The sequence below is a fragment of the Cyprinodon variegatus genome, unplaced genomic scaffold (genome assembly GCF_000732505.1).
Source record: "Cyprinodon variegatus isolate N-32 unplaced genomic scaffold, C_variegatus-1.0 Scaffold1387, whole genome shotgun sequence".
Taxonomy (NCBI): Eukaryota; Metazoa; Chordata; class Actinopteri; order Cyprinodontiformes; family Cyprinodontidae; genus Cyprinodon; species Cyprinodon variegatus.
The window spans coordinates 74,989-144,105 of record NW_015151840.1 but is presented as its reverse complement, the minus strand read 5'-3'; the positions used below and the strand labels follow the sequence as shown (position 1 = coordinate 144,105).

At 37.0% G+C, this 69,117-nt stretch overlaps 6 protein-coding genes across 6 annotated transcripts in view; 2 read left to right on the top strand and 4 right to left on the bottom strand.

Annotated features, from left to right (window-relative positions):
* Positions 1 to 779: 779 nt before the first annotated feature.
* Positions 780 to 4,232, bottom strand: LOC107103169 (phospholipid-metabolizing enzyme A-C1-like). Its single transcript, XM_015402719.1, has 5 exons — positions 4,045 to 4,232; positions 3,289 to 3,338; positions 2,862 to 3,000; positions 1,172 to 1,440; positions 780 to 1,018 (listed from the first exon to the last, which is right to left on the bottom strand). Exons 2-5 carry the CDS (start codon positions 3,313 to 3,315, stop codon positions 917 to 919), a joined length of 537 nt encoding a protein of 178 aa, XP_015258205.1. The 5' UTR covers positions 3,316 to 3,338; positions 4,045 to 4,232; the 3' UTR covers positions 780 to 916.
* A 4,238-nt stretch (positions 4,233 to 8,470) lies between these two features.
* Positions 8,471 to 20,438, top strand: mfn1 (mitofusin 1). Its single transcript, XM_015402728.1, has 18 exons — positions 8,471 to 8,624; positions 8,997 to 9,154; positions 9,242 to 9,377; positions 10,653 to 10,815; positions 12,097 to 12,221; positions 12,329 to 12,437; positions 13,253 to 13,360; positions 13,496 to 13,649; positions 13,897 to 13,964; positions 15,867 to 15,988; positions 16,257 to 16,383; positions 17,152 to 17,256; positions 17,779 to 17,881; positions 18,296 to 18,522; positions 18,610 to 18,789; positions 18,872 to 19,068; positions 19,280 to 19,414; positions 19,658 to 20,438. Exons 2-18 carry the CDS (start codon positions 9,007 to 9,009, stop codon positions 19,725 to 19,727), a joined length of 2,277 nt encoding a protein of 758 aa, XP_015258214.1. The 5' UTR covers positions 8,471 to 8,624; positions 8,997 to 9,006; the 3' UTR covers positions 19,728 to 20,438.
* A 3,526-nt stretch (positions 20,439 to 23,964) lies between these two features.
* Positions 23,965 to 42,959, bottom strand: gnb4 (guanine nucleotide binding protein (G protein), beta polypeptide 4). Its single transcript, XM_015402720.1, has 10 exons — positions 42,753 to 42,959; positions 36,785 to 36,981; positions 36,556 to 36,594; positions 34,588 to 34,694; positions 32,944 to 33,007; positions 31,943 to 32,105; positions 31,673 to 31,739; positions 31,303 to 31,504; positions 30,907 to 31,123; positions 23,965 to 29,124 (listed from the first exon to the last, which is right to left on the bottom strand). The coding sequence occupies exons 2-10, from the start codon at positions 36,839 to 36,841 to the stop codon at positions 29,018 to 29,020; spliced, it is 1,023 nt and encodes a 340-aa protein (XP_015258206.1). The 5' UTR covers positions 36,842 to 36,981; positions 42,753 to 42,959; the 3' UTR covers positions 23,965 to 29,017.
* Positions 42,960 to 53,172: 10,213 nt separating this feature from the next.
* On the bottom strand, positions 53,173 to 56,611 carry aldh7a1 (aldehyde dehydrogenase 7 family member A1). Its single transcript, XM_015402722.1, has 2 exons — positions 56,528 to 56,611; positions 53,173 to 55,141 (listed from the first exon to the last, which is right to left on the bottom strand). The coding sequence occupies exon 2, from the start codon at positions 55,134 to 55,136 to the stop codon at positions 53,508 to 53,510; it is 1,629 nt and encodes a 542-aa protein (XP_015258208.1). The 5' UTR covers positions 55,137 to 55,141; positions 56,528 to 56,611; the 3' UTR covers positions 53,173 to 53,507.
* Positions 56,612 to 56,630: 19 nt separating this feature from the next.
* On the top strand, positions 56,631 to 65,672 carry actl6a (actin like 6A). Its single transcript, XM_015402723.1, has 14 exons — positions 56,631 to 56,791; positions 58,266 to 58,342; positions 59,162 to 59,336; positions 60,576 to 60,676; positions 60,973 to 61,070; positions 61,258 to 61,352; positions 62,378 to 62,484; positions 62,584 to 62,673; positions 62,765 to 62,826; positions 63,917 to 64,031; positions 64,196 to 64,276; positions 64,668 to 64,763; positions 64,865 to 64,951; positions 65,065 to 65,672. The coding sequence occupies exons 1-14, from the start codon at positions 56,767 to 56,769 to the stop codon at positions 65,143 to 65,145; spliced, it is 1,290 nt and encodes a 429-aa protein (XP_015258209.1). The 5' UTR covers positions 56,631 to 56,766; the 3' UTR covers positions 65,146 to 65,672.
* mrpl47 (mitochondrial ribosomal protein L47) overlaps positions 65,315 to 69,117 on the bottom strand; it is a 6,157-nt gene continuing 2,354 nt past the window's right edge. Inside the window, 6 exon segments of the mRNA XM_015402724.1 lie at positions 65,315 to 65,917; positions 65,920 to 65,963; positions 66,054 to 66,149; positions 67,379 to 67,509; positions 67,609 to 67,705; positions 68,440 to 68,500. Of these exon segments, the coding sequence (XP_015258210.1) occupies positions 65,799 to 65,917; positions 65,920 to 65,963; positions 66,054 to 66,149; positions 67,379 to 67,509; positions 67,609 to 67,705; positions 68,440 to 68,500 (548 nt within the window). The 3' untranslated portion in view covers positions 65,315 to 65,798.

Here is a 69,117-nt window from a genome sequence, read left to right as displayed (position 1 = left end):
TGGGACCTTCACATATCTGGTTTTCATAATGCATTTTTTTCATGCCATATTCCCAAATGATCAAATCACAGTGTTTGTGGAAATCATTATGTGTTTGTATGCGCAGATCTTCACAGAAGATGAAAATTCATTTGCATCTGCAATTCAGCAGACAGCGATTGCAAACCTTATTTTGTGTGTGTTCCTTCATTAATGTGCAGATTATATTCTGACGGCCAAATCGTGTAAACTAATTGATTGAGGATATGTGAATGTAAACTACTTATGTAATTACTTTTATTTTTAGCAATTAGAAATTGACTAGTTAGAAATATGCTAATGTTGAAAAGTGTTCTATAAATATGATTGGGTTTATTAGATTAGTTATTTTATTATTTAAGGCTATAAGTGCTTTTTCTTCAATATTTTGCATCGTTTATACCTCATTCCCATTACGTAGAACTCCATCTTGTATTTAATACGACTGTCAGGTGCCTGTAGAACACGCAATCTTCTCATTAATAGGTGGAGCCTAACTGGTTTGAGTTTTTTTTGTTACATGTACAGAGTAGTCTTGCTGGACCTACTGAAAAAAATGCATGAAATCTATGAAGATCAGGCACTTAGTGTTGTGCAACCCCCCAAGAGGGGGGCTGGCCTCTCATTTCAGGAACCCCTGCCCTAAGGGACGGGTTAAGAGCACTTATTTCCACAATGTGGGACTATAAAGGGATATTTAATGTCCTTCCTAAAATGTTTGATTAGAGAAAGTATTTTATGAAGGTAGCTGACAAGCTATTTATGCGTAAACTGTCCATAAATCTTATCTTTACAAGAACTACACAACAATCTGTGTTCAGGTATTTTTTGTTTTTATATTCTTTAATTGGAGTTGCATGAGCATTAGGGAACAGCAGCCTATAGTGTAGATCAAATTTTAAAAAGGCCTATTCCTGGACCGTGTGTTGATCAGTCCCAGGACAGAGAAGGCACTGGCTGCTGCCGTCACCAGACTGATGGCCCCAATGGCCCGTGAAGCCTGCAGAGAAGAGAAACAGGATGTGGAGTCAAGAAAAGAAATAAAAAAAGACCACAGGATAGAAAAAGTTAATCAGTCATTATGTAATATGTTCAAAGTGTTAACAATGCTCTGATGGCACATTAGAAAAAAGCAAAGCAAACAGTCAGAGACCTGCTCCGAAACCCCCTCCCCGTAGCGCAGTAGGGTGACAAAGTGTTCACAGTTGCTCCCAAGCAGGTCATAGGACACCTCCTGGTCGATGAGGACTTGAGCTCGCTGGATGATCTCGTAGACAGGCAGAGGCGTGTGGTTGTCATCGTACTTGTTGTTGACTCGATACGAATCGTTTCCAACCACCTCCTTCAGCAGCTGCATGCGCACCACAGCCTTCCTGCTAAATACAGACTTGACGCTGGACATGGCTGCTGCCTGACTCTCATCTGTGTGAGACAGTTCTTGCTTAGGATCAAGACGAAATAATGGAAAAATCCTATTTGAAGTAAGACTTAGACAGATTTTATTTTGTGATTTTGTACACACAAGTGTAAGCAAAAAGAAATTTCTTTAAGTAAAGCTCTATAGACTATTTCATTTTTTAAAATGCAGTTATACATGCAGAGATAAAATAGTATCTCTTTAAGCTTAAAAAACAAATTAAAACAGTAGAATCAAATTGTGTCCTTTACCAACAGAGGTAGAGAAGGAAACATGGCATTGCTTTATACTGTTAGAGGACGGTTTAGCTTGGGATACAAGTTAAGATTAACAATAAACAGATGCAGTTTGTTTTGTTAAGGTTTACACTGCATTCATTTTCATCTCTATATATTAATACATATCAGGAAAGCCTTTTATCAGATTTCCCCCTCTAACTTTTTACCATCTCTGCACCAAACTTCTTTTTTGCAACATAGCTCAAATTCAGTCAAATAGTATGCAGAACTGTTGCACACAAAGTATCCCATCTTGCTGCATATCACTGTATTGTTTACTGTCTGTTTTCCTGTAGGAAGGGCAGCCTCTGCCCAAGTTTCTGCTTTTTTGTTGCCTGTGACGAGTTTTCTAGTGCACAAATTTATTGTTTTGCATCTACTTTAACAAGTTTATTGATTCTTGTGTTTGCTGTGTCCTACTCATGTGTTTTGTTCTTTTTACCTCCTTCACAAATAGGTGCCATGTTGACAGATTCTCCTACCTGAAGATTGCTGCAGTTCCTCCAGAGTTACCATGAGCCTGTTAGCTTCTTCTTTGATTATAACCCTTACCAGGCCTGTTTGCACACCTTTAAAAGTGTCCAGCTGCTATGCTCCATTCAGTGTTCAATTTGTCATGAAAATTGGTAATAAACTGAACAGTCCGCCATAAGTTTTTAAAATTTCAGAATTAATTATTTTACAACTAACTCTCCTTTAAACTCCACAACTTTAACTCCAACATGTCTGCTTTTTTCTTTAAGTCTGCAAGATGCCATTTTTTCCTCTGTCTAGCAAACTTCTAAGGCCTTTGCAGAACAGCTATGTTTATGCTCCGATAACATTTCACACACTGTATTTGTTTAATCACTTCTAAAATAGATTAGTTATGTTGTTTTTTTTTATTTAGAGGGAAAAAAGGGACAACTAAGCTCATAAGGAAACCACAGATTTAACTTTTTGTTTTCTAAAACTATTGATAACCGCATATCTATTTCATTTCACAAAGAATTCATGATTTATCCACGATCTTTCTTTAGAACTTTTTTTTTTTTTTTTTTTTTTCATTTAAGAACTCCACTGCAGAACTATGTCAAAATTCATGGATGAAGAGCAGAGTTGCATTCAGGTAGAATTAAGAACAGTGGGAATGGAAATTTTCTACAAACCGACAGGAGTTAAGTTGATAATGTAACCATCTCCCAGGTAGAGAGCCCAGTGCTGATAGGCTGGTCTGAAGATTTCAATGAGGTCACCAGGTTGAGGGTCACCAGAGGGTTCTGAAAGCTCAGGGTCATTAGAGGCCATCTAATGCACAGAGAACAAAAAAAAAAAAGAAGATTGTTCTGCTGTTTACCTTCAGCAATTATCCCTATGAGTCACAAAGACTTGCTAAATCTATAAAGAATAATTTGAATATGACCTTTTTCTAAATTCTTTCTTCAAATATATGACTTACATATGACAAATACAAATTATATGACTTACATTAAAAAAACATTTGATATCTGAGAATTAAAGCTGTTTGTCACATTTAAAAACATAACATAGCTGAAAAAACCTGTGTTTATATGAGCAGATATTCAGTTTACTTACAGCAGAGTTTGGTCGTTGTTTATCCATCCCACATCATGCTTCCACAAATTCTAGGGAAAGATGAGAATAGGAAGGTTTTTTTTTGTTTGTTTTTTTTTCTCCATTTTCAAATTTTGGTTGTAAATCTTAACAAGATTTTCAACAAGTAAAACAAGAATCCTCACTTTTTAATCCATTTTAATTTTTTTTTATTATACACAAATAAAGAAATTACCCAAAACCCATTGTAAGAGAGAATGCTAGATAAAAAGGACAGCATGGAAGGCTCATACATACAAAACACAGCAACTCACTCACATACAGAAACACACACACAATACACACGAGCTCTGATGTCACCTGGGCTGCTACAATAGCACCAACACAATGTGGAAACTGACAGAAACATGTTTAAATTTAGCTTGTTTGACACTGCAAGAAGAGCCTTAAATCATTTTGGGTGATTTCTTCAGGTTATTCACATTAATATGAGAGACAATAATGAGCAAAAATTTGGTGATTAAAGAAATGAGCTTGGAACAACGTTACAAATGAAAGCAGAAGGAATTTATATCTTCCAGGGGGAGCTGAATCCCATTATTAATGTATACTAAAGAGAGCACAAAAAAGGACCATGAATCATTTATCAAAGCATAATACCAGCAGCTCTAGAATGTAATTTACTGATGTAAAAACTGAACTAGGTACATATAAACTAGAAGTATGTATATGATAATAATTAACCTTAAAGGGTAAAGGTATAAATGTCATACTTACTCAAACACCAGTAGTTTTTTCTTTCTCACCATCTTAATTCTCCATCTTAAATCCACATCAAACAAGAAAATCCACAAAAATTCTGAAGAGTGTTGCAAAGTTTTTTAGGAATAGAATCGTTTGCTGTGTTTTCTGAAAGTTAAACTCGAAGGCAGAGGTTTCTGCTGTAGCCTGCTCAGTATTCACAGCTCTGACTGACTGCGGTTCCTGCCACCGCTGCTTAGTTTTGTCTCACACACACACGCACACACACACCCACACACACATGCAGACACATGCAGACAAACAGCCTTTGTTTGCATAACTTTTGGGGACATTTTATTGACTTACATTCATTTAATATGGCCTAACCCAGACTCTTACCTTAACCATTAGCAACATTTACCAAAAATTAATCTAAACTGAATTCAAACCCCAGTCCTAAGCATAACCCCAACCAAAAGAGGACAAATTTACCATTTGGGGACTCCTTATTGTCCCTATTTGGATCAGTAAATCCCCACAATGGGGATATTGGACAATAGACTGCCCCCGACTGAAGCTCAAACAAACGCACACAGACACACATAGATAGACACAGGCATACAAAGTGCTGACCACAGTGCTAGTTTAGTCTAAAAAGGAATAAAGCATGTGGGAAGGAAAAATTAAATTTGTAAAAAATAAATTTTCAAACAAATAAATTGATTACTGTTTTTATTGTAAATTATTTTTATTAATTTTTAAAATATTATTAGGTCTTTGTTGATTTTTAATGTATAGTTTGCTTTTATCCTTATTTAAAAGTGTTTCTTTTCTTAAAATATTTTTAATTTAAATTTATTTTAAATTTTGCCAAATAGAAAATCATACTGACTCCAAGAAAGTAGCATCCTTTCATCTAGGCAGGTGAATGAAATGAATAATCAGACCAGTCATCAGTTCCAAAATCATGACACTAATATGCCACAATTAGCATTTTAAAATCATATGTTCCTGTATGGTTTGAATTAAATTTTAGTAAGGAAATACAATCTGTATATTTAAGACATATATACGACATATACTATATCATTTTGCAATATTGATGCACTTTCTCAGTACCAAAGTTTCTGGTTCAAATCCAGGGCGTGGCTCCCTCTGTATTAGGATTCTATGCTCTCATAAGGCCTGTGCGGTCCAAGGATTTTTCAGACGCCCCAGTCACTGTGATCTAAAATTTATTAGGGTACAGAATGTTCTTATAAATTTTCTGCAGAAATTCAATTTGTTCTTGATCATCTCTCAGCTTTTTGAATATTTCATCTTGAAGTTCCGTATGACTTCAAATATTTCCCTTTGGGTGATAAATCCAGTTCGCCTTGTTAAGTTTACATGTTTCTTAAAAAGATACAGATGTCTAAAACACTTTCATGAAAGTTATTTAGAGAGAATGAACTTTGCAGCCTTCTACTGCCCTTTTTTCCTATATTTCATGTAGAATTTAGTTCTTCACATTAGTGGAGACAGTATGAGAGAGGGGGAGAGACATGTGGCAAAGGACCACAGGTCGGATTCAAACCCGGGTCAGCCACGTCATGGGTTGTTACATGGGTTTTGCACTGCACCACCTGCACGCCCAGTTCTTGACATTTCTCATGAAAATCTATATCTCTGCTGTTTCTCCTTTTATCAAGTGTGCAGATGTGCTAATTTAAACCAGTTGAAGTGGATTGAAACTATTTGCATTTACTCATTTACGTTTTTTTTTTTTTCACATAATCTTACTCCACCAAACTGTTTTCTTTTGCTTGAGTGAATTTCATAACAAAGTAATACTGCCTGTGTTTAAGTGCAGTTCCTGGTTTCTCTGCACACCAGGAATTACTTCACTCAGAAACAAACAATTGTGTTTTAATTAGAAAATGAATTGACAGACACACTTGTCTGTGTCTTGTGAGACTGGTGAGTCAAGTGATTAAAGGGTGAACAACAGTATTTACTGCACTATTCCAACATGTAGAAATTACTGTAGGTTTTGGCTTAGATAGGTTTATGTTGAATCTGTGATATGGATATTTTTGTTTCTACTGTCCGTTTGATTCATTTCAATAGATTTACTATTATGTATATTTACTATTATGCACATTTAACATGTTATTCTTATGCAAGAACCTTATGTCTTATTATGTAAGATCTAGAATTATTATTTAATTACAAAACGAGTAGTGAGTTTTCAGTAGCCGTTTCACCAAATAAGTTTTTTTCCCCTTCTGACAATATTTTTGCATGTTTACTTTTTATTTCTACTTAAGTGAAAATATATTCTGGTAGTGCCACTCTTAGTTCAGTAAAAGTTTTTAGCTTACCTAGCCAGCTCTGGTTTTAACACTGTTTCTTAAAAAACACTTTCATGTTTCAAGCTATTCCAGCTCTTATCTTCAACAGCTTCACACCTGCCACTAATACTGTGGGAATAACAAGAAAGAGTAATTGGTTAAAAGATTAGAAAAATGCCACTGTCCTTTGGAGACAGTGGCATTTTGAGGGTGGTAATTTTTTGAGGAAGTGTCAGGGGATCACCAAAGTATAAGTTAATTTTGTGCTCTAAGTGGCAATTTGACCTCAATGTTCTTTACGGTTACAGTACGCTATTATTTTCCCTAATTATTTTTTCTTTTTATATAAATGTATGTAAATAATTGATCAAATTAGTAACTAAACCCACATTGTCATTAATTACATTCTTCATATGCCAATGTTTAACTCAGTCTTTTTCTGCAGCAGTGAAAACTGATGTGACCTTTGTGAACTTTTGATTACTGTAAGTCACATGGTAAAGCCTGCATGACTTTGTTCACAGATTGGCTACAGCATGTAGTGGGTCATCGCCTATTCGGGCCACCGTAGAGAAATATCATCAAGTGGGATTAGACTTCATAAAGGAAATATTAACACTGAGAATTTCAAAATAAAATAAGCTTTATTCACACACAAAAAACATCTTTAGCAAATACAGGTTGAAAAATACTTTAGTATTAATAATATATTAATGCTATTGAAAGTAAATTAACTCAACCTTAAATTGTAAAAGATGTATAACAAATAAGAGAATACATCTATCAAGGTTATGCCAATGCCAAAACTGTATAAAGGAACAAGTTTATTTACACAAAAATATAATTTTATAGAATTTATCTTTCATTATATGTCCATGAAAGAGCTCAGACCTCTGTGAAGAACATATTTCTTGTGAAATATGTTATACTTGGACAGGGTACCTAAAGACAGTGAAAATCACCATTACAGCAGCTTACAAGTTGCTTTGGTTACAACAAATGTAACCAATCAGTGGATGTTTGTTAGCATAATTATCATTGAAGATGTGTGAGTTTATTACACCTTGGTATTGGCTGCCTGTTGTATTTCAGAACTGATGTTTTAATCTCATTAAGACAGTTCCTTTGTCTGGATATACAGTTATAATCTACATTTTGTACGTGGCAAAGATTTGGAAATGGAATGAGAGCTGTGTCCTTCAGCTAAGAACGAAGTGTAATATTTTTAAGGCTGGAGTCATGGATATCTAATCATCTGCTAACGTGTATGATGTAAAATAAGATGATGTGGCAGACTGGAGATGTATAAAATGCCTTTTTAACTGTTAATTGGGGGCCACTTCCTGAGAGGTGAGCAGCTGCCATTCTGTAATCTCTAAACAATTTATCTGATCTGAGTAAGGTTACAATTTCTATCAAAATCTGTTGTCATGTCTCCTGGATATTTAATACAAATAAGTTATGAAGTGTTATTTAAAGAGTTTGTCCTGAGTGATCTCTTTTCAGGGAAAGAAACGGAGAGATAGAACATCAAGGTGCATACACAGAACAATCTTTAACATGTTCTCAAGGATGTAAGGAACTTTGACTTTTCACACAGAATCATGATCTGGAAATTTTACATCTCATTCATGAGTAAAAACCAATGATAAAACACAATTTTATTTATAAAGCACTTAAAGGAATATTGTTGAGCTTTGGGCTGATAAGAATATGCTTTCTGTATTTTCTCAAAAGCTCCAATAAGCTTACCGGTAATTAAGACATGTAAAATATTTTAAAAACTCAAGCAATGAAATATGTTTGGTCGCATGCCAAGTGGTGTAAATGTGTTTGAAAGTGACCGAGGATGAGGCTTTAGTTTATGTTTGTTTAATTTTATTTGTTTTATCTGAGGCCTTCCCTCTCTTTAAAGTATTTCCCCCTTTTGATTAAAAGCAAATAAAGATAAATTCATTTTACAAAACAAAACAAACAAAAAAAGGCTTTCCAGCAGTACGTGTTTTATTACTAAAAAAAGGTTGCCTTGAAAAAAGAAAAAAAAGATTGATTGTGTGTGCTCTCAGTAGTTCAACGTCTGAGGGCTTTTAATTTGTAAAACATTTCCGGAAGTTCTATTTCCGGCATTTAGCTTGGCGCAGCGCTGGATGGATACAAACAGAAGGTTAGACAGGTTGACTGCAGCGACTGATTTCAGTGCAACGGCGAGACTTTTTGTGGTTGTCAGCGCAGAACATCTGGTTTTGTGTAATGTAAAGTGGGTCTGGTCCCGTTAGGACTGTGGTGAGGAAATATTTATACTTATTGCTAATGTTAACGTTGCTCTCACATAGTTAGCTTAACCCATGCTAGCACGATAGCGGCTCGGCTCGAGTTTGGTAATGTGTCTGTTAGCCGCTAGGAAAAGATACAAACACATATATATATATATATATATATATATATATATATATATATATATATCCTCTAATTGTGTATTTTTTCGTATTTAAAGCATTAGCTGGTTATGAAATAGCCGATTAAAAATGTGAACGTTCGCTTTTCCCCAGCGTGTGGGGCCACTGATTGACTTTAAACTAAATAGTAGGGCGAAGAGTTTAATGTGTACTGTCCTCGGAGTGTAAATCAACCTATTGTAACCTGTCATACCTCCAGATTGAACACCATGGCTGCCGCTCCTCCACTCAGGCGGACAGACTCAGCTCGAGGGGAGTTTTCCCCTCTAAAACACTTTGTTGTTGCAAAGAAGAAGATCGGCGATGTGTTTGAGCTGCTTCTCAACTACGTGAAAGAGACATCAGAGTTTGTTGAAGGTGGAAACATTTTTTCTCCTCTCATTCTTCAATCAGATCAGTCTGTAAGTTAATATATCCATCTGTTAAATTGTTGTGTGATTACAGAGATTCATGGGAATAAAGCTCTGGAGACCATCGCCACCAAAGAGCAGAAGGTGGAGATTCAGACATACTCTGACAAGCTTGCAGTCATTAAGGAGGTGCTGGCACGCAGACACATGAAGGTGGCTTTTTTTGGCAGGTATGTGCTTCACTCCTCACCTGAGGCTTGGTTTCCTGCTGTTCTTTACGGGAAGGATCTTTCTTACCTGCAGCTCTAACTTTGGGCGTAATTACTTTAAACTAGCCCGGGCAGTTGGGTTTCACTTTCACATCTAATCTGGTCAATTCCTCACCCTTCTACTCTTTAACAATACATTATATGGAGATATCTAGTTCAATATATATGGTTCTTTTAAAACTATATTGCAAGTGTCTGTATACTCAAAATAATGTAAAGGAAAAACAAGAAAGTCTAAGTCTAAGGGGGTGGGCCTCCAACTGTAGTATATGATTAATTTTCTTATTTTGTTTTCTGTTTTTTCTGGAAAATATTTCACAACTAATACGGCAACCACCAATTTCATGATTTAATAAACAAAGTTTAAAAGCTTTGTGCCAACCAGTTGTTTTTTTTTATAGGCATGCCTAGTATTAGTATTTTATTTTCCTACCTTCACAAATGTAAATATGTGTTATTCGTGAAAACCAACTAGGACATTTACTGGAACTGTGAGCCTTAGTCAGAAAGGGCTTAAAACTGAGCTTTTCATTTGTTGTAAAACAGTGGATGAATATTAGAGAAGCACCTTGTTCCCTCTGTTATTTTGTATGGTGTAATGTTATTGGATTTTTTTCTTTTTCATACCAAGCCACTGGAATCTTTTTAGAATGTTTTTGCCATTAAACAAGCGCATGTTAGTGCATTAGTATGCCTGATATTGGGGTCAACATCTGATGTAAACTGAAAACGGGCGATAATTAAATCTTATAGCAGAACAGGGATCCAAAACAAGGATCTGAATCAACACATAAAGGCTTTTTTAAGTTCAATCCAATAGAAAACATGTCGGTTCTGTTTAGCAAGAGGACTTAAGAGGGAAATCCTTATCCTGATGATTGAGAGATCAAAGATCCTCCTTTCTGTTTTCCTCAACTCTGTAAAATGACCTTGGTGAAATTACTGTTTAATTATATAATTTTAAAGATATTATTAACAGTATCTTTATGCCACCTTAACTTTATAAAGGTTATCCAGATCTCGCAGCCAACATTTGTTCAGCAGAATGATGGGTTCTGGAAACATATACTGTGTCAAAATAGCAGAAATATCAGGCATGTAAAAACTAAAACAAAACTGCTAAATTAGAAGTAGCCCCTGGATATAAAAATAACCAAAATATATGTTTTAGTCATATGTATATCTGTGAGGTGGTTTGCTCTACAGTTAGTCTGTTTGTACTTTATCTCCCTCTAGGACCAGTAATGGTAAAAGTACGGTGATCAACGCCATGCTGAGGGATCGCGTCCTGCCCAGCGGGATCGGTCACACCACCAACTGCTTCCTGAGTGTGGAAGGCACAGATGAAGACAAAGCCTACCTTAAAACGGAGGGTTCTGAAGAGGAGAAGAGCATTAAAGTAAATAAACCTGAGCTTTGTTGCTATCACAATTTTGTTTTGTATAGTAAATATATATAAACTCGTCACATTTTCATGACATCAGACCTATTGTATGTAGACCACAGACCAAGTTTAACACAAATCTAGGTTATAAGCCTTTCATTCTAACTGGGTTGGATCTGCTGCTGTTTTCTGCTTCTTAGACGGATACAAAGCAAGAGGATGTTAGGAATCCTTTTTATTGTGTTCACATAACCACAATCTGGAAAAATATAATAGGGGTAGGAGAAAAGTGGATTGAGTGATGATTTTGCAGTTGTGAAAGAGTTTGTAACAAAGTAGGTGAGGTTGATTTTTGATAAGGGATGATATGAGAGCTTTGCTCTTTTAGGAGCTTTAAGATTTTTCTGAATTTGATTTGTTATGAAAAAAAAAAACATTTAAGACAGTTTTTCTTTAAATCATGTAATAAAATGTAAATGGAACAGGGGAAAAGATGATATATAAAGTTTTCTTGTGTATCATCATGGAAAATGTGGACACTAGATTGCTATTTTCCTACTTTAACACCAGCTTTGTCCTAGTCTCATTACTTGCTTTCCCTTTGTCCTTGGACACCAGACATTGGTGGGAATCTCCACATGTCTGAAACCATGCAAAGCAGGCTGAGGGATGTTTACTGCAGTGTCAGGTGTCTAAAGTGGAAACGCCTACATACGATACCCTGTCCTCTTTCCTTTAACCTGTAAATGCAGACATAGCATGAAATGGATTTACCCCACTAGAAAAAAAAACAAACAAAATCGCTTCCAATGTCAGAATTTGGTCGATAAATACTTTTCTTTTTTTCCTGCCAAATATCATTGTTATAGTGGAGTTAAGGTTTTACCTAATATGCTTAGAATGTGGTTTAATGTTTGCTGTATTTTGAGAGGCTCCAACCTGGCCTATTATAGCCAAAACCAAATTCCTGTTTTATTTGAGCTCAAAGAATAAATATTTTTTCTGCATTGTCTTATAGAAAATTAATCATTTGATTTTTTTTTTTTATTTTATTTGTAAAGCAGTTATGAAGCAGCCTTCTGGTTTGTGGTTACAGCTATTTAATAATTTTCCAGAGATTCTTTAGACTATTGCTTAGCGCAACATCAGTTAAATATATGTCCATTCAAAGAGACTGCTGGCGAAAACTAGCTAAATTTAGTTAACTCCAGCATGTTTACTTTGTAAAATGTTGATTATTGTACCTTGTCAAATAAAGAAGATTTAGTCATCCTATCTCCTCCAATCCTTCTGCAGACTGTAAACCAGCTTGCCCACGCTCTTCATATGGATGAAAGCCTGGATGCTGGCTGCCTGGTTCGAGTCTTCTGGCCAAAGACCAAATGTGCTCTGCTTCGGGACGACCTGGTCCTCGTGGACAGGTAAGCTACCTGGAAAAATAGTTTAAATAGTTGGACGTTTTTTATTGCAAAAATGTAAAAACAAAAATTGGCCTTGTCTTTTTAATATGACACTTTTGACTCTTTAGCCCAGGGACGGATGTCACAACACAACTGGACAGCTGGATTGACAAGTTTTGCCTGGATGCTGACGTCTTTGTGCTGGTGGCGAACTCTGAGTCGACGCTCATGAACACGGTAAACTTCACACACCCGGCTTTCTGGATTTACAGTAGCTGTCTATCTGCTTTCATTCTGCTTGAGGCGTTAGGCTGGTTACGTAACCTTTAAAATCATTCATTATAAAATGTTTGCATAACTCCTTCCTGTGTTAAGCTGATGCCATCTTTAATAAATCTGTCATGTCATTGTGAGATATGCGAGATATGCCTTGGTTTAAAAAAAAAACAAAAACAGCATTGCTGTGCTGTATGCATTGCTTTTAGTGTTTGTTTGTTTTTTTCCCATTATTTTACACCTTGTTTCACAATTTTGGAAAAATGTAGGTTTAAATGATTTTGACCTACTGCATAGTTAAATTGAATAATTATTTACTGATTATTTAAAGTTTCTTTTTCCTTTGAATTTTAAATGGTTTCAGTTTGACCAGAAATGAAACAGTTAGTTGAATTTCCAAAGTAACTACTTTAGTTGTTTCCATTGCTTCTGTGCACCACAGTAGCCAGCATGTGTACTTTCCTGCACACTCTTAGAAAGGCCACACTTTCCTGTGTCTGTTCAGGCATTCATGCTATGTGAAGCTCAACAGAGTCACTCACGGAGCGCCTTCATCACGCTGCTGCTCTTAAAGAGAAAGCAACATTACGTTCTTACATAGGGTTTCCAGTGGAAATGAACCAAACCTTGGAATGAGATTTACGCATTTATTTTCTGATGTTTAACGGTGCTTGACAGGAACTTTTCTATTTATTTAAAGAAAATAAACAGTTTCTTTCTTCCCTGCTATCAGCTGCTTTGTTTACTGCAACGCAATGTTTAATTTCTCAATCCAGGAAAAACACTTTTTCCACAAAGTGAACGAGCGCCTCTCAAAGCCAAACATCTTCATCCTGAACAATCGCTGGGACGCCTCTGCAAACGAACCAGAGTACATGGAGGATGTGAGTTAAACCTCTCACACCAGAAGCCTCTTTAAACTATTAAATGTCATTTTACAATCTAAATTATAACGCATTATTTTGTCTAGCACCCTCATCCCTTACTATAAAGCGTTATACACCTCTTCATTTTTCCAGGTGAGGAAGCAGCACACGGATCGCTGCGTGAACTTCCTGGTGGAGGAGTTAAAAGTTGTGGAACGTGATCAAGCACCTGACCACATCTTCTTTGTTTCTGCAAAAGAGGTGCTCAACTCCCGTATGCAGCGAGCTCAGGGCATGCCTGAGACAGGTGAGCATAGAAAGTACTGCACATGCTGCTCCTATTGGTGCATATCAATTTTTCTTGTATTAGTTTGATTTATTTACTCACTGCAAAGGTTTATAAAGATAATATACAAATCTGTGCTATAAATAGAAAAGTGTCAATAGAGCAGTAAGCCAAATTGGAATTTTTATGATGGTTTAAAAGTTAAAATGTTAAGTCTCTAATAAAGATTAGTTAACAGTGTTTCTGAGGTTATACTTTCATCCAACAGGTGGCGCTCTGGCTGAAGGTTTCAAGGAGAGACTGAAGGAGTTCCAGACGTTTGAGCAAAGGTTTGAGGTATAAATAAAAATGAATATTAAGGATCTGACAGCAGGATTTGGCGCTGTAAAACTCTATATTTATGGTTTATTTGACAGGTTCTTAAATATATTAATTATTTTATAAAATAAACTTCTGTTTTAATATTGAAAAGATTCCAGTTTTAATACAGAGAAAGGGAATATAAGTTAATTTAAAAATGCCCTCTAGCTGTTTGGTAGAAAGGAAGGTTTCTATGCACTGATTACTAGGTGCCATAAAACACTTTTCCTCATTAGATAAATCTTAGAATATTTGGTTAAATCTTAAATCTCTGGTCTGTGACAGATTTCCTCTGTGGATTTTAGCCTTCATGACCTGATAGCTCCTCTTATTCAGCAGAGGCTGCTGCTCTGACAGATGTTGTCTTCTCCTTTATGTTGTTTTTTTTTTAGCCGTTTTACATGGCTCCACCAGTCACTGTGTCCTCACCTTCTTTCCTCCTTTCAAATGAGAACTACATGAGAGAAGCATAAACTGTACACTTCAGAATCATAGCAGGACTTTGAAGAAAACATTGTTAACCTCAGGAATTTATTATCTGTAAAAACTGTCAGTCAGTGGATCCAATGGAAAATATTTTTACTGCACCAGTTTATGTGACTGATTTAAAAATGCTCACATAAATATGCGACAGTGAAATAATCTGTTCCTATTTTTAGTTTTTTATTTATGTTTAATTTAGTCAGATGGAGAATAAATAAGGAACTCTGACCTTTTATATAGAAGGTACATAAACCATCAAATGTGTTGATCGGCCATTTGTTCTCCTCTGCAAACCTCCAGCCAGTTGGTGCTGAGAAAGAACCTTTTGGAGTCAGTTTTTATAATGGTGGAACAGCATGACATGAGCTCCAGTTTAGCACTGAACTGGTCAGTTTTTATTTACTTTTTTATTTCCAGTAGGCCCCCTTTAGGGGCCTTTTAGATCTGTGCCTGTTCTTCAATCTGCGTCTTCATTGCTGAAATCTAGATTCACTTAGGTGAGGTAAACGTTTATTTGGTTTTGTTTGATATTTTTTTTAGTTTTTTAGTTTAATATATTCATTTTACCTTATTAAAACCTTTTTTTAGCTGGAGACCTAAAATGTATATTTAAGGAAATTACTATTTAAACATTTTAATGCTTAAAATTCAATATATTTTAAATTTGTTGTGAACTAAGCTACAGCTTCTCTTAACGACATGGGTTGCAATTTTTCCTTCCAGCAGTAAGTTGTAAGCAGCAGCCACAGTGTTGCCTTCTAATATAGTAACATTTCAGGTTAAAAAGCATTGCAACAGTTTTTTTTTCCAATTGGTGAAAATGAAAATGTTTAATTTTGGATATTTTTTGGTTATTCATAACAAAAATGCATCCTAAATGGGATGGTTCACCATCAGCTTAATTAAATCAGAAGAGAAAGTATATTTAAAAAGAGATAAAAAATCTATGCTTTTCTTTTGCTATGATATAGACTTATTTACCTTCTTTTAGATCATATATTTATACTAGCAGCAGAGCCAAAGTAAACAGTATTCCATAGATATTCCAGTTTGAGATGTTTTCTTTCTTTTTTTTATTTTAATTTTTTTATTAGATGTAATTTCTGTCTCATTTCTCCTCAGTTTCTATTATTTCCTAATGTCTCTGTGGCTTAAGCCAGCACACAAGTGTGACTCTTTGAATGTGGGCTGTGAGCCACAAGGTACACACTCTGCTGCTGTCCTCTTCACTCCTGTGTTCCTTCCATTTCTGTTCCTTCATTTTATTTTTTAAGGTTAAAGCAGCAGGTGTCTATCTTGTCCCGTTTGTCCCTACACCGCGTGCCGAGTCATGCAGGCGGTCAGGCAGCACCCACTGTACCTGTCACAGTAAACTTGTGTGTTATGGCCTCGCAGGAGTGTATCTCGCAGTCAGCAGTGAAAACAAAGTTTGAGCAGCACACTATCAGGGCCAAGCAGATCACAGAAAAAGTCAAGACCATCATGGACGCCATCAACATTGAAGCGGCGGAGAAGCGGTAAGCATCTTTGCGTTCACTGTTCTTTGATTGTTAATGTTACAGTTAATAATAAACTAATGTTGTCTTTTTTTAACTGATATCTTAAAGGTTTAAACAGGTAAACTATGGTAGATGATATGACAATTCTGAGTAGATTTAGCCAGATATGCTGTGATGCATGAAAATTTGAGATGCAGCTTTCAGTTAATTGATAAATTACATTAAATACTGCATTTATTTAGCTATTTCTGCTATTTTACATGTGATTGGTGGGACGGGCTTTCAGAGTGACAGCACTGGAGGACAGAGATTATCAGATAGATCGGCTGGAGTTCGTCAAGAATCAACTCAACCTGCTGATTGAAGAAATAAAAAAGAAGATCAAAGCTATCAGTGATGATGTGGAGTCCAAGGTAATGTCAACTTTATCCAGTCCAAAATCTACAAAATAAGAACTGTTTGTCTAAGGTAATAACCACATTTAAGACTCTCTCTACAGTCTTTGAAGAGACCAGTAAAACAGTCATTAGATCTTTTTGTTGTTTTTTTTTTTTTTTTTTTTTGCCGTTTGGATGGAAATTCTTTTTAAAGTGGTTAGGCGTCATTGTGGCCTCAGTGCTATCTATCAACTGTATGATGGAAACTGTAGGTGTTTTCTTAGTGACCCATTTTTACACACGTTTCAATGAGGCTCAGCTTTCACTACTTGTAGAATCTTAGAAATGGCTTAATAAAGTAATGGCAATTAAACGGGTAACAAAAGTCAACAACAAAAGGTGTGAAAAGAGCTAAAATTAACCAGTGAGTTACAGAAACTTAACAGAAGCAGGGCGTTTCTATCAGCATGAAAATATCGGAAATTTTAGCTCCTGGCCAATAAAATCCAGTATTTATTTTTTGGCTAAAATGGAACCAATAGATGATATTGATATCGGATCGGGACATCCCTAATAAAGTGCACTTTAGTTAGCAAGCTACTCTTTAAAACACAACAAAATAATTGAAGCAATAAATGCTGGTAATAAAGATAAGCTGGTAATTAAAGACCAACCTTCCAGAATTGACTTAGAACATTAATTATTGCCACAAGCCCATTATAGACCTAATAGAGGTTGATTGCTGTAAATACGATGCCAGGCATATTTTTCAGGAAAGACTTTTGAACCTCATATTTGACTCAGGTGTCCATCGCCATGAGAGAGGAGATCAACCGTCTTCATGTGATTGTTGATGAGTTCCATGCTGATTTCCACCCTTCACCTCAAGTCCTCAAAATCTACAAGGCTGTAAGTAAATGGCTGGTCACCAAAACCCTGGTTGCCAACCAATAGGAGGGTTAAGATAAACTTTAAGTTCAGGTGTTGGAAAAACAAATCAGCTTTGAGAGATGTCTTATAATATGAACAATAGTAGCATAAACTGACTGTTTATACTTAGCATATATGCTTGTACCATCAGGCTAATTGGGAATCCAGATGGATTAGTTCATAATGTCACGTTCCATTTCTGCAATGTTACAATAAATTGAATTTGTATAATTTAGTTTCTGTTACTTTTCTGCAAATTTTCTGGCTTTTAATATCTGCTGTGTCTTAAGTTGGTGATGCATAGCTCCTTTTCCTGATTCATTGATGGTATGAAGTCAAATAACGTAGAAGCGAGCGATCAAATTAGCATGGGGACTGGGGTTCAAAACATCTCAGCTGTGCAGCTTTTTGGAGCTGATTTTTGCTACACATGGGATCAGAATCATGTTTGCCTTAAACGTGACCTAACCTTTTTTTTTTTTTTTTTTCTCTCTGTTTAAGGATCTGCTGGCACACGTGGAGAAGGGCATGGGAAAGAACCTGGCTTTCCGCTGCTCCAATGCTATCAACGTCTCTGTCCAGTCTTCTCAGCAGTACATGATAGGTAAATGACCACTGGGATGACAGGAAGTCGCCAGTGTTAAGAAAACTCAGGTCAGATTTATAGAGGAGTATTTTCGTACTGGATCATTCACTGAGACCAAACCTAATCAGGAGCATTTGGTCACTTGACTGCTATATTTATCCTCGCTGAATGCCATCATCCCATGCCTCATTATGCTATAAATGCGTCACTGTTTCAGACATGCATGCATGCAGGCTGTTCTCTGTGATGCTGACGTAGGTTGACTGGTAATGCAGAGTGATAAAAGCTTTAGGGTGCATTTATAGAACCAAGCTGTCACTGTTTTGGGTTTTATTTAAAGATGGTAATTGAAGAGAAGTCAATGTATATTTCAGTTTTATAAAAAATGCTAATGTTTGTCCCGTTGAATTTTCTGTTTGTGCAACATTAAAGACAGCATGGTGCCTTTGCTTCCATCTGCGGCCCAAAGCCAAGTCCACTTGCTGGTGCCCAACAGGACATTCGACCTGAGCTATGACCTTAACTGTGCAGTCATCTGCAGCAACTTCCAGGAAAACATAGAGTTCCAGTTCTCGTTGGGCTTGAAAGCTTTAGTTCATCGATACCTAGGATCTGTTAATGCACAGAAAGCTCTGAAATTGGTTGATCCAGACTTCCAGGTACCTACCAGGGTGGGGTAAATTAACATTTATGCCGTCGTTTTGGAGATCAACCCACTTAAAACTAAAAACCATTTTGTTCTACAGAACTCTAGAATGGTAGCATCTGTGGCTCCTTCACCTTCATCTGGACCCCCATCCATTGCTGCGCCGCCCAGCAACGAAACAGCTCTCATGACCCAGGAAGATCTGATGATCGCCATGGCAACCAACTTGGCATCCCTCACATCCCGCACCTCAATGGGCATCATTGTTGTAGGAGGGGTGGTAGGTTTTTAGCAAAGATGTGTTCATTAAAGTTCGACTCTGCAGTCCAAGAAGTTCTGAGCCTCTTTTTCTTTTCCTCAAGGTGTGGAAAACAGTCGGCTGGAGGCTTATTGCCTTGTCGGCTTCACTCTATGGCCTGCTGTACTTGTATGAGAGACTCACCTGGACCACAAAAGCAAAAGAGCGTGCCTTGAAGCGTCAGTTTGTGGAGTTTGCTACTGAGAAACTGCAGCTTATTGTCAGCTTTACCAGTGCAAACTGCAGCCACCAGGTCCAACAGTAAGTTCTCTGGAGTGTTGCTTGTGCTTGCTTCCAAAATACAATACTAATCACATAAAAAAATATTTATATATATATTTTTTTAATGTTGAATGAATACAAAGATTTAAAAAACAATATCAAAATGTTTTGGGATTTTGTTTTTCTGAGCCTGTTGTGTTATCATGACTTCCTCGTGTAAGCATTCTGACTGCACTGTCCGTGTTTGCAGGGAAATGGCAACAACGTTCGCTCGGCTCTGTCAACAAGTGGATCAGACACAGAAGGAGCTCGAGGAAAACATCTGTCGGCTGACAGCTAACATAGATGAGCTGGAAAAGGTCCAGAGCCGCTCCAAGATCCTGCGGTGAGTCCTGAACCCGTGACCGGGAGAATAGTTTTTACCTTGTCAGACCTACTGTGCCTTTTAGAGGCATTTATGCTTCCTAAACTTTCTTGCATTTTGTTATGTGAACTCAAAAAAAAAAAGTAATTGGATCTAATGTGGATTTCACATTTTTGTCCATTTATTGCAAAAGGCAAATTGAAGTTGGTATGGATAGATCTGAAGCTTTAATCTGTGTTTTAAACATCTTTGTTTTTTGTCCAGGCATAAAGCAACAGAACTAGAGAAACAACTGGAGGAATTTACGAACCAGTACTTGCGGGCCCAGCAGTGAATCACCGCTCTGTAGCCTGGCTCTTGTGGAGTCGTCCTGCTGCAGTGCTGTCTGTAAATGTCAGCGGGGAAAAGTTGATCCTTTCAGTGAACAAATGTACCTAAAATGTGTCTTTATTATGAAGTTCGTTTCTTTTTTTTGCTTGTGAAAGATTTTTTTGTTGGTTAGAAAGTGGTTCCAAATTCTGTAGATTTCACATGGAAAATTAAGTATTTTCTCCTTTTTTGAATCCAACCAGGAACATCAGGTGCTCACAAGAAAAGCAGTTCATTAATAACGAAAAAGATCAGCCTAAATGGACTGTGGTTGTTAAAAACTACTCTCCACCTGGGGCCGACTTCTATTGGTCAAAATGCCAAATGTTGGATTCTGTAGTGTGACACTAACCTGCCGTGACTTTAATGATCAAAATGCCTTTTTTATGATTCTCTAAGTCCTTTTTTGACATGTCTGTTTAGATAGGATCAGTTGTAAATGAAAAAAAAAATAATCCATGTAATGAAAGGAGGAAAGCATGTACTGTATTTTCTAACAACCCAAATTGTACAGTAAAAGTACTTAATCATCTGATATTTTATGATATTCTATTTTATTTATACATGATAAATTAGGCTGGCAGTTGCAGACCACTGCATTTTGTAAACATTTCTTTCTCAAATGCGTTGTTGAAATACTTTGAGATTTGCCAGATTCCATTAAACCTGAACTTATCTAAAACTTGTCAATCTTGTTTTTTTTTTTTTTACATTTCAGTTTTTAATTCATGAAATAAACCAAGTAGATGTGGAAGGACACCATTTAATTTTCGATTTTAGATATTTACAACATTGTTTATGTTTTAAAGCACAGATGCTGCACAAAAGATAGAGTTGGATGTTTCATTTGTAAATTAAAGTTTTCCAAACTTTTAAAGAACATTTTTGAAAAGTAATGCATTTTGTTTATTCCAGATAGCTACAATTAAATTTTTTTATTTAAATGATCTCTGATAAAAATATTTTTTTAAAAGATGGTGATCCGTATCGGCAGATGATCCTGTCTCTTTTTTCCACCAGTTCCCGTGGCTGATTTCAGATGAGCAATATTGAATCCGAACTGCACTTTCTTCTTCCAGGACTCTGTTCCTGCCACTGCAGGAACAGAACCATGAACTTAATCTCCAGAGATTCCTGTTCACACTATCTTTGTGCACTTTTTAACACAGATTTACGTAAATAACAACGGTTCTATGAATCAGAGATGAATGCCAGATAGTGGTGCTGGAAGCACTGAATTTTCTGTTTGCACATATGCAGGTCAAGTAATCACACCAACAGAGACACACCTGTGACACCCAGGGTGACCACTCGTAAGCAAAAACGAGTCATCCAGGGCTCCGCTGCTACAGAATCTTCTAGCAGAAACAAGGATTCTGAGTGAAAGAGACGGATCTCTGGTGGTCGTCCGGAATTCTTAGAACCGTAGTCATATACGTAACTTTTGTTCTATTTGCGTCCCTAGAGGGTGGTGCTGAAAACAAATCCCGCTATCTCATAGCAGCCCAGGGAGCAAAGAAACTCCTGGTAGAGTGGGCCTTTGCACCAACCTGCAGCAGGTGGGATCCTGCACTTTAGATATTGCACCCTGAACATAATTTATTTAAATATGTGCCATTTCCTCACTAGTTTATTATAATTATTATTTATTTGGACTTGGACAACAGTTATTTAATCAATTCTATTGTTGAAAACATCAGGTCTAGTCACTAGTCTAGTTAAGGCACATCTGGGCACTATGTCGATATTAGTGGCGGGAGTAGCGGGAAAAAGACGAGAAGAAGTGCTAGAGTGTGATGGTTAATCTGTTTGTCCATGTCTGCCTGCTCCAGAGAGAACTGAAAAAAGAGAAGAAAAAAAACATGCATTGTAGTGCAAATAAAGTTGTCAAAAGCAAAAATAGCATCCTTTCTGTGCAAATAGGTATGGTAGATAACATCCACAATCCAATGGGACAAATGTTTAGAAAGAGGTCAGCCCCAGTTGAAACTTCCCTAGCCCACAAAAAGCTGGCCTGAGCATTTCACAGTTGTAGTGGCTGCAATATATGCCTCCAGCTACTGTGCAGAGCACAACAACTCCGGCTCCATCTCAGACTGTTGTTGAAACCAGGTCAAACTCAACAGCTGGTTACAAATGCGAATGGGGCAAAACCTTGGACACAAACCCAATGTTGGGCCATAAGTAACACCAGAAAATTTAGATCCCATTAGAGACGTGAAAGACTGACAGAAATGGCATGCAGCTCACCAACCCTCTTAGATGAAACAATGGCTAACAAAAAGGCAATCTTTTAGAAAAGCCACTTGAAGTCTGCTTGCTCCAAGGGCTTGAAATGGTAAGATCACAAAGAATCAAGAAGCAAAAGCAGATCACAATCAGGCACTCGAGGAGCAAGTGGAATATGCAATCTACAAGAACCACACAGATAAAGATAGCCTAGACCATGGCCTCCCACTGGATGGTCATCAGCAGATGCATGATGACATGAGATTGCGGCCACATACACCGTAATGTCGAAGGAGAATGGCCATTATTAAGTAGGGACTGGAGAAACTCCAGAACATGGGGCACTGGGGAGGGAACTGGACCCTCATTGCAGGCAGAGCACCACTGGGAAAATAGATGCCATCTATTGTTGTACTGCTCTCAAGTGAAGGTGCCCAAGCACTAATTAGACAGAGTCTGAACAATCAATCAGCCTCCCAGTGGCCATAGCCAAGGCTGGAGACGTTGAGGTTTGGGGTTCCATATGACATGAGGGCCATGTGCACAGCAGGTAGCTCCAGTGCATTTATATGTTCGGTGCACTCTTGTTGACCCCAAAGACCGCAAACCGCTCTGCATTGTCATGCAGCGATCCAGCCTGTATGACTAACATCTGTGGTGATCACCTCCCTGCAACACAGAATTGGACAACTTAGTCCTGTCTTGCCAATGGGCCAAGGCAAGAAGGCACATCCATATCTCTGCGATGCCTGTGCAGGATGGCATTCAGATGAAAGCTGTTCAGCCAGCTTTGCAAATGGTGGCAAAAGAACCCTTATGCCTGACGTCTGCAGTGGAGACAGAGACACTTTCACGCACCAAGGAAACACCCTCAGAGAAAGAGAGGCCAAATGGTTGCAGATGCTTACCCCGACAGGCAAACCTGAGAAAGCAACTTTTTGATACATCCCAACTGTTTACGGCGTCCCATGAGGCTGCTCCATACTTGTTTTTTTTAGCACATGCATCCTGTTGACAGATATGTTTAAAAACGCAGTTTAGCCATTTGACTTTGCTGTTACGATACGTGTACCGACAAATTTTGCTCTATGAACTCCATGCATGCACCAACGCTTCAGTATTGGTGGGGCCATCACTAATGGACAGCCTTGCCTGATTTTGTTGCATGTTAATTGTTCTACATTGAAATAACAGATTTTGGGATCACAGTTTCAGTCTTGTTGCAGATGATTTTGGTGATTTGCAACTATGATTTGCTTCAACAACTCATTTGAAATCCGGATTAAGGGTTCGCTATTTCCACAACTGAACAATAATACAAATTTAATGATTTTCAAGTTGTTTTTATTGAATGGGTTTCAGATTATTGTGAGGGCTGTGACTGAAAAGTAGTTATTGCATGTATGTTTCTAATTATAGAAATAGAAGTTTGTTTTCACATATGATTTAGTAGCCTACACTACCAGATGTTAAATACACCAGACTGTGGTATGAAGCGCCATCAATGATAAAAGACAAAGCTATAATTAAGTTAATCGTTTCCTAACCATCTGGGTTGCACTTATTATTTGTTCCACATCAAATAGCTAAAATGTGGAAAGTATTTAAATTTTCATAACAATAAAAATCTATGATCGACATCATTGATTAAAAGCTGTTTTATTGGTTACAATAACTCATGGTAACATATCAATATCACCAAGCCACTGTACAAATACAAAAAAAGGGTCTGGTGTGAAAAAGACTATAAAAATTATCTTATAAGTGATTATAATTCCACACAATAGCACTATAGGAGAGTTATCATGGCACCAAGTCCCCGGTATTTAATGGCTTAGAACAAAACAATAAATTAAATTAAAAAAAACAATATCAGGACAGTAGGTTGTAGTCAAAGAGCAGTGTAGTTATGTGATGTTAGTGCAGCAAAGAAAAAAGGGAGCAGGGGAGTCACAATGTTGACCTTTTTTTTCATAATCAAAGTAAACTGCAGCTTGATTACAGACTGAACTCATGCAGCAGTGACATGAACAACAGAACAACCTGTTAGACTAATGAGAAAGTTACATTCTCAGCATTGAGACCGAACATGTGAAAGGTTTGTAATACAAGGCTACCTGATTATCAGTCATAAAGCTGAGGTTGGGGAACAAACAAACCAAAAACATCCGGGGAAGCAACAATGATGAAAAGTTAATTGAAGTCAAGCACCGTTGTTGGTTCTACAGTTTTTCTGTTTGACCTGCATGAGTGACCAGCACAGGCACATGGGAGTGTTTCTATTCCAGGCTCCAGCTGCTAACAACGCTAAAACATACAGCGAAAGTGATTGCTAAACTAATATTTCATATGGACACTTACTCAGCATTTAAGGGCCATGGCGTTTTTGTTTTATTTAGGGATGGGGTTCACATAGACTCTTTACGGAATATGGAAACAGTAAAACCGTGAGATAAAAGGAGCAGCTTAACATTTAGGGAAGATGAGAAGAAACATCCAACGGCAAACACATAATACAAAGCTACTTCCCAACGAGAACAGGAAATAATCTAAGGCTGTTAGAAATTATGCAAGGAACGTTTGCATTGCAATTTCTGATGACTCTGTCAATAAAATTAACCAAAAAGCTACAAAAAATGTCATGAAGAGGTTGGAGGTAGTGCAGCAGGAATTAAGGAAGAACAAGTTACATTTTTTTGGCACAACCTACATAACATTTATCGGCACAAATATTTTTTTTTACAATAATCTTGGCAGGCTTGTAGGCTTTACGTTTAAATTTAGTTTTTTTAGTTATGAATAAAGCTAAATATAATACCAAGTGACTGATGAATCAGACAAGAACCAGGTTTCTGTCCGTTTTCACTAGACACGTACAGATCAACGACAATGAGTGACAGTTTGAGGCAGACGATTAGAAACAGACCCCAGTGGTAGGTGAAAAACACAAACTAAGTACTTATTTTTTATGCATGAGCCAATATAAAAGTACAGTGAAATAACTTTGAATAAGGATTTTACATTTTTTACTCTGAAATAAACTGAAATAAAACATGTTTAAAGTGATTTGGCTATTTAAAATAAGCACTCTCTCAATATAGCGCTTATTGTGCAGAATATTATCCCCCTTTTCCTTCTGATCTTTGGAGAGCATAACAAGCGGGTTATTCCGTTAGACTATCTACTAACTAGCCTGCAATTGTCTGCTTTACAGACAAACTACTAGTGAAATAACAGTGGGTTTTAAAACAGTGCTTCACTGATAAGAGGAAGAGACTGGTCATTATAATCCTTTACATATCTTAATATCTCTAGGTCTAGTAGCACTTTTTCAGCCAGCTGACTGGCAGTGTGCAGCAGATGATGATTTTGTTACTTAATTATCAAAACAGCTGGGGGTGGAACCACTTTTTTGAACTATTGTCCTTAATGGCGGCCCAGGAATTGATCCAGCTGCATTTGACTGATCTATCCTAATCACAGCAGTATCGCAGAGTACTTGTTGAAATACTGAGCAGATGGCTCTGAATAGCTTGAGACAAAAATGATCCACTACTTAGTTGAGTTTGTCATTTCCCACAAAGGAGTTTAAAATATTAATCCTGCACATGTACGCTTGGCTCACTGTGGTCATATTCAGCCTGAGATTTTAAAGGACATAAAAATTCCTACTGCATTACAGTCTTCACTTAAAAACCCCCAAAAACATTTAGATTCAAAAAGGTCGCAGCAGGTTACATTTTATAGTGGTGGGAAAACAATATATGAATGCTTGTAAAAGAAAATTAGACCCAACACAATGGTTTCCTGTCCTAAACTCGGGTGAATGTTTCTTCAAGCATCTTGTTGAATTTGGAAAGTAAGTACCCCCAAATGATTTCCTGTCTCTTTGATTCCATACCATTTAGTTCTCTTGATTCAATATATGAACATATTCAGACTTGTTAGCGAAAATGACCCTGGTGGCTACGAAGACTGATTGTGAAAAAGAAGCAGCCAACCTGTTGGATCGGACAACAGATTGGGTTGAAAGTGGCAGAAGGTTGGCACTTGAGTAACACTAGCCAAAGTATTTTTTTTTTTTTGTCTTTTTAATTTTACAGACTAGTATTCGGTTCACAGCTCAGGGTCTGTGGAGCACATTGGCACAGATGAATGAGGAAGTAACACTTGTACATCATCAAATTCTCCCCATCCCTCTACCTTCCTCTACACAAGCCCTCAACACTCAAACACTCCACATTTCACATCCTGCAGATCTCCAAATCTTGTACGGTTACAAGCTTTCCCTGCGGCTCATAAGCATTCCCTCAGGATGGGTTACTTGAAGAGTAAAATTACACAAAACCGTTAAAATAAAAATATATCGACCATAGAGAGGGATGTTAGGGAATAATCGGCAGCTGATCAAACCTTGTTAGGTAATACAAACTTTACTGTATTAGTTAAAAGCAGATTTATATACTAAAAAAAAGGGTTTAAGAAGCACTGAGGAGCTGCACATGGTTTTCCTTTTAGCATGTGTCTTAGTGTTCACTAGTATCTGTTTGCGCTTCGGTTGGAAAACAAGAACTTTCTCGCTCACAGGGTTCCCAGACTCCATGTTTCTAGATTTCACAGTTTTTGTTTGAGCCATGGTTCAAGTATATATATATACAAACAATCACTAAAAACTGAGATATTTCCGTAGAGGTCAGGCTGTACTTATTGTAACTAGATAAGAGACGAGATAGTAAAACCGTCTGATGACTGAAAAACTAATTGATGGATACCTGGGTACCTAAATGGACAAATAAATGGATAAAAAGATGGTTCTATGTATGGGCTGACAGACTACTGAAAGGGTTGATAAACTGATGGATGGCTGAAATGAATAGGTGGGTGGATGCAGCTAAAGTATGGCTAGAGATCCGGATGGATGAATGGACAGATTGACAAATGAGTGGATACAAATGGCTCATCTAGTAGACAGCTATATTAGCAGATGGATGCACTCATAAATGGATGGATGATTGAAAGATTGATGGGTCTATTGGATGAAGGATAAGTGGATTGACGGGTAGATGAATTGGCAGTTGGATGGGCTAATGTTGGCATGGATCAAGAGCAGGTCAAATGGACAGGTTGGTGGATGGAGGGCTGCACTGACAGAAGCATAATGGATGAAAGGATGGTTGGACAGACTGGCAGAGGGACAGGTTTCATGAATGGATGAACTGATTAGAGGATGGATTAATGTTTGGATGATCAAACTGTAAGATATATGGGTGAACACAAACTTTGATTTCAGTCTTCTACTTAAAACCCAAAATTTCTCATAATGGAGCTGGAAAAGCTGTTCAGAGAAACGATTTGTTTTTTTCAAAATGTATCTAGGCTTGGAACACAATTATACTAAATTCTAGACTGTGCAGGAACAATGTGAGATTATAGAAACAAAAAAGGAAAGTATTTCTATTATTGATGCTAATTTTACACTCTTATTATGAATGGTATCCTAAGGCATAATAGAGAGCATTGCCTGATCTCCCTTAAGCACAACCCCTCTTCTATCCAGCCCACGGCTTTATATTCATTTATATTCAGGCACCTGAAACAGCTGATGGGTAGGTCCAACTCACACACAATCTAAGCTTTTTAAATGCAGGATTGACGACGAGAAACCTCATATCACGTTTACATGTGCACCATGGCTCACGTTGGTACTACGGTTTGTGAGTGCGCCTCTAGCTGTCTATTACGTGTTTGTTCCTAACTAGTTAGATTAAAAGTTTATGATGCTTTTTTTGGTGAGAAACAAAAATGCTTTTAAGTGTCAATCTTAGAAAAAAAAAAAGACATGTTTGTGTCCTTTTTTGTAGCAGGCTTGCTATGGCACTGGTGTGATTTAAATTGGCACACATCTTCTCTGTTTTTGCTCACACCTTGTTGATGTTTAAAAGGAGTTCAATCCTTCATTCAGGAGGAAAAAAAAAAACAAATCAACATGGCAAGCTCTGACATCATTTTTCCTGTTTTTCTCAGGTTCCTGCAGACTGCCGCAGTCTTTTTCAGTCCCAACAGGAAGCTCTTGTAAATCCCATTTTGTCAGGATTGCAGGGAGAAACTAGTTAGGGCTTGAATTCTTGTCATCGTTTCACCTCATATCCAACGGTCATCCCAATGTCGAAGCAAAGATGAATCCTTCTGCAGACCGCAGGGGGGATTGGATTATTACAACCACTCTTAACCAGTCACTCTGCAGTGGATTTCCATGGAATGGTGGTCCAATGTTCAGCAGTCGATTTGAACCCACCAATCCAAATGCCTAAACTTGAACAGTTGCTACTTTGGAGTTTAAGCTTGATCCAGACAAAAAACATTTATATATATATATAAAAACAAAGTAATTATTGGGATGAAGCTCCTCCAGGCATCACAGCCTTAGGATCCGTTCAAAATTAATGAATGTTTAAAGCCCCAAAAAAATAAAAAATAAAATCTTAAAAGAAGTTACATTTTGTCTCGAAACTGATTGATTAGCCTTGCTGATTTTTTTTTTAAAGGTTACTGATATTTCTGGTATTCTATATCTATAGTAAACCAAATAAAATAAAAAGCAAGAAAAATAACTACAAAAATATATACATACACACATTATATATGCATATATGATGCATATATACACACATAATGCTATACATATATACTGCCTTTATATATACATTTACATATTACACATTGATGATCATTTTTTTTGTAACCATGACTGTTGATGCACTTTAATGCCCTTTAGAGGAAGAAAATAAGTTATATTCAATATTTTTTGATGATTTCTTGGTTTAGATTGGACTTTTCATAAAGGTTTTTGTTGTTCTAGAGCCGGATGGGGGAAAAATAAAATTTTTTTGAGAGTCTTCCGCTGGGAGGGATGAAAAGGGCTTTCAAAATGCATTCCCTCGGGTCCAGCCCAGCAGATGAGTCGCGTGGGGGCTGCAGAACCAAGGTGGCAGGCAGTGATTGAGGACATCAGGCCGGACATTTGGTTTAATTCCAGATCCGGAGGAAACTGTCCCAGGAGCCGGTGGCCACAGCCATGCCGTCGTTTGTCACTCCTAAGCAGCTCACTCTGTTGTCGTGGCCTGCAAGGACGCCTGGAGGAGAGCGAACACAAAGCAAAGCCGCAAGATGGTCACATAATCTAAAGGTACATTGGAAGAATGAAAAATCTTTACATTTTAACATGTTGCATTAAAAAACAAGTCAGTTTATTAGGATTTCATCTTATGAACCAACTAAAAAGAAGCGTATAACCATAAAGTGGAGGAACTATCTTAAAAAACAAACAAAAACCTGACATCTGTGACTTATTTATATTCTGCCTCTTTTAGTCAGGTTTTGTCAAATAAAATCCAGTTCAACAAAGTTCCGTAAGTTGCCCTCAACTAAATAACTTGAGTGCTTTATCATTTAAAATGCCCAGATAATGTTTTTGCTGACCCAGATTCTGGTGATGCAGTCAGTTCAATGCATGTTATATAAAACAAGGAAGAAAATGAATAAGTCTTCCATTTTATGTCACAGACTGATTTTTAGTCAAAGAACTTTACCCTGCAATATCCATATTAATCTAAATTTCTTTCTTGTAATGGAGGGTCGGGCTGGGAACAATTTTCGGCCAAAAAAACAAATAGCGATGACAACAGCTTAACACTAGAACTCCCACGACAGTCAATTTTGACGGTTCTGAGATTTTAAAGGGAAAGAACTTTATTTACATTCATCATATGTTTCTTATGTTAACTGACTTTTCCTGTTTCTATATTTCCCTTCATTTTCACGTAATTTTTTTAATAAAATAAAAACGTAAAAAATAAATATGGTTAATTCTAGCTCGATCTCCCACAGCCGTCATTTTGACGGCTCTATTAGTTGCATTGTAATTTCTTCCCGCGGCTGGTTGACGTTTGGTACTGTTGCCGAGCAATCGACATCCTACCTGGAACTCTTTGGCTAATATGGAAAAAATGGCTTTCAGAAGAAATTTAACCGCGAAACAGGCTTTAGAAATGCTTCAAAATATTGATGATAGTTATTCAGGTTGAGAGGGAGAGACCAATCAGGAGGACTGGGTAGGAAGTGGCCCAGATTGTGACAAAGAGTCCAAGGATGATCGTATCAGTGACCCATCAGGCAATAGAGAAACTTTTGTTCAAGTTTTGGATAGGGCTGCCCACACCTCAGCCGGTACACTCGGTGGCCCAAAAGACAAACCAGAGCCCATGGTCTGCTATAATCACATACAGGTTGGCATGCCGACTATATGCCCTCCGCAGGGTACAAGCCCCTCCCCCGCTGAAGAGCCGCTTTGGAGAGGCAAAGAAAACAGCGCAGGGTGTTTCAGCATTGCACAAAAAAAACGTATCATATGATGTTTGTTACAAATGTGAAAAGGTCGTCCGGGGAAAATGCATGGGGGTAAAGTATTTCTGTAAATAAAATTGTAATTTTAAACTTTGAACCTGTGTGGTAAAACAGACTTATTTATTTTACCAATTCATTTTTTATACAAATTTAGACCATAGATAATAATAGCATACAATACAGCCTTTAAAAATATATATATTTAACCTGATATAAGGTCCACATATCCACAAAGAGTTTATATCGCACACTAGAACCATCTCAGTTGATGACATCATCACTACTAATGCATTCCATCGGGAAATATGTCACCCGTCAAATCGACGGCCAGTGGGAGTTCTAGTAGGATCAGAATTCTGGGAGTCCCAGTGTTAAATACGTAAAAGCTGGATATTACAGTCCAAATGAGAGCAGAGAGAAAAAGAAAATAATTAGCTATTGGAAATTGATTTTGCTCATCGTTCTGCTTTATTAAGCAGAGAGAGCAGAAACCTCCTGATCAGACGTCATACCTGCTCGGTCGCCTTTTAGAGTGTCCCACACATTGCAGTTGAAGTCATCGTAGCCGGCTAAAAGCAAGCGGCCACTCTTGGAGAAAGCCACAGAGGTGATGCCGCAGATAATGTTGTCGTGGCTGTACATCATCAGCTCCTGGTCGGCACGCAGGTCAAACAGCCTGCAGGTGGCGTCGTCCGAGCCTGTGCCAAACGCATTTCCATTGGGGAAAAACTGCAAGAGTAAAGCAAAACACCAAACGTTACAGCTTTAACAGCTCAGATGACACAATGGTTGACATCTTAAAAAATAAGTTTCTTATTTTGATTAAATAATGTTTGCAGATCTAATATCAGAAAAGAGAACCATCCTCCTAACCAGACGCTATTTGAGAGCCAGGGTTAAGCACTCACACAGACGGCGTTGATGTCAGACACGTGGCCGGTGAACGACTGCCTGCACATGCCGTCACGGATGTCCCACAGCTTGGAGGTGGCATCACAAGCTCCTGACACAAAAGTCTTGTAATCTGGGCTAAGGGACAGGCTCATAACGTCACCAGTGTGGCCGCTGAAGGAGGTGGCTTGCTGGCCCGTCTCTATGTCCCACAATGCACTGCAAGGAAGAAAAAAAAATGAGAAAGAGAAATATTGTTCTGATAAACCTAACAAAACTTTAAACTTTGCAATTAATCGCAGCTTAAGAATAAAAACTGTGAAAAGAAGTTTCCAATGGTTAAAGTGTGAAAAAAGCTGCGGTGTTAGAAGTGTGGGGGCTTCTCACCAGGTGGTGTCGCCAGAGCTGGTTAGTATCTGGTTGTCATCCAAGAAGCGGCAGCATGACAAATAACCTGAACACAAAACAAGGAATCGGAATCAGAAGTCATTCTTTCTAATTCGATCCTTTGGAGAACCAAAAAAAAAAAAACCCCAAAAAAAAAAACCTAAATGTTTCATTCCCCAAGTAAACAGAAGGGACATTTCTGAAGGTTTTACAAGCATTTGTGAAATTAATTATCTCAAAGAAAAAACAAAAAAATAAAAGTTCCCCTACCCGTGTGTCCAGGTAGCTCTCGAGTGACCCGGACGTTGCCCTCTCGGGTCTTCAGGCTGTATATCGAGCAGATGTTGTCCAGACCTCCACAGGCCACGTAGTTCCCAGAGGGGGCGTAGGCGCACGTCATCACCCATGAAGAGCGCAGCGGGATAGCATGCATCTAAGAGTGAACAAAAGTCAGCAAGGGACATGAAATGAGATTTAATCCACAGCCTATTTTACTAAAGAATTTACAGTTTTTGCACAATCTAGTTTTATTGCAATCCCACAATCTAACTGATAAATCAGTTTTATTTATTCTCTGACTAAAATGTTCCTTGAGGTAAATGATGGCATAGAAATCAGGTTTCTGATCTAGGCCTGGTTGTTTGTAGATATTTGTATAATACTTCCTTACTTTCACATGTACGTGAACTTCGATGACATAATTCTATTCTTAATTTGTAGAGTCTAATTTGTATATGGACCCACATTCCCAGCAAATATATATATTTAGTAAACATATTCCACATTGTTTAGGCTCATAGTCAGATACAGTCTGACCTCCAAAGGTTTTCTACGGGGCTGACGTGTCAAACTTACCATCCGCCATAGAAATTATTAGAACATCCAAATTCACTGGTTTGAAGGTGTGACCAAATACTTTTGGCCATATAGTGCATAAAGAACCAACATGCATTCACATTTTCTTTAGAACCCCCTCCCCCACAAAACAAAGAAAACAAGAATTTTAGACAAAGGAAAAACAAGACAATTTGCTAATATTTCTGATAAAATGTTTATCAGTTAGCAATTAAAATACCTAAATTGTAATTTCTCTGTGTAAATAAAACTCTTTTTTTTTTTTTTTTTTTCTCTGTGTAAATAAAACTCTTTTTTTTTTTTTTTTTAAATGAGGGGATTCTTTTAATTTTCCCCAAGAAAAATGCTGTACAAAACTGTCCATTTAAAACTGGAGCAAGCCATCACAAGCCACAAACATTTCAGCCAATCCTCACCTTGTTTGTCGTGTAGCTGTCCCAGATGATCAGTTTTCCATCCTGCGAGGCGCTGACCAGTAACCTGACAGCAGATGAAGAACATCAGCATGACATTAACTCACAAGTAGATATTTCATCATAATCTAAGCTACATGCACCTAGTTCACTAAAAGCGATGAGAAGCACCCGCCTTACACTATGTGCTGCCTGAACTATTAAGAGGTTAATCAGCTGTAGTGTCACCACTCCCTGACTGTTCCTGGTCCCACCCTATGTTATATCCACCTTAAGCAGAGATGAGAGTGCAAAAACAACAAAGGGGGGAAAATTGGGGTGCGGTGGGGGGGTGTAGGGTTAGTTTTAGATGCAGGAACAGCTGGAACCCCTCCCTCCCTTCTCGACGGGGTCCGGGTACAGGAAGTGGCTTAATGGTGCTGCGGTATAATCAAGAGGAGAGCCATCATGCTCAAATGTCATTGGCTGTATGCAAAACAAACACTGTGCTCACACCTTCAACCACAGACATGTTTTAAGGACTGAGAGCAGCCAGAGATCAGGCCTTTACACATGGAAGTCATTAGCTTCTCATTGTATCCTTAGAGAATATACAAAGGTGGATCAAAATCAATGGGTCTGCACGCTTTTTTTTAAGAGACATTTATAACTGATTATTTTTAATGAACCCTGTGTGCAAAGGCCTTTGACCTCAGAGGATTTTTTTTTTTGAAAAAAAAACAAACAAAAAACATTTACTTGTATTAATTAAATGCGGTTTAAATCCAGATTATATTAGGATAATACACTTGTGGAAAGAAAAGATGCTTTCTATGACTCAACAATAGTGTACAGCATGCATACACAGTGTAAACTATAATCCTAGCTTTGATTTGTTGCGCCTCTCAGTGCATATTGCAGCAAACTGTGAATAAAGCAGTTTGTAAGAACTAGTTTAGTGAACATTTGCAGCCTGCAGCATCTTGCAATGTTAAATTTGCAAGAAAAATTCTTAGAAGCTGCAGCTCTAATGCAAAAAGCGTTTTTCTGCTTCGGCCAAATATCTTTAATGTGTTCTAAGCGAGGAGCTAAAACAGTGCTGTTGCCTTAATTGTAAAGTGACAGTAAAAGGTGATTATGGGAATATTAGTCATATTAGTAGAGACTGGAGTAGTAATGGGAGTACGGATAGTTTTACAGCCCCAGACCTGGGACTGTCGTCACTGCCCCAGTGTATTGCATTGATAGAGAAAGAAAGGATCACAAAACACAAAGATTTTATTACTACTGATTTAAAAAAGCCTTTGGTGCCGACATGTGCTCTGCACGGAGCTTAGCTGCACAGAAAAACTTTAACCAGAACTTTTCAATGCTACTTCTACATTGTCTGAATTCTTTGATGGTGCAGACATATACAGACAGAATGACAGATTCTAAAATAATAACAGTCCTCGGGCTTCGTTTATTAGACTTTGGATAAACTCTACACAGATTACACTGGAACCAAAAACAAATTAAAGAAGCAAAAGGAGGTAAGGGAAGGAATCAATTAAACATAACCTAAACAAAAGTTTTACATCCAGTGTAATTTGAATATAAATTTTGCAACCAAAATGGACATTTACGTAAGTTTCTAGAAATTGAAGCACGTATAAGAAATCTAATCACCTTGAGTCACTCCCCCAGTGCATTGCATAGATCTTAGCCAGGTGTCCCCTGAGAGTACGTCGCGTCCGCATCTGTATCCGGCCCACTGAGTCCAGACCAGCTGTGATCTGCATAAACACAGGAAGCAGAGAACTAGAGAACCAACCTGATACCGGAAGTGGACACAAGCTGAGGCAGCGAAAACAGGACAGTATATTAACAATAAAGCCGGCACAGATCACCAATGCTCAATGACTTATGTACCAGTTTATGTATAATAGTATAAAATGTGAGATTACATGCATCCTGTTAAAACTTCAAATTTGACTTTATATTAGAATGTACGACCCAAACTATAACACAATAATGTTCACAGTTGTTTTATTACAATTTTCAGAGGACCTGAACATAGCTCTAAGATGTTTAGAGAATCCCTTAAGTTTTCTTTGTTCAGTGATGCTATACAATTAGCATCAGTTATTCACTCTGATGGACACCATTTACCATTTTCTTCCAAAGGCAACTGGTGGCCCTGGACTTTATATAACATTGTCAACAAAGGAAAGTAGGTTGAATACAAAACCAAATCAGACTACTTTTAATAGAAAAAAAAAATTGGAAAAGAATTTTCTTTTAACTTCACAATCATGCATTTCTTTGCTTTAGTTTATAATAAATTTTTAATAACTTTCAGATCTGTGGTAGTAACACAAAGCAATCCAGAAAAGCTAAAGGAAAATGCTCCACCAGTTACCATGGGTACCAATCAATAGGAGCATTAATTCAGGCTGTTAAACTTTATAACTCAAAGTTAGACTTCACCTTAATACATAGAAATACATTTTATTTCTGAAAATTGTTTGATAACTTTAAACTTCATTGCATATTCCATTTTAAAATATCAGCCGCAGGATTGTACCATCCATTAGCATTTACACTGCTGTACGCTGGTGTTGGTCATTCTTACACATATTGGTGCGATCATTAAAACATGTCCGATATTAATAACCAATGTTTATTTTAATCTAGCTGTTGTTGATCATTGTGATTATAATGCAGTAAAGGATTTTGGGCTTTTAACAGAAGCAATATCAGCACTGTGGTCAGTTAATAAAAGGGTAGAGAAAAATACATACTGGTTATTGGCCATAAAGGCAATGCTGACATCGTCCAACAACATAATCAGTGCATCCTTAGTTCTACATACAGCACACCATCTTCAGTAAAATATTTATCTGTTCACCATTTTTAACCTGTTGAAGGAGTTCGGTCTAACTCTGCTTTTCCAGAATCATCCCCAAAGCTGAACATCTTCAACAGGTGCTGCATGTGCCTCTATGCAGAGTTTTGTAGTTTAGGAAATGTGTCAAAGGTCAAAAGTGGGAATCTCATTTTTTTTTTTACTTAAAATTTTTCTTTTAATATTTACTGGGGATGCACCTTAAATCCTTAACACATTTTCCCTGGACATCTTTATCAGCTTATCCAGATTTTGCTGCAGAGTAAGGTCTTTTTTTTTTTTTTTTTTTTTTTTTTTAAGCCCGTTTGCACGAAAAAAAACAACAAAAAAGCTTCAAACTTGGCTTTTTTTTTTTGCTTTGTCTTCTCCATAATCAGACTGCTATATTAAGTAGGAAAGCCATGCTGCATATTTATTCGTGTCTGTCCCTCTCATCTCTCTCTTACTTCCGCTTACTGGGCTGGAGTATATGTACATAGAGTAATCCCATCAACTGTAGGGAAAATGTAGCTCTAGTCCCACCGGTTTTGGTTCCGATAGCGTTAAAACATTTGTATAAATATAAATAACAGTATCCTAGATAGTGGTGCTTTGCATTTTATTGGTTATTACTAAGAATTATTACAATTATTTAAGGAAGTTGTAAACATAAGAATGGAAAACATTGACCAAATTACTCATAGCGCCTTAATAACCTGCCACAAAATGAAAAGGAATTTGTTATTGTTCAAATTTAGAGGGAATCGTACCTGCGACAGAGTGGAATCACTGCAGGCTTTCCTGGCATCCTGCAAGGAGAGATCAACTGTGATTACAATCGTTATCAGGATGGAGAAAGTACATTTGCACTTTAATCATGTTTCTGTCTCGCACTGACAATAAAAGATGTATAGAAATGTTCCTTAAAACTATAGCTGTAAAGTATAAGACGTTCAAATGTTAAGAATAATTTTGTAACAAATGGAAACGTTTATTTACCCGGATCTGATTGCGTAGTTGCTCTGCTTCCTGCCGCAACTGTTCCAGCTCGCTCATTGTCCCCGTTAGATGCGTTCAGGACGCACTCCTCTCTAAACACTGGCTAAGTTAAGGAAATACACGTGCGTGCTTGCACACATACACACACACACCCTCACTCACTCACTCACACATACAAACACTTTGCCAGCTGACACCTGCAACACAGAGACAGAAATACTCTTTAAGTTCAACAGGTAGATGGAAAGAATAGCAGCTGAAGACAAAGAGAGGTTTCCTGTTTTGGTTAGGATGGGTTAAGCTCTAAGGCTACAATGCTGCCATCCAGACCCACCAGGGAGGATTTCAGGGACTGGGTGGCAGCTTGGAAGGAGGTCTGTCTCTTCAAACACCCTCACTCTGGTTCAAAAGGCCATCCGAACTGGGCCCCGACCTTTCCTTACTCAATTGGCCTTTTGTGTCGCCGCACTGCGCTGCTGGCATGGCCCACTGCTGAGCGTGCAAGCTCTGAACCACTGTCTGCTAACTGTGTGGGCAGGTCAGCATTGTTTATTAGTCAAAGTGAATAACAGAAGAAGAAACCATTTATGAGTTAGCGTACATTGTGTCAGCATGTCTGTGAGCGTCATATTAAGCATTTATTTGCACATGCATGCTTGTGTATTTCTGCACGAGCAAGTTGCCACTTCCTTTACCTTGGGGAGCACGAATGTGGGTCACAAAGCACTCAGAGATTTCTCTGAGATCTTTGGACAGCCTTTTCTCACAGTAATCCATCATACTGAGATTAAATCTTTTATTTAATCTATAATTCAACCACTGGGACTAACGCAGGCTTTCAAATGTCCACAGGAAACCACTTGAACATATTCGCCCTTATTACATAATAATAATCTACTGATACCATTAATAATTCTTAAGATTTTTACCTTGATAAGCTAATTTAATTATTCCTCCATCGTGTCAAATTACCCTGCTCAGCGCGTTCAGCTGACCATGACTGATGCCGCTCTGACGCAAGGTGGTGGGAGGAGCTTAGCAGCAGCCCGCCTCAGATGTGTCTCTGCTCTAAAACAGCCATCTATCTGTTATACTACACGCCTCCATAGGCTGACGCACCACAGAGGGCTCCTTGTGCTTCAAATGGGACATTAGAGATCAACTCACACAGGTTTTTTTTTATTTTTTTATATAATAATGGCAATTATTTTGACATCAGTCAAAATGATCCCGGATATGCGCTTCTGATTTTGGATGAATCTTGTAGCCAAAATTTTAGTGGTATTTTTTTTCTCCTCTCCCTCTATTTACATGATAAAAATAACACAAAGACAGCAAACGTTACAAAAGTTCCAATTTAGACTTTTATTAACAAATCAAACTAAATGAAAATGGATAGCTATTGGGGGCGCTTTATTATACAGCTCTATACTTAATGTATACTTTTTCTGTAGCTGTGCAATTTGAGGCACAGAACAAGAAAAATCAAGACAAGAATATGGTGCATTGCTTGGGGAAAGGATGACGAAGGCAGAGCGTAGCGTACGAGAGGTGCCCATTGTTTGGAATGTGCCCACCAGCTATGGCTGATGGGTATATGCCACACAATCAGACGTGGGACTGCAACACCAGCAGGAGCTTTAACTTCTCTGTTATCAAAAACTTTAAATAGATCCATCCTGATTATATCAAGACTTTTAAAACATTTATTTTACCTTTATTTTACCAGGAAGAGTCCCACTGAGATTAAAACCTCTTTGTCAAGGGAGTCCTGGCCAAGAGGCAGCAAAAAGTACATTATACTTACACAACAGCACAATTTAACAATTACAATTTAAGGGGGCTTTTCCAAACACTTTAGAGTGTTTAATGTTATGGATTCAGCTACTTTCCCTTTTTGTTATAATTAAAAGTATCTATGTTGCTACACTTTAAGTAAATTTGTGAAGTAGAACATATTAATACAATCCTTCCTGCAAATGATAAAGATCCTGCCCCCAACAAAATCGTAGTTTAGTGACAGAGTCCCTTTTCCTTAATGAATAATGAAGATCATTAATCATACATTGATTATTAATACAGTAGTTCCAGAAAAGTTAAAAAAACAATCCACTGAACTTTATTTCCAAGTTGGAAGACATTTCACTTCACATCCAGGAAGCTTTTTCAATTCCAAAAACTAACTTTTTTGGAATGACTATGCCCTGGATGACTGAAAACCTGACCAGCATATTAATACAGTAGGTTTATCATTATGTATAATTTATAACAATGACACTCTGCCTTTATTTACAAAACCTGCATAACAAAAACAGTTTGTAGGTTAAAATAAACAGACAAAAACAGTTGATAGTCTTTTACTTCATGTTCTGACGTGCAGATTCTGACTGATTACTATAAAACATAAGACATGCTGCAAGTTTTCTTTAAACAAAAGTTTAAAAAAAATCTAACAGAGAATTAGGATATTACATTATACCCAACTATTATTTGATAAAAAGTTTATAGAACGTTTATCAAAGTAGAGCATGTAAGCTGGTAGATTTCTAGAAAAAGATGGACTGTCTCCTCATTTAATATGCATAAAAGGAACTTTAACGCATCTCTCCCTGTTGGAGAGGATTTAAATGGGAGATCTACCAGTTCTGACTTCATATTTCGTTAGTTAAAGGCATGCAAAGTGTGTAAACTGTCAATTTCTACCTCATCAAAGTTAAAAAGTGGGAAGAACAGGAAAGAGGAAAACGCAAAGAAATATCTAACACTATATACTGTCAAAGAGGTAAATTATTTTAGTTTGGTTTTGGAAGTTGACGGATGAGTATCGATTTCACTTAATTTCCCAAATTATTAATGTTAACATTCATTCAGAAGGGCTGTGATGAAGCCAGACATGCAGAAAATTACCACTAAAATCAAACAGAAACAAAAATGAAATCAATTTAAAAAAGAAAAAATAGTTTTTCTTAACTGTTTAAATATATATATATTTTTCAAATTAGCCTTTATTTAAGCATGATAGTCTCACTAAGATTAATGAACCTCTTATGTTTTGAAATATTCTTCACTTTAGCCTTTTACTAATTACATCATAACTATTTCTCTTATTTTTATTTATTTTGCATTAAAACATGGCCGTCAAGCGACAGTAACCACTTTCTCCTCTCAATCATCAAAATAATATCAAACATTGGCCAATATTAAATAGAGATAGACAGAAATGTCGGCCAGACCTTTTTTTCTTGTATTGGTATCGGACACATGCAGGCGTTCTCAGATTCATCGGCACATTCAGCAGCCATGCCTTGAGATCACATGCAGAGCACACATTGCTGGTCTGTTTGATTTGTTAATTAATGTTTAACATGTAAATGTCATAATTGTGTCTTTTTTTCATGTAAATAGAGAAAGAAATAACAACATTGGTGTTTAAGAAAAAAAAAGTAAAGAAAAAACAAAACTGCGTCAATCGATCTATAATGTTTACCAGGAGCTAGAAATCCCCATCCTTTGAATGGACCCTTGGTGCTAAACTATTCAACATGCCTCCCTTTGCTGTATGATATGACTGTATGACCATATAAGCCTTTATTATGAGTTGATAAAACTACTGATTTGTTTTTAGATTTTTTTTTATGATTTAAAACAAAAATCAGTGGAACAAGAAGATTTAGATTTCAATCTTAACCCTATTTGAACGTAACCTTTTAAAAGAGGGCAGCTGTACCGCCAACCTTGCTTAGTTTGATAGAGAGGTGGAAAGGCTATTTTCTTCCTCCGCCAACATCTCCCAGAATGCTGTGCAGCTACACACTGGATTCAGTGAATATATAAACCAGTCTATAGGACATGTTTAATATTTATATCGATCGGTTATTTATTAAAATGCTACAGAAATATGCAAAGCTCTAAAAATCATAATAAAGTATTTAAATAGAAGGATGATGTCTTTGATTTACATAATTCGGTGGTTATGCTTACCGGCATGTCGCTAGTGGTCAAAGGATGACGAATAAACAATTTAAGAAATATGTAATTTGTAAATAGAAATATTTCTATACATAGTTTGGTATTTAAAGGTTTTTCTATTCAATATAAAGAAAATTTGGTCAACTTGGTCCGTAGTTCAGAAGTAAAACAGAAAAGAGCAAAGAGAGTGAGAGAAAAAAATATAACATTTTAATCATGCTTTTCTAACCCCACCCCTCCCCTGTATTTTTTTAATAAACAGTTATATATATATATATATATATATATATATATATATATATATATATATATATATTTATTTATTTTCTCTCTCTGGGGAAAAAAGCCACAAAGAGTCTCTTCAATAAGGGATAGAACGTTAAAAATGTTCATCTAATCTTTCCTTTGTTGCCTAAGAAGTAAACCTACTCTATTTCAATGTCATAACATGTGAACCTCGTTCACCTGACAGAAGCATTTGGAGAATGGAGGAAACAATCAACAAAATTCCAGTAAGGCAAAAAAGGGATGCAACTTCCGTCTGCTTAACCTATTGATGCCTTTTATCACATCAACATTTACTGGAAACTGAAAGAGTTTGCCCAAGCAATACATATTTTTTTTTTTTTTATTAAGAACACTGACCACAATTTATTCATAATTAACCTGCTTCAATTAAACATTTCCCTGCAATTATATTAAGCAAAACACTTTTTAATCCATAGTGCAGCCTTAATGTAGGTGTGCAGATGAATAAGAATGATTAGGATTACAGTTTAAGGTCTTGTGTTTCTCCAGTTTGCCTCCACACCAGTAAGATAGACTGAATTAATGAAGCAGCCATGTTTACAACCATATAACCTAAATAGGTGAAATGCATTTATATCTGAAATAGAGACCAACCCTTCAAAAGAAAGGATCCCATTACTGCAGTTTTCTCAACTAGTCGCTGCACACTACTGGTCAGCTGGCTAAAAAAAGGGTCTTACCCCTCAATTACTAAATTTCCCATTAGATTTTAAAGTACTGCCTCTAATCAATAAACCTGCAGCACAATCTAAAATCTTGTGTTATAAACATGTATGAGTAAATATGAGCAAATTGTTGCACTTAAAGATGAAGAAATGCTTTTTAAAAAGAAAAAAAAAAACCACGTTTATATTTACTCACAATTTCAATTACTAAATCAACCGTTTCCCCCACCGTTTTTGCTTAAATTAATTTCTTATGATAATCTATCAAATAGTTTAAAATCAAATGTGAAATTTGACACATTCAGCTTTAGATCTTACCTAAACTAGTTACCACTTGTTGATGGCATGATGAAACCAGCAGACGAAATGATTCACTATTACTTCACGGTTTCACACTCAGAGAGGCAGACACCCAACCACAGACTGAAAAACTGAAAGTCGAATTATGTTAAGAGACTGTGCGACATTATTGTGTGATAGTTTTATTATGATTATTATTATTCTGGGCTGCTGGAGTGGAGATGCGTCTGTGAAGCAGGCAGGGCCCCCGTCACACCACCAGCTGATACTGATAAGCAGGCGGACTGGCATGAGTATTAATAACTAGAAAACTGACAAATGTCACGCAGAGGTTTTTGTAAGAGAGAAAAGAAACAAGTAAATAGAACAGTGTTAAGAATTGGGGTAAAGGATACGTAAATACTAGTGAAAAGTAGTGAGTCGCTGATAGTTTCCGCCCTACAGGCGGTAAAAGGCCGCGTTCGGCTAGCTGTGGATTTGTAGGCAGTGGAAAGGAGGGGAAAACACACATCAAAAACACCGCTAACTGTTATTTCAAGAGCCGCAACTATTTCACGGTTCTGGACGTGTGTGAACTCCACTTAGGTCGCAAAAGCAAAAACAATAATAGAAAAATAACAATACTACTATAAATCCCGTTTTAACAAAAAACAGGAAATAGCCCTAAAAACACTGACAAGACACAGGCAACCAAAATACCCAAAGACGAGACTGCACGTCCTCACCTGAAAAAGAGGCGTTCTGGTTCGGTCCGGTTCCTCCAGTCTGTGTAGCACTAATATGTTTTCACACGACAACCATTGCCTCAGATGGGGGGAGAGGAACCGCGTTAATTTCCACACGATATAATCCGCTTTTAGGGGTCAGAAGGGAGCAGCCGCTCGGATCGGATTTGACTGAAATTTTCACCAAGCAGGCTAATCACCACACCCATGAAAGTGGGAACATGGCAACAGCCTACTCCAAGGGGTGCACGCTAGTTAACGTTGCCATGTTGAATTAGTTTAATCACACTAAACACTTATTCTACCTTTAAATGTGTTTAAACTTACGTTAATATAAAAAACGGCATCTGAGAGGGATGTTGTAGCTTGCTAAACATGCTTCGGAAATATGTGCAACGTTTTGTGTTCCCTCCCAGTAAAATGGTACATTCTGCCAGCCCCTCTACACTGAGGAAACCGAGTGGGATACAGGAAACAAACAGACATGTAGAAGGTTTTTTTTTTTTTTTAATTCAAGAAATTAATAGAGTAGAACCAGTGCTTCTAATGTTTACTAATTGATTTATGTAAATATAACTTAAAACAAAATCCATCAAAAGGAAACCACATGTAAACATGTCAAGCACTTGTTTTTAAAAATATTTATAGTGTATGACTTTTCACTTTCTGGCACAAAATGGGACATTTCTTAAAGGATTTCTTAAAGCATAGAAGAAATACCTGATATTGCAAAAACTTTTTAATGCGTCTGAGTTAATAACACCAGACTGATTGGCTCCTGCCCCCAAGCAAGCAGAATAACTGTTTTGAATTCAGTCATAAAACTATAATAACATAGTCAAATCTTAATTTATTTATGCAAAACTATAACAAAAGTTCTATTTTCATTTATTTTAGCTCTATTTGAATAAACTACGTCTCAGAAACTCTGACAAACCGAAAGAAATATAAGCAACATCTTGCATTTTGATATTATTCATTCGATTGGTCTAAACACATTTCCTTTCAGTAAACTGTCATCAATAATGAAATTATTTGAAATCCCTAGCATGTTTTAACTGTAAAAGAATCAAAAGTAAGTATTTGAACCAGAGTTTCGCTCTAATGAGGATGTTAATAATAATGCAAAAATTACTGTATTCACTGTAAAAGTGAATAAAAGATATCTTGCATTTTATCATTTGATGGATATCCTGTGATGGACTGGTGACCTGTCCAGGGTGTACCCCGCCTCTCGCCCATAGACAGTTGTAGATAGGCACCAGCACCCCTCGCGACCCCGTTTGGGATAAGCGTGAAGGAAAATGGATGGATCATTTGAAATCATTAACATATTTGGAGGTACAGCGGGTCTAATGTTGTCTGAACTCATACTACTTTAGCTCACCCAAACAACCTCTATATTTCTGACATCTGAGAGATTGGATTTCCCTGCCCAATTTCTTCCCACTGGTGTTATTGAAATTATGCTGATGATTGCCTTCTGCCTTCTGTGATGTCACCAAAGGCACCTGAATGTTGATGCTTGTATATAAAAGTTGTTTCAACTTAATTATGCTCCAATTTAAGACCAATAGAAAACCCAAAGCGACATCAATAGAGAATAAAAGTGACACTTTCAAATAAGAGGATTATATAAAAAAAGATTAAATGATTAATAAAATGGAAACAAATGTCGGAACTGTAACAAATAATGTTTAGATAAAACCTTCCAAGGCCATGATTTTTTTTTTTCCATCTTGATTTAAAGCATCTGAAGTTTTTATTTTTACATCTTTTGAGAGTTAATTCCAGATTTTCGAAGCATACAAACTAAATACTGCTTCTTCATGTTTGGTTCTGGCTCTAGCTATACAAAGTACTTTAAAACCAGAAGACCTGAGAGGTCTGGGGGCTTGATACACTGTAAGACAGTCTGTAATGTATTCTGGTATTAAGCCATTTTGAGATTTATTGCAAGAAGCATCCTCGATCCGCTGCAGTCTTATCGACATTTTTAGACAGACCTATGAAAACAGCGCTGCTACTGAAGATGAACACAATAATTCGTTTCTCTAGCTCCTGCTAAGGCGTTAGTCCTTTAATCGTGGATATGTTCTTTATGTGATAGGACAGCTTTGCAGTTTTACAAAGGCAATCTTTAATGTAGATTACTATAGGTAAAACAAGTTTGTCCTTTTTGAATCCCAGCAACAACAGACTCAAATGAAAATGGTAATGGTCACCATTAAATAAAAAGATAATTATTCAATCAAATGTAAATATTTTCAATTTCAAAGATTTGTTTTATTAAAAGGTTATTTTTTTGTCACCCTAGATTTATCAGTTTAATTTAATTTGGAAAGACATAAAAAAGCATTTAGAAATGTACTTTTGTTTTTATTAATATAGCTAATATTTCTGCCTAAAACCACCTTCACAACTCACCGAATATATAAGCCTGCTAATTTGCAAATGAAAGCTGGGTATATCTAAGGGCTTTTAGCTTCTGTTTACTAGGCGTTTCTCCTTCTCCCTATTGAGACAGTCAGGTACAGTAAAGGTTTAAAGAGGATCCAAATGCAGAAACTGAAGCTGAAGTGGTTTGTAGCAGATTTAATAATAAAAACGTGGAAAATGATGCAAAAATCCCAAAATAACAAAATACAGAATTACAAAAATAACAAAGGACATCAGGGCAAACACACACAAGGAGCCAAGAAACAATGAGGAACCAGCAGAAAGTGACTGAACAGGAGTATATAAGGGGACTGACACAAGAGAGCAACAGAGGGTAAACAGGAAATACATAAGAACACAAATACAACCAGAAAACAACTCAAAATGTAAATGAAACCAAATAAAACTGAAAAAGAAAACTTAAACGGAGCAAAATCATGACAGTTAGACATGAGGCTACAATAATCTGACACTCCCTCATCGTTAACATTCAGGTTGGGACAAATTTGAATGTTCTCATCTGAGCCCTCATTATTTGGAAAGTGTTTTTGGATTTGGAATATAGAACAGTCACAACTGTAATTTAGATAGGAAGAAACATTTTTTTTATTTTTATAATTTGCATATGTTTTGTAATAAATTGTATATAATTGGCAGCAAGAAAACTAAAATATATAACTAATAAGTTAAATATAATGTAACTTTCATTTACTTTTTTTGAAAAAAAAAAAAGCAATGGCTTGTGTCTTTTAGTAAAACTGATTTAAATTTTTACTCACGTTTAGTTTTAAATCTAAAACTGTTTCCATTAAGCACAATTTCTTTCTATATTAAAAGCTTTAGAAGTTTAGACTTACATCAAATCAAAAATCTAAAAACCCATTTCAGGATTAAAAATAGAAAAAAAGAAATGAACAACTGTTTTAATTCACTCAAGCGTTGTTATTGCAGTAGCTACTTAATAACAAAGACTTAAACTTAAACATCATCAATTAGTTAGCTTTACAATAACATCCAAAACATGCAAATGTCTAATTCTGCATTGTGCCAGGAGACAGCTGTGCCACTGCGTGCTTAGCCTGCAGTAGGCTCATTCAAAAGGATCTCTCTCTCCTTCCATTAGAACAGGATGAATTTTTCATGGGGCCAATGAAAGGGAGCAGTGGGATAGGCTTTCCATATCTCTGCACGAGCCATAATCAATGGAGGGAGGATGAAAGTTTCACCAGCTCTTGGTTTCCTTTGGGAGAGGCATGGGGTCAGATTAAGTCTAATTGAATTCACTTTCACAGCAGTGGTTTAGGTGTGACTTACCAATTTAGCCCTAAACAGATTATGAGGATTAGAATTAACATGATAGCAAAAGATTATGTCAGAGTGAGGTTACCAATAATGCCGCTTGGATTATCTTCATTTATTATTTCCATTGCAGATATCAACTGTGAAATCTAGGAAATGAATTACTTAATAAAACGAGAAAACAACACGGTGAGTATTCTGCTCCAGTAAGCGGAATAAGAGTGAATATCATCAGCCAGCTGAGTGTCACAGTCAGCAAAAGCGTCTCCTTGGCCAATCAGGTCCCCTGTTTCATTGCTTGGCAACCAAAAGGGAAGGAGGTAGGGCAAAATGACAATGTAAAAATAGCACATCAATAGCCAAAGAAAGGCAAATACGTCAGCGAAGGCTATAAATAGCACAGTAGAGCCCATAATGTGCATTGTATACAGCGACCTACCTGTGATGTTGCTTTCATGTGTGACATTTTATTTTCATGGATGCAAATTCAGCTTCAAATGCACACAAGGAGTAGACTTGGTAACACACAGGAGCAGTATTGTGAATAAATGAGATAATTTGAATATTATGGCTGTTTTTACGGTTCATAGGAAACAGCTCTCGTTTTTCTCGTGAGAAGTTCTTCCCAACGCAGTCAACAGGTTTCTACAGCAGCCCACTACTTCTGAGATTTTTTTGCATAGATGCAAAAAAGGAAAATACTCTTTTGAATGAATTAACAGTAGTTCTACCTGCAAATAGGATTTGCAAGTCAAAAAGGACTTTAAGGATTAGTGGTGCACATGAATAAGCACATGATATCTGTTTTCTTTGTATATTATTTGCTAAATGCTGTAAAATGTATTAAATTATTCCGAAGGCCATACATTTACATATAAAATTTAAACTGTACAACAAACTAATCACCCAACTAGAGTTCAGACCAAATTTTGGGTCACAAATGTGAGGATTCCTGCACATGGGTGATCAAATCATAGATACGTAGGTGGGGTGTGAAGATTTTTTCTGTATTATTTTATTCACTTATGTCCTTTTTTTTTTTTTTTTTTTAAATATACACACATGGCCACACTGCCTGGAGGCCCATATGTAATACTTACAGCGTATCAAAAGCAATTAAAAGGTGGAGCAAGAGTAGAACCTTAAAAGGCTTTATCTGGGCCGTCTTATCCACCAGACATCTCTTGGGGAGGCTGGTCGTTGCTAGAGTAACCATCAGAAATGGCAACTGACGTCAAGAAGGTAGGAGAAATACCAGGGAGAGCCGGAGCTGCTATGCATTATGGATTATCGAAAAAAGGCCGCTCTTGAAGAGTGCAAAGTGACTTAAAATATGCGTGCCTTGCTGAGTTTGCTACCTTGTCTCCTCTTAATTTTCTCTTTGATGAGGAAAATGGATGATGACAGCTAGAGATATGTTTTTTCCTGAGAATCAGCCCTTTAACTAGGTCTAACTAAAGTTGTACATTTTATGTCAAATGCTGCTGAGTAGCTTTTTCATAGAAGAAATAATTCCTTACTCTCCATTAGGGTTAAATAATGAATAATCTTTTTAGTGCATTTTTAAAAGAACTTCATAACTGACTTTTTTTTACGCTTAAACGTGACCCAAATAATTATCCTTTTTTCTTACACCACTAAAGATGCTAACTTTACTGTTGTGAAGTTCTATAAATTAGAAAAAAAATTAAATGGGCAGCAAATCAACTGCAGTACAAAAAAAACAAAACTACAAAAATATATTTTATAGTCTGCTACTTTGTAATAGTACTTCTTAGGTTTAGAGAGGTTCTAAGGCCGTTAGAAAAAAACACCAGTAGAGATAGGCAACAAGATTTTACAAACTATATTTAGAACATTACATGTTACCTATTGTGCTGTAAGATGTAAAATAGGTCAGAGAAAAGGCTAATAATTATATTTTTTTCATAATTATTTTCCCTTTGTTTGATCTTCAGCCATATTTAAGGCAGCCTTTTGATTATTTACGTCTTATGACCCTTAATATTCCTTAAATACACTGTTTCTATGGTTGTGAAAAATAGTTTGAGCATAATAGTCTGAGCATAAAATACATTTTAATGCATGTAATGTTTTCCAGCTATACAGACAAAACTTTACAACTGACAATTATGTTTCCACAGCTAAAAAGCAACTTTAAATGACTGACAGTATACTTGACTGTTAATTAGCATTAACATATAGAACTGACTGCTTTTCAGCTGCATCAGTCCCAGCATGCATGACACCCTGACCTTTCTTTCTTACATAAAACCAAACACACTTTCACTTTTCCAACATAATCCGTTCTACAACACACAGTAATTTAGCAACATCAATAATGGAAACAATATAAATGTATAAGATCTAATTAGCAGTTTATTTTATATTTATCCCAATCTTGAGGTGTATGGTGCCAAAATCCACTGAAACTGCTCTCTTTGGGTTCTAAAGGCCATGTTTTGATTGTTCTTTTATCAATGAATTATGTAGCTTAGGTCTGTACAGTGTATATATATATATATATATATATATATATATATATATATATATATATATATATATATATACGATCCTGAATAAACAATGGATAAGCCAGGTTTTTTAAAAACACCATAATGTCGCTTTTAATTTGTAACAAATGATTACCTAAAAATCAAATACTAACTTTAGTGTGAAATGTCATACATGATGTACAATTAGTTTTTTATTCCCAAACATAGAGCCAGTTTCCAGTGACCCAAAATGCAAAAAGGTTTAGGTAGATTCAATAAAGGTGCAAGAAAACATGAATTTCTAAATTATTTCAAAGCTTTTTTTTTTCAATCCATTAATTCCAAAGTATGCTCTGGTCTTTTTGGGAGAGTTTAAAGCAAAGACGAATGATGAATAATGAATAACTCACTGTTTGAGTGACTCTGGCATATTTTGTCTATAATATAATACTGTATTTTGATGTGTAAGTCAATCCTGGGCTCTATAACAAATGCTTTCTAGGACAGGACTACCTCTGCGCTTTTTCTGAGGAGCGTTTATTTTAATAAATAATAAAAATACTACAGACTACTTTCACTCTAGGTTTAGTTTTTGAGTAATCTGTAAATTTAAGACAAAGCTACATTTTCACTTCTAAATGGAAACAGCGATAAATGTGTGAAAGAAAATTTGACCCTAAATGTGTGAAAGAAAATTTGACATGCCGCAAAACATTAAAAAAAAAAAATTAAACTCTCAGAATTTCCCATGAATCCCTCATATTAGCACTTTAAGCTGCAGAGGAAATGTACACAGTGAAGAAGTGAGAATATTTCCAACTAGGGGAATCCCAAGTTCTTTTGTAAAATCGTAGACCAACAAGGTTTGAGTTTCCTAAGAAGTGAATCTCAAGACCTATGCATAGAGGGAATAAATTTAGAGGAAGTATGGAACAGCCTAGTAGGCTAATGCCACCCTTTTCAAATCACTGCTGCACCATTATGAGATGATCATTAATTTATTATCATGGGCACATAATTATTTTTGCTTGACATTTTGGCGCACCACAGGTTCTGAACATGGGATAAGAGTAAGGTAATACCCCTTAGCTGCCTGATAACCAAACCCAAGCCCTAATAATGCCTAAAACTACATGGTAACTGGGGTTTAATTTGGCTGATTCTGCACACACTCCCTTCTAATATAATTAAACGTTTCATACAGAAAACATCTTTTATACAAATGTTTTTGTATAAAGCTATGGCACAACAGATGAGGTGGCTTAAATCTCACGCCCTGCAGAGGAACAGAAATGAAAACCTAAAGATTTCAAAAACAGTTGAAGCTTTTCTACCTTTTTGCTGAGAAGATGAGACACAGAGGAAGTGGACTGCATATGTCCTGAATAACATGGACTGGGAGTCGCACACAGTGGCTGTGGTTTCGCTTCTTCTTTTCAGCACTGAGCGTTGTGGATGCTGCCAGGAGAGGCTGTAAATAAGTGGAGAGCAAGAGCAGAGCTGGAGTATGAGTGGAGAGCAGCTGAGTGGGAGGGTGAGGAAACTGAGGGAGGGAGGTGGGACATGAGGAGTGGAACTGGAGTAGTATCTTTATTAAAGAGACAGAGCTGATTTATTCCATTCTACTAAATAATATATTATCTCAATAATGGGCTAGGTACATTTTAGTCCTGTTAATAGATGTGAAATTTTCTCCTAATCAGCATTTTATCTTAAAGATTGAACTTATCTTGGGCAACGTGTTAAAAAAAAAAAATGTTATGGTAAATTAATCAAATATAAATAGAGGCCATAAATCATATGTACATTTACTGTCATGCTTTATCCCTGCTGGCGTCATGAGGGGTGCTGGTGCCTATCTCGAGCTGTCAATGGGTGAGAAGTTGTGTACACCCTGGACAGGTGGCCAGTCTAACGCAGGGCAACACAGAGACAAACAGGAAAAACAACCATTCACTTTCACACTTAAGGAGAATTTAGAGAAGCCAATTAACCTAACAGTCTTGTTTTAGGACTGTGGGAGGAAGCCAGAGTACCCAGAGAGGACCCAGGCATGCTCAGGGAGAACATACAAACTCCATGCAGAGAGACCCCGGGCCGGGAATCGAACCCGGAACCTTCTTGATGCAAGTGAGCAGCCCCAACCATAAAACATATTTTTTACTATTTATTTCCTTTAAAATCAACTATATGTACATTACAGAGGGGAGTAGTAACAAGTTTAATTTACTCAGTTACATTTAGTGAAGAAATCTTTAAGAAATAAATGTAATTTTAGTAATTATACTTCAGGGTAGTTTTTAATTTTGCATTAGTATTCTTGTGAGTCTATAACTCTTACTCAAATACATTTACTTTACCCACCATAAGAAATAGGAGCAATTCAGAGATCAGGGAAAATACCATTAATCTGTCAATTATTTTTTCGAATAATCAATTAATAGTTACCGTATATAATATATGTTCCATTAACAAGGTAATAAAAAATGGCTCCTTAAAGAAGACTTTTTATATTAAACCAGGTAAAACTAAAAATTTTCCACTTGAATTCTGGATAGAGCATATTGACAGACAAAAAAAGCTTTTATTTTTTTTAAATCTTAAATGCAAAATGTTTATTTTTTTCTTTTACAATTTTAAAACAATTACTTCTCTATGTGGGGTGCTCTGCCAGCTAAAGGCATCTTTGAGAGTCTCTATACTCCAGTTAATGATTATTCGATTACTTAATTAGTTAATGATTGTTTCAATAATCGATTAATAATGATTAATCTCATTGTTTCCTCGCTATACTGTATACAGTACATACTTTTAGAATTGTTTCTTTTAAGTTCATGCAGAAAATTAGATTTTAAAGTGTTTTAAATACACACTTGTAATGGCTTTATTTAATTTTAAACTTTTAAAATGCCAAAAATTGCATATCACAGTGTCTCCGATTGCATAATTTTAAACATAAATTCAAACAACTAGTTAGTACTTGAGCAGCCATTTAACCAAGCGTTTTCTTACTCTTGAGTAAATTCCTGGATCACTACTTTCTTCTTTTGAGTAAATAAAAATATTACAGCTGTACCACTCTGGTAAATTATCACCTTTTTATTATTATTAAAATCTCTTCCACTCTTGTCAATTACTGATATTGATGTATTTGGATTTCTCTTACTCTAGTATCTCATCTAGGTACAACATTACTTTTAATTTGTGGTGCTCCCAGTATTACATATGAATAAAAAGTATTACATGTAGTATGGGCAATCATCCCTCCTCAGAGAAAATCTATAAAAAAAAATCTATAAAAAAAAAATCTAAAATTACCAACTATAATCCGCAGGTGAACAAGGCATGTCTATGATGTTGTTGCTGCTTCTGAAGTTTACTGTTACAGATATTAATAGAACTCTTTTGTCATCTGTGATCTGTTTGGTGTTCCAGTAGGCTACTTAATCTCAACTTTCTCAGGATGTGCCCCTTTTTTTCTTTTTTTTCCCCCTTCAACCACAAAGTATTTTCTTAGAAGTTTAGAAGTTAACCCATAAACAATTGCAAATACCTGCCCAACAGTCCAAAATATATTTCTTGGAAGCAAAGATGACATACAGAATATAATAAAAATACCACAAAGATGACTGCAATTTATTATATTGTGCCACTGTAGCTTTCAGATAGTTGCTCCATTAAGATGTACCATTAAACGGCAACTTAAATATTTCATGCATGCAACAAATGCATCTATTGATGCTTTAAAAGATTATGTCAAGATATTTTTGGTTATTTGATGTCTAAAGACAAAACAGCAGAATAAGTATTAATTCGATAAAATTCTGTTTTAATACTTATCAAATAAGTATTAGTCAAATAAAAAAAGGAATTATCGTTACAGATATTCGTAGAAGTTTTTCTTCAAACCTAGTTTCCAAACAGAAGTATCTCCTCTTTTACATGATATGGAAATTTAACTTATGACTACTTAATACTTATGACAAATATGCAAAAAATAGAATTTTTCACAGCAAGCAAGCTGTACTTCAGGACCTTTTTAATCAAACAATTATAAAATGTCTGACCACTTCTAGGTGCCTCATTTTGATTTACTATTTAGATGTTTTTAACTTTATTGTAATTAGAATCATAGAGGCAAGTAGTCTGTTAACAAAATTAACCAAATACAAACTCTTTAAGACCAGACATTTTTCTTCCAAAACAGGTACATTTTATTTATTTATTTATTTTAAACAGTATGAAGAATCAGGTACAGTCACTCAGCTACCAAGCAGAACTTTAAGTGCTTGAAGAGAAGCTCACATGAACATTTTTGTGAGAAAAGCATTTGACCTTTAACAAAAATATTATTCAAACTCGTTTCATATTTAGGATTAGTATCAACATTCGTAACTAAATACTACTTGAAAGTTTTGCTTAATTCTCGCTGACCTAACTAAATGCAAAGACAAATCTTTTGCACAGGTTAACATCAGGTAAACTACAAAGACTTAGTGTTGCTAAAATGCACTTGAAGGCTTCACTCAAACTTAATGCCCTGAGCCAGGGGAAGATCCTTGCTGTAGTTTATTGTACAGGTGGAGCGCCTCATGTACTGCTTCCAGGAATCGCTGCCCGATTCTCTTCCGCCACCAGTGTGCTTTTCGCCACCAAACGCTCCTCCGATCTCAGCTCCGCTTGTAGGAATATTGACATTCACGATGCCGCAGTCAGACCCTTTAGGCCCCATCCAGCGGAAAACTCTGCCCATATCTTTGGTGAAGATGCTGCTGGACAGACCCTGCTTGACCTCGTTGTTCCAAGCAAACGCCTCCTCTTCTGTCTTGAACTTGAGGACGTAGAGGATTGGGACAAAGGTTTCGGTGTGGACGATGGGTGCGTCATGAGGCAATCCTGTGATGATAGTGGGCTCAACATAATTTCCAGGGCGATCCATCACCTTCCCCCCACAAACCACAGTACCACCCTGCTGCTTGGCCTGTGCGATTGCAGACAGATACTGTTCCACAGCTTGTTTGGTGTGCAGAGGGCCGTAGAGAGTACTTGGATCCCAAGGGTCTCCAATTCGAACTTGTTTGTAGGCCTTAGCTATCCTCTCAACCACTGTGTCATGGACACTCTCATGAAGCATCAGCCTCCTAGTTGTGGTGCAACGTTGCCCAGCAGTTCCTACCGAAGCAAAGACGGCAGAAGGAACCACAAGGTTGAGGTCTGCATCCTCAAACACGATAATAGCATTGTTTCCACCGAGCTCCAGCAACTTGCGTCCGAATCTTTCCTGCACCATCATTGCTACAAGCTTGCCAACATGGGTGCTTCCAGTGAAAGACAGAAGATCCACACGTTCATCCTTTGCCATGGCGGTGCCGATATCAGCGCCTCCGCAGGTCATGGAGCAGATAGCCCCGGGCAGATTGTTTTGTTCTAGCACCTCTGCCACAATTTTGGTGACTGCAACACTAGTGAGAGGGGTGGTTGGGGCACCCTTCCAAAGGCAGACGTTGCCACAGGTCAGGGCGATGGCGTTGTTCCATCCATATACAGCCACAGGGAAATTGAAGGCAGTTATGATGCCGACAAGACCAACTGGGTTCCACTGCTCCAGAAGAGCATGTCCGGGTCTTTCAGAGGGAAGAATAGGCCCACCAATCATTCTTGACAGACCCACTGCATAATCACAGACATCAACGTACTCCTGGACTTCGCCCACTCCTTCAACATAGATCTTACCCATTTCTAGAGAAACCAAACTTCCAAGCACTTTGATTTTCTTTCTTAATGCATCCCCAATCTGCCTCACAATCTCCCCTCTTTTTGGAGCTGGAATATCTGCCCACACCTTCCAGGCCTCCCTCGCCTTCTGGACCGTTTCTTCGTATTCTGCCAAAGTTGCCTGGGTAACTCTCGCTATTGGCTCATTGTTGGCGGGGCAGTAGGACGTGACTACTTCCCCGCTGCCTCCCCAGCTTCCGTTGTAAACACCAAGGTTGTCCTCAGATAAACCCAGCTCCTTCAGCCAGGAGTATTTGGGCTGGTTGATGAGGAGACTCGACATGGCTGCTGACTGGCGGCAGTGAACAGAAGCTAATTTATTGCTCAAAAGTAGCCTGCTGTGCCGGGCAAGGGTCAGAGTAAGGCAGCGCTGCATGGATGCTGAAAACCAAGGGCAGAGTTAAAAATTAATTTAACATGTCAGATGGCTTCAGGAGTGAACAAACAATTAACCTATAGGGTTATGGTTTAACTCTAAACCACCAAACAGAAAAACTGCCTTGCTTGTATTTCACAAAAATAACTTCACAAGTTACAACACCTTTTCATTATTTATTTTAAAGTTCCTGGTACAAAAAACAAAAAATTATATGACCAATTAAGCTGAAGCTTCTAGAAAATATATAATTTATATATGAATAATTTATTCAGAGAGATAAAACAACAAAGATGGATCTACTCACAACTTGTAGCTCCCAAATTGGTTTATTCACCAGATACAAACAGTGACGTTTAGTGCCGCAATCCCTTCCTTCTATTTTGTCATCTGTGATTTTTTTGGTGGTCCAGCACCTAATCTCAACTTCCTCAGGATGTGCGTGATTTTGCACCTTTTTTAGGCGAAAAAAAAACTACAATTAATAATACTGCACTGTAAGCGAAGACAATATCCTCTTTTTTTCCTTCCATTCACCAAAATCTAGATAAAGTTTAACCCTAAACAACTATAAATACCTACCCAACAGGCCAAAACATATCGCTAGGAGCAAAGATGATATACAGAACAAGAAATTTAACAAATATACTGCAGAGAAAACTGCCATTTATTATATTGTGCAGCTTTCAGATAAGAGTTAAAATTAAAAATTAAATCCTTCCTGCATGTAAAAAACTCACCTATTGATGCTATAAAAGGTTACATGTTGAGATATTTTTGATTTAATGTCTAAAAGACAAAACTGCAGAATAAGTATTAATTTGATTAAAATGTGTTTTAATACTTATATTAATAAAAAAAACATCTAAACATAACAGACACCGTTTTAACCATTGTATTTTAGTGAAATAATAATAATAATAAATAACGTTTTTATTGTGGAATTTCTGCATCATAGGTGCATAATAAGAGAAATTCACTTAATTGCCCCAAAAACTTGCTGGATTGCATAACATTAGTCTACCTGCTCTGACCAGAACACATCAAGTATTACTTAACCTGATCCAGTGTATTTGTTTGCCAGTGTTGGGCAATCATAAGGACGCTGCTCTTAACACGAAGGCATTGGTGATATTAGATAAATAGGGGAGAGAGACACCCCCTCGTGTCACCTTTAACTGCAAGATTCCTCTGACATGAGCCGCTCTAAAACTAGATCATATGTTTGAACTGCTATAAGCGCCATGAGGTGACAACAGAGATTAACAACCGTGGATTCAACGTGCTAGTTTAGCTGCATGGCAGCATATCCTGTACATACTGCATCTGCATGTTAGTTTATTATCTAAAAATCAAGTTAAAGTTGTTTACGAGGAGTTGGTTTTACTCACGTTGGTGTTCAGACGACTAGGCCACGTCCAGTCAAGAGCAGGGAAGTACTCGCTCACTTAAAGGAAGCGTTACTTCTGTGCTTGATTGTGATTGGTCAGCTGCTCGACGCACGGCGGCGCGTGCTTTGTCAGAACGATCGATGCTAAATGCTAGAAGCTAGCTTTTGTTTTGATTGAGCATCGCAGGGTTTCTTTTTAGCGCTACTAAAAAAGAGGCCGCTCTTTGAAACACTTGCACGATGAGTGGCGGAGTGTATGGAGGCGGTGAGTGGGAACTTTAATAAAAATGGAGCGAAACCTGAGGAAAACTGTGCGTCTTATATTAGCAGGAGCTAGGTTTGGAGTTAGCTAGATTAGCTAGCGGTGCTGACGCTCCGCTCTGTGTAAGATCAGATACACATTGTTTTTTGTTTTTACCTCCGATAAAAATATTTGAGAATAATGCTATTGTTCGATTTAATTTAGATATATCTGTTTGTGTTTCAATCATTTAACTAAGCTTAATTAAGAAAGGAACAATGAATGAAAGTGCGATGGAGGAAGCATCCATTCATCTAATAACACATGAGCTAAAAATGAACTTATCGCGCTGTTATTGACTGGAATAAAGGAGGATTAAATAATAAACCATAGAACTATTCGCTATAGTGACCATTCACTATAGAACTATTCACTATAGTGAATAGTTCTATAGTGAATATATATCATTATTCTTGTCTTTATTATTGAAACAGTGCCACATTCACAGCTCTAACAATTTAATTAATTTTGTAAATACCATAGAGTAAATATAAAGACCAAATAATACTAAAAAAAAGTACATTCGACGATGCATTGAAATGATAGGCGACATGTGTAACATTGACACAAACTCGTCTTAAAACCCATTTTTATTCTTTTACTTTTAACACAGTAAAACTTTCTGTTTTCTTGTTTTATGGTTGTTTTTAGATGTTTCTTTTTATCAGGTTTGTATTTAGTTTCCTTTTTTGTTATTTTACACTGTTTTATTGCTTTCATTGCTTTTATTTCCTTGGTATGTAAAGCACTGTAATAGCTGTGGTTGTTTTAAAGGGCTCTATAATTAAAGTTGAATGTAGTTTTAGACCTCTTAAGTTTTTCATTCGTATTTTATTTTATTGTGTTTACCTTCATAAAATAGCTGTTCAAAATAATTGCAAAGCATTGATGTGGACATCCAGTTACTGTCTTTAGGGAGGTTGCTACAAAATATTGTTTGTTGATTTTAAATGAAGCAACATTAGGACACCAGGGAAAAAAATCATAAAGTTTCTAATGCATTTAGCAAGTATCACCATGTGCATATAGAGTATTGATACATGGCACTTATTAAACTAACTCTCTTTGTTGCAGTCCTTTACAATATTGATGTGTCACACACTGATATAATTGTTGGCCAAAGTTTTGCAGTTGTATCTTCCAGCTGCTCGGACATTAGAGAGAAAATGTTGAAATTATTAAAGAATGACCATTGTGATTCTAGTAGTTCATTTATTTTAAATAGTATAATGTCTTCAGGACCAGACAGTCACTATTTTGTTACTATTCTATTTTTATCAAGTTGCAGAGCTGAAATAAATCATATTGTGCGTGGGAAACACTAATTGTATAAACGCCTTACTTTCTTATTTCTTGTTTATAGTCTTTTTCATAGCCAAATTGTCAATATAAATGAATTTTAAGTTCTCATCTCCTCATTTCTCATTGGTTTCTGTAGATGAGGTGGGAGCTCTGGTGTTTGACATTGGTTCGTATTCTGTAAGAGCCGGCTATGCGGGAGAAGATTGTCCCAAGGTAGGTGGATCACTCGGATGACCTGATTAGGTGGGAGTTTTTTTCTTTCTGAGTTCCTGCTTGTTTTCTCTGGGGGAACACCGGTGTCAGGAAATTAGTGCTGTCACCCCAGAGACAGACTGGATAAATTGAGTTCAGATCATTTTGGAACACTTCTTTGGTTTAGATTTGTGTTCTTTTGAAAGAAATATAGAAATGAAGCATCAGAGACATTGATTTGTTGCTGTTATTTTTTTATTTTTATATTCTATATTTTTCAAAACACTTTCTTTAAACACAGTAGTCATGCTTGTGTCATTATTGTTTCTATATCACTGTTTTAATGCATTTATGTCAGTCTACTGTCTTAATTCAGTGGTTGTTGTTTGTTCCTGATGACTTTAAATGCAAGAATTAAAAGTGGTTTCCATACATAAAATGCAACTTTCCTACTAAGGTGTATGCATTCATTTACAAATACTTATAAGATATATTTCTATAAAGTATTAGTTTCGCTTTAGACCTGCATATATGAATAAAGAATTTCTGACCAAAGCAGGAGCTATGACTTTCCTATGAGAACATCTCTTAATTGTTTAGGAAAACCATTTTGCAAAACCTTTTGTTTTGATCTGCAAGCATATGAAATGAAAATCAGATATTGTTACTATTTTTAAAAGTAAAACAGTGGTTTGCGTAGTTTTCTCCAAAGCAGTATTTTGTTCATTAGCTGAACTTTATGATTTTCTACATCAGCTGAAAGCCAGTTCTGGTCAGAAAGTTAAAGCTACACGTGTGCATGACCTGAAATTATTTTACTTTTGGTTTGTCCTGGCCTAGGCCGACTTCCCAACAGTGATAGGTGTTACTATTGACCGGGATGATGGCAGTACGCCCATGGAGACAGATGGCGACAAGGGCAAGCAGAGCGGCACCACCTACTACATCGATACCAATCAGCTGAGGGTTCCGAGGGAGAACATGGAGGTTATGTCTCCCCTAAAAAATGGCATGAGTGAGTATTCAGTTTTATTGTGAAGGATAACTAATGAGAATTATCTTAAAGACTAAAAAAGTTTTCTTGATGAAAGATTTAGAAGTGCTGGATTGTTAGAATTTATTCTGATTCTTAGTCTGGTATTTTTCCAAGTTTTTGTTATGGTCAGTGATGAAAGCTGTATAAATATTTATAAATCACTCAGCTTGATACATATCTATAGTTAGACCCTTGCGATGTGACTGTAGGTGAGTTCGTCACAACCTTGACTGATGTATGCATGACGACTGTTTGTGAATATTTATGAGAATATTTTGAGCCAAAGCCACTCAGTACAGTCTCACAATTTTTTTATTTTATTTTTTTTAACCAATGCTTAAATGTCAATGTACTGCATAATCAACTGCGGGGGTCATGTGTCCAGAGCTGTCATTGGTACTAAACAGACTTCAAATATCACCAAACTGCACTTGTAAATTAAAAGAGTGTATGTATATAGAGGCTTGGGCATATTTTTCCACAAACTGCTCTGCAGAACCTTTTCATAAAGAACACACATGTTGTTGAAGGTGCCGTGCAATATTTAAAATGTATGTAGTAGTTGCAGTTTTGGGTAAAAAAAAATTAAGAAAAAAGAGATTAATTAATGCATTATTTTATTGTTGGTTCTACCATTATATTGATTATTCAAAGTTGTTGTTTATAAAAAGATTTAATTTTTAGACGGTCAAGATTTTTTTTTTCCACCCATCCATCCCTCGGGCTTCTATGATTCATTCATAATTTTTTGCTGTTAAATGTGCTCTCATAACTGATAAACTAGCTCCCTGCAAACACTAGCTGCAAACAGCGTCAGATTCAAATCAAATTTCGACCCAAGTGTAGCCCAGCTCACTGCTACCTACAACCCAATGAGTTAACCATGTTAATTGCTGCAGAGCACCACAGTGGGACCATTAGTCCCTTAGTGGGCTGACCTGGAACGTTGGTGCACAAATTATTATCTAAAAATAGTTCATCGTTGCTCTAATTCTTTTATCATTATCTTGACTGGGTCAAAAAATAGAGGTTTTAGTGCATTTGATGTTTAGTTTTGTTGCCAATGAAAATGTAGTGAGATTTAACTTTGTTTCTTTTTTTATTATTTTAAGATTTTTTTTTTTTTTTTTTTACTGATAAAGCAGTACTTCTCAAAAGATAATGTCTAAATATGTCTAAATAACGTCCGGCTAACATTCTCTTTTCTGTCCCTTATAGTTGAGGACTGGGACAGTTTCCAGGCCATTTTGGATCACACCTATAAGATGCATTTCAAGTCTGAACCCAGCCTGCATCCTGTGCTCATGTCAGAAGCATCGGTGAGTTTCTTCTTTTCTTTTTTTTTTTATATCAGTCCCCTTTGATACATTTTTGCTCATTGTGGAGTCAAAATATATTTGTGTACTTTTAGCACAGGTTGACAGCAACCGTCTGTTTAGGATTTGTCAGATGCCCTTAGTTCTTGTCTCAGAGAAAATATATCAATGGATTTGAAGTGTAGCGTTTTTTGTGTGCACTGCTGGTGCGCATTGCTAGTGCTTAGGGTGTGCATCTGTTTTAAGGTACGTAACAGTGACGATTTATTGTGAAGCAGTAACGTCTGTTTTGTTTGCAGTGGAACACGCGAGCAAAACGAGAGAAGCTTACAGAGTTGATGTTTGAGCATTACAACATTCCTGCCTTCTTCCTGTGTAAATCAGCAGTACTGTCTGCGTATCCTTCACTGTTTTATTTCATCCAGGAATGAAAACACTTTGACAGAAACAACTGGGTTGATTTAATTATTACCCTTTCTCTTCAATGTTGGGTTTTCTGCTTATTTATGAAACACCACCTCTGCTAACAGGTAGCGTATACTTTGAACCCTCTCTCTGTGTTTCCTTAACTTTAAATGCCCCAGCTTTGCCAATGGACGGTCTACAGGTCTGGTGTTGGACAGCGGGGCCACACACACAACAGCAATTCCAGTACATGATGGTTATGTCCTTCAACAAGGTAAAACCACAAAACAAAGACAAACAAAGTTCTATATCCAACACTGGGATTTAATTTGTAGTATGAAACCAAATAGGAAAAAAATGGTTGGAATTTAAAGGTGGATTGTGTTGTTCTGTCTTTTCTCTGCGATTTGATGCCCTCTGCTGGTTGGAGTATGTCTTGATGATTTTCTGCAGTAATTTTTATTCATGCTGCAGTTTTGGGTTTAAGTGATGCAGCGGTCTCTGTGCTCCGATTATTGAAAAATAGGAATGTTGATGTTTTTAGTAGCATATTATTAGGCGCTATGTCTTATGACGATCTTATTCTAATGGTTTGACTACTTTGTTCCTGAAACTAACTTCAATTCTTACAGTACGTTTATATATTAACGCATTCCTAGAGCCTCTAGACACGTTAATGTGTTTAAAACTCATCAGAATCCTCATTTGGGTTTAAATGTGGTGGACCAAAACGAAGCAGCGTTTAATTCCTTTCCTCTGATAATACCTAAAGTAAAGTCATTTAGTAAACAGAGCTCAGTTGTCATTAACAGTAAAAAAAAAAAGAGCTGTTTTCGATTGCTTAGCTTCTAATAGAGCCCTGTTTAATGATCCAAAAGCTGAAGGAGGAGTACCAAACTGCAAACATACTGACGTTTTACTCTCCACCAATGAACTGAGAGGCTGGATGAACATAAATCCGAGAGTCTGCCAAGATGTCCATGGGATCTGTTGAGATCCATTGCATCTGATTGGAGAATTCCTTGAAACTCGCTTCTGCGCTGCTTTGATTAATAATAAATTCAGTCCTTAACAAGATGTGAAAAGGTTTTAGGGCATCTGAAAGCTGTATGGAGAGAAAAACCAGCTTCTGCACTTTGTGCAAATTCTGATCAAACAGTGGAGCAGAATCCAAACGAGACAATTAAAAAAGTGTAATTTATGTGAATTCATCAGAATAACAACTGAGATCAATTCGTCACTCTCCCAAAGTAAAGCTGACCTCATGCTGTTTTTAATCTCTCGTTTATTTTTGGGCAGGCATTGTAAAATCACCTCTGGCTGGTGATTTCATGAGCATGCAGTGTAGGGAACTGTTCCAAGAGTTAAACGTGGAGATAATCCCTCCCTATATGATTGCCTCAAAGGTAAATATAAGGTTGAGTTTTTTTTTTTCAAAACTCAATAGTTTTAAATTTAACCTTTACGTGGCTGACTTTGCTAATCTGCGTCTGAATTTGTCCCAGGATGCAGTGCGGGAGGGAGCCCCAGCCTGCTGGAAGAAAAAGGAGAAACTACCTCAAGTGACTCGGTCCTGGCACAACTACATGTGTAATGTAGGAATGAGCTCTTCATTTGTTTTAATGGAAAATAAGGATTTCTTTTAAAGTCTGGAAATGAATGAGTGCTGTTTTCTGTGTCTTGCAGTGTGTAATTCAGGATTTCCAGGCATCTGTCCTGCAGGTTTCAGACTCTCCATACGATGAACAGTGAGTTTGACATAAATTTACATTCATTCCAAAATTACTTTTTACAATATTGTGTAAAAGATTTATCATTTATACACAAAATATTTGGTATACCCCTGTAAATCACGTAAGTAAGGTCTTCCCCTCCAGAACTCTGGAGTCTAGACTGCAAAAAAAAAAAACAGGTCGCTCCTTGTATTCCAGTGTGGTTCTATGTTGGATGCCACTTATGGAAGTGTTCTTGTTCAAAAATACTGTGTCAGCTAAGAGTGGTGAAATTGTCAGGAAGTAAGTTTAGGCACAACCGTGCACAGACTTTCTGAAGGGTCAAGAGTTACAGACCTCGAAACTTCATGTGGTCTACAGATTAGCATAACAAGCCTTGTGGAATGGATCCCCATGGCAGAGCAGATGCATCCAAGCCATACATCAAGTGCAGTGCAAAGCCTTAGATTCAGTGGTTAAAGAGCGCCACATCTGGAGTCATACTCAGTGGAGACCAGTTCTCTGCAGGGACCCATCAGGTTTTTGGCGACTGGTCTGGGTTGGGAAGTTTCCTAGGTAACAGACCTTACTCGTATGGATGGGTACTTATATCATTTTTGTCTTATTGTAATAATGTAAGAAGAAAGTGTTTTTATTCATCCTGATGATAGTGAAATTCAAATGAATGTCTGAATTCCCCCAAAACTCAAAATATTTTTAGAATACTACATTACATGCATTTACTTTGTGCAATTTAGTGTAAACGTAAATGAAAAATGCCTTGTCTGTTTTAAAAATGTGTGCATATTAATAGTGATTAGTCAAGTTAATAGTGAAGTGCAGTGGAAAAATGTTACAGCTGTATGGTTGTTTACAAAAATAAAAGAAGTATTTAATACTATGTCACCTTTAAAATGACAGTCTTAAATAACTAATACCATAAATAATGTGAAAACACATTTTTAGACCAAAAATAAGCTTTTTATGGCTTTTTTTTTTTACATAGTCCCCGAAGTGTGGCAAAAAATGCAGATGTTCAGGTTCTTAACCATCCATTTTTTTTCTGTTCTTCAGTAGACGTGCTTTTCTCTCTCTAAATGATTTTCTCTTCATCTTATTTCATCAGAGTTGCTGCTCAGATGCCTACGGTGCACTATGAGCTCCCTAACGGCTACAACTGTGACTTTGGTGCAGAGAGACTGAAGATCCCAGAAGGGCTGTTTGATCCCTCTAATGCTAAGGTTTGTGCGGATTCAAAAGGCAGCGTTAAACTAAAATAATTCTTTAACATTTAAAGATGGTAAACCTACTCGGTGACCCCAATAATTATTTTTATGGAGGACTAAATGTTTATTTAGGTCATTTTCTTAAGGAATGATTTGACACAAGAACTGCTCCCATCCAGGGCCTTTCCGGAAACACCATGTTAGGAGTTGGCCATGTGGTGACGACCAGCGTAGGAATGTGTGACATCGACATTCGACCTGTAAGTGTTGACAGCCATTTAATATATTGCAACTAAAATCTTCTCTTTTTTTCCCAAAACAAATATGATCAAAATATGTTTATTACTGCAGAAATGCATTGATCGGTTTGTGGCAGATGTCTCTATTTTTGTTTCAGATACTAAAAATAGTTAACTTTTAGTCTTCCTCTCCCTAACACCATTTTGAATCCTGTAACTTTTTGTTACGTTGCCTGTTAGTACTTATTGTTGTTGGTATAATGCAGTCGCTAATTAGAAAATGAGTTTCTCCCTGGATTTCCAGTTTAAAATAGTCTGATTTACTTGTTTTCTGTGTATCTCTTAGTCAGTAATGAGGGAAGTGATTGGCTTCCAGTTTCTCTTCTAATGTTTTGATTTCGATGCATCAAAGGGTCTGTATGGCAGTGTGGTGGTAACGGGAGGAAACACACTCATTCAGGGCTTTACTGACCGACTGAACAGAGAACTTTCACAGAAAACTCCTCCAGTAAGATAAAGTCATCTTTTTTACACCATTTTAAATTTTAAACCACAAATTAAATGATCTTTGATCTAACTGCTAGAATCCCCCATGTTTGTAATTTACAGAGTATGAGGCTGAAGCTGATTGCCAACAACACTACGGTGGAACGCCGCTTCAGTGCATGGATAGGAGGCTCCATCCTGGCATCACTTGTAAGACCATATTCAAGCTTTTTTACATAAGCTACTTAGCATTTCTTACTTTAATTGAATATGTAAACATTAGTTTACTTTGGGTGCCTGACTGAATGTTTTATCTTCTCCAGGGAACTTTCCAGCAAATGTGGATTTCTAAACAGGAGTATGAGGAAGGAGGAAAGCAGTGTGTGGACAGAAAGTGTCCTTAATGTGACATCCAGCCTCAGCTTTTCTGTTCCATCTCCTTTACTAGGTTAACATTGTGAGGCATTCACCTCTGACCCAGACTCAGGAACGCTCAACTCTTATTTTCTATTTGTTTCTTAGAGTTGGTCACCTGTCAGGATCTCAAAGAAAAACATCAACTCCTCAAAGATCTTTTTTTTTTTAGATTAAAAACAGACTGTTGCCTTATCTGTTACCTGTTGATGGAAATGATGCAGTGATACGTTGTTTATAATTACATTTAGAGGAAAGTCAGAAACACTTGTGCAGGATCACAGCAGGAAACTAAAAGGGTAAGACCATAAGTGATAAAAGGATTTTAATCTGGAGGAAGCATCATATAACTTGATGTGAATGTCTTCTGTTTATTTTGTACAATTGGTAAATTTGAGAGCATTTGCCCCTGGTTAGTCATATTTCAACTAAGATCTGTATTTAATTCATTTTTTACTTGTCATTGGCTTCATATGATCTTTGAAAAATAAAGTCATTTTTGTTATGGTTACATGTATATTTGAAATTTAGAAGTTGTTTATTTTATAAGTCTGAGGTTGCTTTATTCTCACGTGTCAGTAATGAAACGGAACACATCCAAAAGAGACAGTTTATCTTATTTAACCAAATTTCATGAACTCAATCAGGTCACTGTTTTATAGCATACTCCACTGGGGGGAAAAAAGTTTTGCAGTTTCATGAAGATGGAACCTTCATCTGAGGAAACCTCTCCTTTAATTTGGCCAAGCTTTTCCTCTTTAAATCTGCTTTTCTGGCTTTTTCCCGAAGGAATTTCTCAATACGCAACCTGTCAGAAACAAACAGAAAAACAGGCTTTGGTAAAACCCCTTCTTACATATCAAATAATAAGTTCAGCAAACAGTTCATATGATCTTACCTTATGTGAGGCTGGACAAAGTAGGGTGTGTAGAATTTCTTGCGCTTATATCTTTTATTCATGTACCACGGAATTGCATATTCCTTGAAGCGATACCTGGTATAAAGCGGGACCATATATTACACAAGTGTCATGTGTTTTTTATATGACTACTAATATCCAGATTAGATCTACATTTAAAAGCGAAGTGTATAATATTAACTTACACTGATGTATGTTATTTATTACCACCTATGAGCTGAAAGTCTCAATCTTTGTTTGCATTGTCTTAGAAATTGCTATTAATAATTAGGAGTGTGTATTTGTGGAGCCAGACATCTGGCGCTATGACAGAACAGCTGTCGAACTAGTCACTAGTGAGATCACCATTACGCTCGAATGGGACTATGGCAAGCAGGCAATCAGTGAGGAAACACCTGAAGAACGAGCTCTATGACCAGTAAGATCTGGCCCACTATAGTTTCCCACTGAAAATAACGGATTAATGCTGGTGTTTCAAACGTGGGTCGACCCGCTAACAATCAGCATTTGGTTCCCTTCCCACTGGCAAAAAAAGCTGGGTCTAACCCCTCGCTGCAGCTACGTGTCTGGTGAAGCATTGATGTCAAGAGTGCAACAGAAATCAGGAAAGTAAACAACAGAGAAACATGTAAGGAAGCCAGGGTGTAGTCAGTGTGCTTTGTTTTGCTATTTTGTCCCTCCCAATCTTTCTCACCAGTGCTGCTCCATGTTTATCAAATGTAAAAAGAGTTGTTTCTCCTTTTTAGATCAGAAGCGACTGGTGCGGTGTGCTGACGTTCGTACTTTGCAGTCAATGGTTTTATGCAATTTAGCAGGTTAACCTGGCACTGGTGTTCCCACAGCATGCAAATCAGAGCTGAGGTTGTTTTAACGTTGGTCAGAATCTGCGGGCAAACTGAGCGACGGAGCGGGATAAGAGAAGACATTGGGTGGTAAAACACGAAACAGTCCCTCTAGGGCCTTTTAAAAGCCACTCACAAACCTTTTAGAAGCATTCCCTGCTTCATTCCTATTGTCTCCATATTCCATTTTAATTTAAAAAAAAAGCTAATCCCTGCCGCCTCATTTACTAAATTATCGATCAATTCATGATACTTTCTCATCTCCTCGTTTGTATACTTGTCAATTTACTTGTGACAATAGTAATGTAGATTTTATGGATTTGATGCTGTGATCTAATGTTTATCGTTGCAATCTGACATTGTAGCTTTAAAAATATGCTGATATTAATAAAGAAGAAACTGAGATGAGAGGGGGCCAGGTAAAATAGACAGTAATTTCAAGATGAACTAACAATCTCTCACCAGTATTCAAATCCGAACATGTTCCTCCTCCAAGCTCCCGGCCGGCCTTTCTCCTGTCCCGTCTGCAGCAGACGTAATGCCGTCTCCCTTTCGTTCACCACCGTGTCCAGCCTGATCATTGACCGCTCCACCTATAGGCACAAGGACCTCCCCATTAGACAGAGTTTTGATTTCAGCACCATTCAATAATTTGCAGACATGAGCTAAAAATTAACAGGAAGTGGACCAACCTTCCTCAGCCGTTCAGGACTCGGCATCTGGACCCTCTGTCTTTTTGCCTCCTGCTCCAGTGTCAGCAGCATGTTCCTTTCCTTCAGCAGCACATACCTGAAAAATAATTTAGGTTTGCTTTCACAATGTATAACTTTTTATTTTATTTATTTATATAAAGCTTTCATTGCAAAAACATCATGGGTGTGTGCTATTCTAATGTTTATTTGAACCAGCTTCTACCGACTTCCCAAAGTCCAAAAGCTTTCGGCAGAGCCTTTAGCTGTCTCAGAAACGATAAATAGGCGCATATTTTTAAAGCAATTATCAGATGGATTATTTCACCCAAGATTTAATTTCCTGGGAAGTCTGTGATAACCAGCCTCTCATGGAGGTATCAGTGAGTACTCTGCCTGCAGCATTTTATGGAGATATTTGGACATCTAGCTAACTTTGCACTGCAATAGTACTGACTGGAAGTGACTGCTTAGACATGTTTTATCACTTTTAATCTGGGAAAAGAGATTTTGGCTATGCCCCATATGTGGTACATAGTTAGGACTTTTTCATTTTAATGGGACTTAAAGAAAACTACCAGAAAAGACTAGGTTTCTCACTAAAGTAAAAACAAGAGTAAATAAAACCAAAGTAATATAAAATGTATAATAAGTAAATCTCTTGAATTTCCAGGGTCAAATAAAGTTAAGTCTGGATATTGAGGACTTTTTCTTCAAGACAAGTTTGTACTTTTCATAGATTTCTTTCTCTAGGGTGTATTAAGAAATATATCAGAATAACACAAAACAATGCATTATACTTTCAAAGGCTATCAGGGGCTTCCAATTGCTCACCAGAGTTTGTGTAAGTCCTCATTACTCTTTGTTCTCAGCTGTTTTGCTGTCCATGGAGCTCCTGTAATGAATAAAACAGTGACAGACAAACTTAAGATGAGATTATGCATCAGGAAGGACACCTGATTCTGTAATTTTTCATATATCCTGAATCACATAAGTACCGGTAATTTTAAACTGCCCCTATAAAAAAAATACATAGAAGTACAACTCCTTCATGCCAAGGCCGGGAACTGACATGGCGGAAAAAAATATGTAACATGAGGCCGAAATATCTATTCTTTCCAATGAAATACTAATTCATGCACACTTTATATGGCCATTATAAGCATTTTTGCTGTGTTAAAACATTTTGTAAATTTTCTAATTCCATCTTTTGAAAAGCCTAAAGAGTCTAAAGTCATGCATTTTCCCCTCTACGTTCTTCCTTGGTGCAACACAGCACTGACTACATTTTATTTCTCAAACACCTGAGTGGCCCATCACAAACTATTGGTACCAGAGAATCCACTTCCTAATCACCCTTTTTTTCCCAGCAATAGAAACCAGTGAGGACCAGAACTTTAAGAGGTGGGCCTATAGGCTTCACCCTTAGAGCATATCGCTGGTGGGCTAAAGGCAGAATCTCCAGACCCCAAAAAAAACAGCATCTGCCTACACGGTCAGCCTTCATCACGT

Bases quoted from the DNA above. Each gene is read 5' to 3' on its own strand.
- LOC107103169 (XM_015402719.1), bottom strand. From the start codon at position 3,315: ATGGATAAACAACGACCAAACTCTGCT. The intron at 3,001-3,288 runs GTAAGTAAACTG...TCTGTGCATTAG, and splicing joins AACAACGACCAAACTCTGCT to ATGGCCTCTAATGACCCTGA. The intron at 1,441-2,861 runs GTTTGTAGAAAA...TGTCTCACACAG, and splicing joins TATCAACTTAACTCCTGTCG to ATGAGAGTCAGGCAGCAGCC.
- mfn1 (XM_015402728.1), top strand. From the start codon at position 9,007: ATGGCTGCCGCTCCTCCACTCAGGCGGACAGACTCAGCTCGAGGGGAG. The intron at 12,222-12,328 runs GTAAGCTACCTG...TTGACTCTTTAG, and splicing joins GACCTGGTCCTCGTGGACAG to CCCAGGGACGGATGTCACAA. The intron at 12,438-13,252 runs GTAAACTTCACA...TTCTCAATCCAG, and splicing joins AGTCGACGCTCATGAACACG to GAAAAACACTTTTTCCACAA.
- gnb4 (XM_015402720.1), bottom strand. From the start codon at position 36,841: ATGAGCGAGCTGGAACAGTTGCGGCAGGAAGCAGAGCAACTACGCAAT. The intron at 31,124-31,302 runs GTGAGTGCTTAA...TTACTCTTGCAG, and splicing joins CTGACATCAACGCCGTCTGT to TTTTTCCCCAATGGAAATGC. The intron at 29,125-30,906 runs GTATGACGTCTG...GCTCTCCTCCAG, and splicing joins TCTAAAAGGCGACCGAGCAG to GCGTCCTTGCAGGCCACGAC.
- aldh7a1 (XM_015402722.1), bottom strand. From the start codon at position 55,136: ATGCAGCGCTGCCTTACTCTGACCCTTGCCCGGCACAGCAGGCTACTT.
- actl6a (XM_015402723.1), top strand. From the start codon at position 56,767: ATGAGTGGCGGAGTGTATGGAGGCG. The intron at 58,343-59,161 runs GTAGGTGGATCA...GTCCTGGCCTAG, and splicing joins CGGGAGAAGATTGTCCCAAG to GCCGACTTCCCAACAGTGAT. The intron at 64,032-64,195 runs GTTTGTGCGGAT...GCTCCCATCCAG, and splicing joins TTGATCCCTCTAATGCTAAG to GGCCTTTCCGGAAACACCAT.